Genomic DNA, 60453 nt, shown 5'->3' with positions numbered 1-60453 from the left:
ACTAATCAAATCATACTAAAAACTTTGTAAAAACAATGCCAAAAAGCGTATAAATTATCCGCTCATCATGGAGATGGCGGTGCTATTACATGACCTTTACCCTTATCTTGAGTAGTGGCATGAGAAGAGGAACCAGCCATTATCAAAGAAAAAAAAAGGGATTGAAGGTTGAGGATTTTTTGTGAAGAAGCTCTTGATGTAGAGAAGATTCAGAGAATGATGAGGTTCGAGAGATTTGTACAAAGGAGAAAGTGATAAATTTAAAGTATCACTGTAGCTGTTACTGTGGAAGGAATGTGAATAAGGGTAACTTCGCGAAGAAGGTGAAGTGGTGGAAATAGAAATCGCAAGTTTCGGGAGACGTGTTGAGTGGATCAGTAGTAATGGGGAGTTTAAATGACAATTATTACTGATTTGAAAACTAACGACTTTTTGGATTAAGTGTTTTATTTTTCAATAATGTTATTGAAGGCAACCACATTAATCCAAAGGGGCAATTTGTTGATCGGAAAAATATTTTCGACAAGAGTGGATCGATTCGGAATGGGTCAGGTATGGTTTCTCAAGAAGAAATACGCATGAACTTGAAGTTGGAAGTAATGGGCACTGATTTGGATTTCGATTGTGTTTGTTAATCGAGTAGGCCTGATCGAATAAGGAGATTCGATTAGAAAGATTAAGTAAGGTCTTCGATGAGCTGATCAAATAGTCATAGCAGTGGGAGAGTTAGTGGCTTTTATTACACGAGAAAATTATGGGGAATATCTACAATCATGCGACGGAAACGGTTACCAAGAGAGATTGCACTTCAAATTTGAAATTACGTATTTAATTGTAATTAATTGTCAGTTATGTAAGATTAGCCTATAAATACTAAGAAGTGTTAGTGAATAAGGGTTGAAACTTTTACTCAGAAAAATACTCAAGCACACTCACATCCTAGGGAATTCCTGAGTTTGCAATCGAGTAACTTTTCTGTAAGGTTCTTTCCATCTCTTTATTCTTTCAATTTACACTTCTGTAAATTTAACATTTCAAGTAAATTTATTTTCCAAATGTTCTTTATCTACATTGTTCAATTTATCCTTCTGCACTTTAAACTTTTTATGTTAAAATCCTTTAATCCAACTAAAGGCAGTTTAGTATTTTTCTTTTAACTTCACTGTAATCTTTTCCAATTTCAGTACATTGTCTTTTTGAAAACCTTTTTTATTTGTTTCTTTTATTGCTTTACGAATTTTTCATTCACCTTTATCCTATTATTCGTTTAATCGAAGACACTTTGATACACTTTTAGAAAATTGGTACTCGCATAGAACAATAGATTTCACTCTCAAACCACTAAATATCGAACCACCATCGATTTGCTAAAAATCGACAAAATAAAAAGATGAATGTTAAAAAATCAATCTGACAATTAAAAAATTGACTAATTAAAAATGATTTTCCATATTCATTAATTCTTTTTATATATAAAAATCGAAAATAAGATCATCTTTTTTCAAAAAGTTACATCTCCCTTGTTTAACTTGAATCAAATAAACAATCCTGGTCAAATTTGTACATAAAGATACCTTTAAAGGTCTCTTCTAATAAATGGTAACGAGTATTGTCAATGCATAAAACTCCAACCAGAATTTAAATTTATATATAACACTTTAGCAAACGAAGAGCACGACGAAAATGTACCCAAAAAATAATATTAATGAAGATGACGAAATATATAATATACGTGCAACTTTAAGCGAAGCACGTTGGTATGAGCAAATGCTATATATTGAGAAAATGATTAAATTCGACTATGAAAGATTATCCATTCTCTTTTAAATTGATTTTCAAAAATTTTTTAATTAAATTTATTTTTTATTTTAAATTATTTACATTAATTTTTTTAGAATAAAGTATTAAATTAGTTTTCGCGTAATCCTATTTTGGTCCTTAAAATTTAAAATATCATATTTAAATCTAAAAAAAAAATATTTAGTTTCAATGTAGTCCCACCGTAGGCTAATTTTTTTTGTTATGGAAGTAAAAGTGGTGATATACTTTAACATGGTAATTTTTGGTGTTTTTCAAAACTGTGGAAGTACACAAATCCCTGGGACCGATTTGTGTACCAACACAAATCCCTGGCACCGATTTGTGTACCTCTCACAAATCCCTGGCACCGATTTGTGTACCTCTCACAAATCGGTCGGTCCGATTTCTGCTTCTCTAGTTAAACGATCCCACATTTAAGTATAACACCCCAACAATCCACATTTAAGAAAAACACCACTACCACTCCAATATTAAAAATAAAAAATTCTCCCACCGTAAGGTCAAAGTTAAATAATTAATTAAATGTCTTTCATGACAGCTGTACAAGAACAAGGTCAATAATTTGGAGAACAAGTACAAGCTCTAAAGGTACAAAATCAACCGTGAATGCATCAATATATTTATTTATCATTCTCCTTAATTCTATGGAAAATATTTCATGTAAATTGTAAGAAAAATAATAAATAAATGTATTGATAGATCCACGGTTGATTTTGTGCTTCTGGAGCTTGAAACCTTGTTTTTGTACTACTGTTATATAGGATATTCCGTTAATTATTTAACTTTGACCTTACGGTGGGACTACATTGAAGCTAAATGAAATTTTTTGAGATTTAAATAGGACACTTTAAACCTTAAGAACCAAAACAGGATTACACCCAAACGTAAGGGACCAATTTAGTACTTTACCCAATCTTTTTATTAGTTTCATTATTCATAATGTTAAAATTTACTGGTATATTATATGTTAAGTGACACTACAGTATATAATTGACTGCTAACATGCTTTAATTTAAGATTAATTTGATCTAATTTCATAAATTTATCATGTAAATAACCAATTAAATTGTCAAGTGTGTGTTATAGTCAATATAGTATCACTTAACATGTCACATCAATAAATTTAATGATGTTGGCAATAAAAGGACTAATGTGATTAAATTAAAAATTTTAAAAGATATATTTAATTAAAAATATTTCGCGAACTAATTTAAAGAACGAGTTATCTTTTAGAAATAAATTTGACCATTTATTCCCATTATATTGGTCAAGTTATTGTACTAAACTTCTTTTAAAAAAAATAAAAATAAAAATATAATTATCCTAGGTATGTATTTGATGACTCATATTATATGTTCCAGACCCGACTTTCGAGTCTTCCTATGAAGCAACCATTGAACCCGATTACCCGGACCTGGGTTACCATCATGGCCCAAGTAAGCCCAATAACCACAAACTAGCCCAGAAACTTCTAATTCATAACCGACATTCAAATTCAAACACTTCTGTTATCTTATCTTATCTTAACCAACAAGATGGGATAAGATAATTAGTGTAAACTATATAAAGAGGCCAAAGACTCTCTCAAGTATGTTACATAATCTTAATCCACACTCATAACTCTTAGATCCATTCTGACTTAGGCGTCGAAGTGTCATTGCAGGTACTATCTCCTGCCGCTCCAAGATTTTGACCCATCGTCATCGAAACTGACCGATTCTTACCCCCTCACAACCTGTGCAAGTGACTTCTTGTATATTGGCGCCATCTGTGGGGATCAGCCTGGCCTCAGTGGCAAGACAGAAGATTTCGACGAGCGATTCTCAAGCCATCACCATGAACCCAACCAATAACCACCCAACCCATGAAAAAGCTACTGGCATAGGGCGCACCTGCCAACTCCTAACCAACAACACACGCGAGACGACAACCGCCAACCTGAGAAGCCTAAAGCAGCCGACGACCTAGGAGAAAAAGCAATCCAGATAATTCAGAAACTCTATGAAAGGGTACAGACCTTGGAAGGTCAGGTCACTCCCAAAGAGCGATACCGACCGGAACACACAAGCCACGCAACCTCCAGAACCGGATCACGACGAGAGATCAAGAACGGAAGGATGCCCGATCGGCTTCATAGCAAGCGCCGAGACTACAACGCTTCTTGAGAGCCGGAGCACCGACGAGACAACGACAAACAGAAGGCACCGAGGAGATCCCAAATGGACAAGAAATGAACACGCGATAATATGAGCCACCCCATTCACCGAAAGAATCGTAAAGGCCAAACTACCAAAAGGTTTTGACAAACCCACTGATATGATGTATGACGGCACCAAAGATCCCAAGGAACACTTAACGGCTTTCGACGCAAAGATGAACCTGAAAGGAGCCGCTGACGATTGGATTTTTTACGGTTTAGAATTTCACTAATGAAATCTCGTTGTAAAGTATAGTTTCTAAACCAATCACTAATCCTTTCATACAAAAAGTTGTTTGTCACTAGTACAAACCCCTAAAATTTATAAACCGAAGTATTTAAACCTCGGGTCGTTCTCCCTAGGACGTACAATGAAGTGTCTTGTTATCGGTTATGGGTTATTTTGGGGTTTTGGATAAGAAGCATGAAAAGTAAATGGCAATGAAAATAAACTAACAACTATAGAAGGCTCTTGGCAAGGTATGAAAATTAGAAGTCCTATCCTAGTTATCCTTTTCAATTGTGATGAGATTTGTTCATTGCTACCACTTAGTTAACCCTTACTAATTAAAGGAAAGTCAAGTGGGTGAATCAATTTGATTTCTCAAGTCCTAATCAACTCCTAAAGGAATGACTAGCTTTGGAGGCTTTCAAATCAATTAGCAATCTCTCCAATTATCAATCAACAAAGGAATTAGATGACTCAAGTGTCACTAATTACTCTACCTAGGCCAAGAGGAACAAAATCTACACTAAAATCCAACCAAGCATTTCATCAAACACTTGGAAGGCACAAAAGAAAAGTATAGTAAATCAACAACAAGAATGAAGTCTAATCAACAATTATTGAAAGGAATTAACAACAACAATCAAGGAAATCACAATTATCATGAATTACCTCAAGTTGCATTATTGAAAGAAAACCAAGGAACAACAATATATCCAAAACAAAATGAAGAATTACAATTATTAAAGCACATAACTAGAAAGAGGAAGAGGAGAAGATTAAGAATTGGTAAATGAAAAGTGAATCAAAGCATGAGTTAAACCTAGATCTAAGAAGAGAGATTAACCTAAACCTAATCCTAATCCTAGAGAGAAGGGAGAGCTTCTCTCTCTAGAAACTAACTAAAAAACTAAACTAATGGTAACTAACATCTCAAGTGATCAATGATCCTAAGTGATGAATGATTTATGCCTCCTCCTTGATCCTTCATCCTTTTATTCCTTTCCCTTAGCAATTTGGCGCCAAAAATGGGTTCAGAAAACCTCTCAAAATCGCCAGGCACGTGTTGCATTAATGAGGTCATGTGCCATCATCGGCGCGTGCGCGCATGGTACGCGTGCGCGTCCCTGGTCGGTTCTGCAATGTGCGCGCGAGCGCCTTGTGCGCGTGCGCGTGCATGGCTGACTTTGCTTCTTTGACTTTTTTTTATGCTTCTCTCCACTTGTATGCTTCCTTCCTTGCTTCCTTCCTTGCTTCCTTTGATCCATGCCTAGTTTCAACCTGAGGTAACTAGCAAACACATCAAGGCATCGTATGGAATCAAACAGAAACTGGAATTCACCAAGACAAGGCTTAAAAAGCATGTTTTTACACTTAAGCACAATCATGGAAGAGATAACAAAACCATGCTAATTCTTAGGCTAAATGTGACAAAGGTTATCAAAATGTTCTAAATTCAAGGCAAAACAAACCGTCAAATTGGGGTTTGTCAACCTCCCCACACTTAAGCCTTAGCATGTCCTCATGCTAAAATAAGAAGGAACTAAGGGGTATGGCATTTATTGAATGCAACTAAACTATATGAGTCCTATCTAAATGCAACTATCTAAGGCAATTGGAAATGCTTAGTTCAAACAAATCAATTCCCAAGAGAGCATGTGTAAGTACAAGAGCTAAGTAATAAGGACCAAGTCCAAACCACAATTGTATTGAATTATTAAAAGGAGTTCAAACTTGCAAGAATATAGATAATATAGGTGAAATGCATGTAATTGAACTTTTGAACCCTCACCGGATGTGTATCCGCTCTATTCACTCAAGTGTTTAAGGGTTAATCCACTCAATTCTCTTCTAATCATGTTTTCCAAGATTTGATTTTCTTCTAACAATCAACATTTATTCAATGCGTGCATACATTCATCATGAGGTCTTTCATTTAGGTTGTAATGGGGTTAGGGTCAAGGTAGGATCATTTATGGTCAAGTGGGCTAGGATTTGAGTCTTTGATTAGCATAGACTTTCCCACCTAACCTAATTAATGACCTATACAAATGCGAGCTATTCTAACTACCCATTCTTCACTTTTTCTTACATACTTCATGCGTTCTCTTTTCATTTCACACACTTATGCATTGATTCCTTTTTATTGACTTCACTTTGGGGCATTTTGTCCCCTTTATTGCTTTTCTTTTTTTTTTTTTTTTTTTTACATACATTTTTTTCTTTTCATTTCATCATTCATTTTTTTTCTTATATATATTTTTTTCTTTTTCTTCTTTCAAACTAAATACAAGAACATTAATGCATAAGGTCTCTATGTTTGATTAATACATGAGTATGTGCCCAATTCCTAAACATACAAGTGTATTGCCCCTTTTTATCCCGTCCAATGTTTCCAAGCCTCACCAACTTGAATAATACACACTCTCACTAGCCTAAGCTAATCAAAGATCCAAATAAGGACTTTCATTGGTTTTCCGCCTTGGGCTTGTAATGAGCTAAAATAAGGATGAGTTGGTTAAGCATAGGCTCAAAATTGGCTAACAATGGAGAGTAAAAGGTTGGCTATTTGGGTAAGTGGCAAATGAAATAATGGCCTCAATCATATAAATGCACAAACACAAGAAATAAACGGATATATAGAATCAAGCAAATTAAGGATCACAATCATGGAAAGAGAACAATTTCACACAAGAATGGAAAATAAGTGGTTATAAAATGTAACCACATCAATAAGCTCAAGTCTCACAAGCTTGTGTTCTCAATTCAATACATGCTTCAAAAGGTATGAATTTCAAGCAAGTTTCAAAAATTTTCTTTCAATCAATTGGGTTAATGCCCTATATTTAAACTTTCTTGAAAAACCTCAATGTTTGACTAAGCATTGTTGTGATTGAAAAATTCAAAAAGTTTTCTTAGTTTACCCTTTTCTTTTTTTCACTCAAAACCAAATTCTTATGCAAAAAGGGTGACTAAGTTTCGCTCAAAACATGATTTCTAATCACAACCACAAACTAAAAGGAGAATATACAAAAGGAGATATGCGAAAATGTATAAAGAAAAATCAAACTAAAATATGGAATCTATCATCCAAAATATCTAAAAGTATCCAAAAGCATCAAAATATCTAAAATCCAAAATAAGCAATAAAAGTATCCAAAGCAAACTAGAAATGCATCAAAATATATACAAAAATGTGCAAAATGAGATAACTAGGCCGAAAAAGAGTTCACCGGTTTCCAAATAATGCTACCGGTGCCCTCCCCACACTTAAAATCAAGCATCGTCCTCGATGCTAAACCGGAGGATCAGTGGGAGGTGCAACGATAGGCTCTGGCTCTGTCTGTGGCTGTGGGACCGGCTGAGGAACAGGCTGAGGAACAGGCTCCTCCTGAGTCTGAGGTGGTGCCTCCATATGTGCCGGCTCTGTAGTGTCCGGGGCATCCTGCTGAGCTGGTGCCTCCGCGTCCTCCTCCTGATGATCCTGCTCATCGGAGGCCGGAGAATCGGGAAGCGGAGGTAGCTCGGCGCCCAGAGAGATAAGGGCCTGGTCCATCCGATCCAAACGGCGTCTGACATGGCGTCGCTCTCGCTCTAGGAACCGGAAGAGACGCTGGACCAGGAGATAAGTAGGCTCAGGTGCTGCCGGAGGGTCTGTAGATGGTGGAGGAGCTACGGCTGTAGAAGATGATGGGCCAGCTGCAGGGGCTGGTGGTGAAGGTGTCCCTATGGCAGCCCGAGCCCGAGAGCGGCGGCTAGCAGGTGGCCGCTCGTGCACCCAAACACCCCAGGGGATAGTAACCTCCCTGTCGTTTGCATCAGCGGGTGGTGGTCGCACATCATCATCTGACCATGGGACATCAGCTAAGGCCGCCATACTCGTGACCAATGTAGGAAATGGAAGCAGGCCACGAATACGCGCCCGCCACATGCACTGTCGGATAAGTCTAGGGAAGGAGACATCCTTCCCCTCCATAACACACCCTATCAGCAAAAGCATCTCCATGGGGACCTCAGAAAAGTGGGTGGTAGGCAGGACGTAGTGGGCGAAGATCATCTGCCAAGTCTTGGCCTCCCTGGTCAAATGAGTGAATAACATCCCCTTCGGCTTGGTGTTGCCCGCATCCATAACCCATGAAGCCTCCGGTATCCCAATCACGCGCCGAAGCGCCTCATAATCAAATGTCATGGTATGGATGGCTATCTCAGCCTGATGGTGGGCACACTGGTCAAGCGGAATGTGACGGCAATGTAATGCCTCCCCAATGGCGGCCTCGGTGAGCAGAATCTCTCTACCCCGCACCTGAACCGAATCCAAGGTCGGACAGAAGAAGTTGCAGTAGAATTCCTTCACCCAAGAGATATTGATGTCACCCAAGTCCCGGTCAACAAAATCAATACCTAACTCAAGGATCCGGCCATTAATGCGCCGTCTCACATCATTAGGGAGGAGCAACTTCTTCTCAATATTCAGCTTCGTGGTCCGATATCTAGAGAACCGAAACTCACAGTAGAGATTGGGGAATTTGCCCGGGTTGGTAGAAGGTAACAGCTGATTCTCCTTATCCTCGTCCTGTAATGGATTCCTAGCATAGTTCTTGTAGATGGAAGGAGTGGAGGGGGTAGAGTGTTTTCTCTTTTTAGAGGTGGTGGCTACAGCTTTGCCTTTATCCGACATCCTGAAAAGAATATGATAGAATATATGAAACATTTAGCATGTAACAAAGAAGACATGTTCAGGATATCATTATCAAAGAGCAATCATGATGTTGCACTGAATATGTAAAATTGAACAAGTAAGCATAAGTGACCGAACCAAAACCATAAGGTAACACCTCATATGCAAAAGGCACTAATATCATCATAGTCATGAAAGAATTGTTAAAGAGGGTTAAAAGTGAGGGTAAGTAAAATGGTGAAAGAAATTAGTGAGTTAGGAAAAGTGGATTAGTGATATGATGATATATAGGCTCAATTGAACTAGAGATTGTGGTTCATGTTCACAATGATTGTGCAAATCCGGGAAGTCAAAAGGAAACGGAAAGTCGCCCAAAACTGAAATAAAGATCAAAATGAAACTAATTCCTTGAAAAATCGGGCAGCATTCCGGCTTAGAATTGGACGTTCCCGGATAACAGAATAGCACAAACAGTAAGAAGGCAGCATCAATGAAGCACAGCAACAGTGGTATAGCAATCAGGCAACAAGAAGTGCATAAAAAGCAAGCAAAAACCAGCATACAGCATTCAAACAGATAAACAGCAAGTAAGCACATACGGAGCACTTATCAGGCCTAGAATCCTCTATCCAGCCCTAGCTACCTAACCGCAATTATTTCTAACTAAACCTAACATGCAAAATTGGAATTTAGCTAATTAACAGGCAACTCTAGGAACTAACATAATTGAATCAAAGAAAAAGGGAAAATAGAAACAGAGATGGCAGAAATGGAGCAGGAACCTGGGAGCCGGGAAAACTGAAAATGGAAATGGGGACCACGATAGAGCCGGGGCAACGGAGACAGACTGGCACCGCCGTGAACGGTGGCGCGGTGGCGCGGTGGCGCGGTGGCGCGGTGGTTTAGCCGGAGGGAGAAGAGCCGAAAGGGAGGAGGGGGGTGATGGCGAGAGGGAAGGAGGATATGAGGGTGTGTAGGGAGAACAGAGAGGGGGGAGCGAGCCGCCGGCAGTGAGGACGGGGTGGCGGCGGAGGGGTTAGTCACGGCGCGGTTGAGAGGAGGGAGAGGGAGAGAAGAGTGAGAGAGCGAGAATGGGTGGGGGTGAGGGGGAAGAGAAGGTGAGGTTGAGCAGGGCGAGTCGCCGGCGATGACGATGGCGCGGCGGCGGAGGCGGCGCTGCTGCTGCGAGCACAGATGGGGCGAGGAGAAGAACTGGAACGTTGGAGGGGGTGGGTTTGCGCGACTGCGCAGTGTGCTTCGCGAGGTACGGTTATCCCGATTTTTGAATTGGCGCGTGCGCGCACCTTGCGCGTCCGCGCCCATTAAGAAAAATGGGGTCTTACGCGTGCGCGTACAACGCGCTTAGGCGAGGGTGAGCGAAAGAGGAAAGGATGCGTGCGCGTACCGTGCGCGCACGCGTGCATGGAGTTGGGCCAGGGGCTTAGAGTTGGCCCAACCCAGGCCTAACTCTCTGGAGAATGGCCTGGAAGTCGCGCCACGAGATTTGCGCGCACGCGGCAAGTGCGCGTCCGCGTGCATTTGACAGTTTATTGTAGGACGCGCAAGCGCGATGCGTGCGCTCGCGTCTTTTCAGCTTCTGGCATATATGCGCGCACGCCGCCTGTGCGCGTCCGTGCGAGGTGAGTTGAGATGGGGGCTTAAAGTTGGCCCAAATTTAGCGCAACTCTCTGGATATTGGCCCAGAAGTTGCATCAGCGAATCGACGCGGACGCGGCAAGTGCGCGTACGCATGTAGTTCCCCATAGCTGTATGTGCGCGTACGCACGTAGTGCGCGTCAGCGTGGAATGAGTTGGGCCGGAGGCACAACGCTGGCCCAGGAGAGGCCCAACTCTCTGGAATGTGGCTTATGGTGCATGCGCGTCAGGACGCGTACGCGCACGTTGCGCGCGCGCGTCCATGCCCATTTCTTCATCTCTATCTCTCTCTTTTTTTTTTTTTGAAAGAAAAACTTGCTGGGTGCTCCCCTTAGTGTTCACAACTCTTATTCACTCAACCATCACACAATTCACAAAAATGCAATTTTTGATATTATTCATCTACTACTAAATACAACATGCATGTGACTAAGCTAACAATTAAATTGTACAAACAAATTTGTATGGAACATCTACCTACAATGGTAACTCAAATCACTTATTAGGCAAATTTAAAAGGGAATGGAAAGAGTTTACCATGGTGGGGTGTCTCCCACCTAGCACTTTTAGTTTAAGTCCTTAAGTTGGACATTTTGAGGGGCTCATTGTCATGGTGGCTTATGTTTGTACTCATCCCTGAATCTCCAAGGATCTTTGCTTCTCAATTGGTTGACAGAATTTCCAACCATATTCACCAAACTTGGGCAAAGTTCTACCCAAGATATGAGTCCCCATAGTTGATCTTCGTATAGCGAACCGGGATCCCATATCTTGTCTTCACACCCATCCGTTAGTTGAGGTTCATGGTTTTGTCGGATGAGCGGTTGACATAAAGGTGATTGGCACATAGAATTCTCTTTACTCCACCAATGCTTTCTCCTAGGTCCATATAAAGTGATTCTTGTCCCAACATCATCCCTATACCTTGAAGCTTTGACCTCAATGAGCCTAATTCCTAACTTGCAACCACTACACAACTCATTCTTGCTTTTAATTCCACAAAGAGCTCTAAGTTGTCCATCCGTTTCAATCAAACCATATTCAAGCGAGAAAGTAAAGCTTATGGATAAGAATGTTACCCACTTGAATGTTGTGTTGGATGGTGACTTGGGAAGAGGGTCTTCCCCACACTTAGACAATGCAAGGTCTACTTCCTTCTGCTCTTCTTTGTGTATTTCCACCTCTTCACAATTCTTCTCACTTTCAGCCGCATCCTCTTTGTTACGTGGCTTGGTGTTATCTTCAAGAACTTCATCTTGTTTAATGAGAGGCGATTCAATTTTGGATAGAAATTCATTGATGAACGAGGTCATCTCTTGATCAACCTCTTCATATTCTTCAATTTCAATATACACCATGCCAACGTTCTCCTCTTGGTAGCTCTCTTTCTCATTGCTCACCAAGGGTATGGGAGGTTGTGCACACTCTTTTATACTTTCAACTCCATGTCCAATGGGAGAGGATTCCATTGTAGAGAGAAATTCATCCATGATTGAATCCATCTCTTGATAAGCCTCTTCCAAGTCTCCGACGATGATATGCCTTGGAGGTTGCGCACCCTCTTCAACATCAATATCAAGCTTCTTGGAAGAGTGCTCCATGATGCTACATTCCCTTGGACTTTCAACATCTCCTAAATCTTCAACCACTTCCTCCTTTTCGTCAATGATTATAGGTTCTTCTAGTTGCTCCAATACAAAATTTGACTCCTCCTTCTCCACCGAAATTTCCAATTTCTCCTTCACACTTTGCTCTTCTTTTGACTTTTCACATGTGGTCACGGAAGTACCTTGAGTATTCAAGCATTGGTGGGCTAAAGTGTGCACCACCTTGGTCAAATTGGTCACAAACTCAAGTGTATCCCGCTTCATGGCTTCTTGTCCTTGGAGTAACAAAGTGAGAGGATCGTCTATTGGGGCTTGGGGTGAATAGGAAGGTTCATTAATTTGGAGAGAGGGTTCATAGTAGGAAGGTGGTTCTTCTTGGTAAGGGTATGGAAATGATGAGTATTGAGGTGGTTCTTGGGAGTAGTCTTGACATGGTTGTGGTGATTCTAGAGGTTCTTGCTCATTATGGCCATAAAAATATGGTAAGGATGATTGGTTATATGATGGATATGGATCATAGGGTGGTGCTTGGTGATGAAAGGCTTGTGAGAATGGTTGAGGTTCATGTTGAGGATGAGATTCATAGGCATATGGTGGTGGTGCTTGGAAGTCACAAGGTGATTCACCATAGCCATTGAATTGACATGCATTAGGATGAGGGTTATACCTATAAGTGTCCGGAGGTTGATGCCAATAGGAGTGATCAATTCCTTGAGGCTCCTCCCATCTTGGAGTGTTCCATCCTTGGTACATGTTGCCATTAAAGTCCACATTTCCTACAACACAATTAGAGCCAAACTCAAAGCCAAAGTGATGAGAATTCATAATGAGAGAACAAAATAAAACTAACAAAAATTAAGAAACAACAAAAGATAAACCTATTCACAATATTCACATATGTACAATAACCAATAACACAACACCATTGCACATCCCCGGCAACGGCGCCATTTTGACGATTTGGATTTTTGACGGTTTAGAATTTCACTAATGAAATCTCGTTGTAAAGTATAGTTTCTAAACCAATCACTAATCCTTTCATACAAAAAGTTGTTTGTCACTAGTACAAACCCCTAAAATTTATAAACCGAAGTATTTAAACCTCGGGTCGTTCTCCCTAGGACGTACAATGAAGTGTCTTGTTATCGGTTATGGGTTATTTTGGGGTTTTGGATAAGAAGCATGAAAAGTAAATGGCAATGAAAATAAACTAACAACTATAGAAGGCTCTTGGCAAGGTATGAAAATTAGAAGTCCTATCCTAGTTATCCTTTTCAATTGTGATGAGATTTGTTCATTGCTACCACTTAGTTAACCCTTACTAATTAAAGGAAAGTCAAGTGGGTGAATCAATTTGATTTCTCAAGTCCTAATCAACTCCTAAAGGAATGACTAGCTTTGGAGGCTTTCAAATCAATTAGCAATCTCTCCAATTATCAATCAACAAAGGAATTAGATGACTCAAGTGTCACTAATTACTCTACCTAGGCCAAGAGGAACAAAATCTACACTAAAATCCAACCAAGCATTTCATCAAACACTTGGAAGGCACAAAAGAAAAGTATAGTAAATCAACAACAAGAATGAAGTCTAATCAACAATTATTGAAAGGAATTAACAACAACAATCAAGGAAATCACAATTATCATGAATTACCTCAAGTTGCATTATTGAAAGAAAACCAAGGAACAACAATATATCCAAAACAAAATGAAGAATTACAATTATTAAAGCACATAACTAGAAAGAGGAAGAGGAGAAGATTAAGAATTGGTAAATGAAAAGTGAATCAAAGCATGAGTTAAACCTAGATCTAAGAAGAGAGATTAACCTAAACCTAATCCTAATCCTAGAGAGAAGGGAGAGCTTCTCTCTCTAGAAACTAACTAAAAAACTAAACTAATGGTAACTAACATCTCAAGTGATCAATGATCCTAAGTGATGAATGATTTATGCCTCCTCCTTGATCCTTCATCCTTTTATTCCTTTCCCTTAGCAATTTGGCGCCAAAAATGGGTTCAGAAAACCTCTCAAAATCGCCAGGCACGTGTTGCATTAATGAGGTCATGTGCCATCATCGGCGCGTGCGCGCATGGTACGCGTGCGCGTCCCTGGTCGGTTCTGCAATGTGCGCGCGAGCGCCTTGTGCGCGTGCGCGTGCATGGCTGACTTTGCTTCTTTGACTTTTTTTTATGCTTCTCTCCACTTGTATGCTTCCTTCCTTGCTTCCTTTGATCCATGCCTAGTTTCAACCTGAGGTTACTAGCAAACACATCAAGGCATCGTATGGAATCAAACAGAAACTGGAATTCACCAAGACAAGGCTTAAAAAGCATGTTTTTACACTTAAGCACAATCATGGAAGAGATAACAAAACCATGCTAATTCTTAGGCTAAATGTGACAAAGGTTATCAAAATGTTCTAAATTCAAGGCAAAACAAACCGTCAAATTGGGGTTTGTCAGCCGCCGATGCGGTTCAGTGTAGAGCCTTCCCGGTGACCCTAGTTGGCCCGGCAATCAAGTGGTTCAACACTATCCCGAATGGATTAATTGCCAGTTTCGACAACATCTCCAGAAAATTCATGGCACAATTTATTACCAGGATCGCAAAGACAAAACACCTTATCAGCTTGCTGGGGTCACCCAATGACAAGACGAACCCACGAGAAAGTACCTCGACAGGTTCAACGATGAGTACCTAACAGTCGACGAGCTCACAGATTCTGTGGCCAGCCTTTGCCTGACCAACGGACTCATGAATAAAGAATTTTGGAAGCACCTAACAACCAAACCGGTATGGACAATGCATAAAAACCAAAAAATGGTGAGGGAGTACATCAATGACGAAGAGGTAAGTCAAGTCGTGGCCGCCAATAAACGGCACCACGACAACACGGCACCACGATGCAACCCCCTACCCAGAGAAATTCCAAAAGAGCACTTCAAGCCTACCCCCACCAACCAACCACCTAAGGTGGAAAATTTCACAAACTACACACCCCTGTCATCCCCAATCATGAAAATCTACTACCAGATAGCGGAGCGAGGCATCCTCCCCAAGACACGACAACTAAAGAAACAGACAGGCGACAACAAGAGTCTATACTGCGATTACCACCGAGGATACGGACATAAGACCCAAGATTACTTTGATCTAAAGAACGCTCTCAAATAAGCCTTCCGAAATGGCAAACTCTCCAAGTTCGCCAAAATCATTCGAGAACCTAGAAAAGTTGAAAGAGAAAGATCGCCAAAATGTGAAGGACGCAACCCCAGGACGATACGACAGGCACCCCAAGAAAGTCCAAAGACCGACCCCACTATAATAGTAAACATAATCACGGGAAAAGATGCACTGAAAAGTCAAAATTAGCACTGAAAAAGGATATCAAAGTCCTAGCCGTAAAAAACCAGGCACCAGCCTCTTCCTTTCTAGCAGCAATCACATTCTCCCTGGATGACTGTCAACACGGTACCTTAGCAAAAAATGCCCCTTTCGTCATCTCGGCAAGGGTCTGAACTGAACTGGTGAAAAGAATATTGGTCGACATTGGAGCTGATTCCAACATCCTTTTCAGAGGAGCCTTCGATAAGCTAGGTCTCCGAAACGAAAATATACAAAGCCATCGCAACGGGGTAACTGGACTCCGAGACAACTTTCTCAAACCAGACGGTTCCATAATGTTACCACTATCCATCGGGATCCGAAGCCAGAGGAAAATCATACTCTCTGAATTCGTGGTCCTCAAAGATTCTACCGCCTACAACACCACCCTAGGGAGAAAGATAATTAACGACCTATCCACCATCATATTCACCAAAATCCTCATCATGAAATTCCAAACCGACAATGGCACCATGCATGATGACCGGGAAGTCGCGGTAGAGTGTGACTACACCAGCCTAGCCCTTCGGAAATGATCCCGACACGCGGCAAGGATCTTTCTTGCCGACCTCGACGCACGACAAGATAATCAGCCACGACTGGAACCAGAGGAAGACATTGAAAAAGTTATAGATAGCACATATCAAGGAGAAATTCACATTCATCAATAAAAACTTACCCTTCAGCCTGAAAGGTGAACTAGTGGAGCTCCTAAGGCAAAACAGAGACTTATTCGCCTACACCCCGGCCGACATGCCAGGGATTAACCCAGAATTAATGTCTCACCGGCTGGCCGTAGACCCCAAGGCGAAGCCAGTAACACAAAGAAGAAGAAAGATGTCCGCAGACCAAGCATCCGAGGTCAAAAAGCAAGTCAAGAGCCTACTCGAAGCAGGCTTCATCTGAGAGCTCCCCTATACGACCTGGCTGGCCAACATCGTTCTAGTAAAAAAAGCAAATGGCAAGTAGCGAATGTGCGTCGACTACAGAGACTTGAACAAAGCCTTTCCAAAAGATGCTTTCCTCCTTTCAAACATCGATGGACTAGTAGACGTCACCTCAGGACACCAATACCTAAGCATCATGGACGTAAACTCCGGATACAATCAGATACTGATGCACTGATCGAACAAGGAGAAAATGGCTTTCGTGACCCCCGAGGGCACGTACTGCTATATAGTTATGCCCTTTTGGATTAAAGAATGCCGAGGCCACATATTAACAGCTAGTCACTAAGATTTTTGAAGATCTCTCGGGAATCAAACTAGAGGTCTTCATTGATGATATGCTAACCAAAATACAAGTCGGTGAGGAACTCATTGACGACCTAAAACTTGTATTGGGTACGCTAAGGAAACACCAAATGCGCTTCAGTCAAACTAAGTGCACCTTCGGAATGGAGGCAGCGAAGTTCCTAGGCTTCATGATTACACAACGGGGAGTCAAGGCAAACCCAGACAAGTGTAAGGCTATCCTCGAGATGAGCAGCCCTGCAAATATCAAAGACATCCAAAGGTTAACGGGACGACTTGCCGCCCTTTCTCGCTTCCTCGGAGCCTCAGCTCAAAAATCCATCCTTTTCTTCAGACTCATTAAAAAGGCCATTGGCTTCAAGTAGGAACCCGAATGCAAAAAGGCCTTCCAGCATTTCAAAAAGATGTTAGTGGAGCTCGCATACTTTCAAAATCAAGAACGGGAGAAACGTTTTATCTCTACCTATCCATAATGGATGAAGCGCTAGTTGCAGCACTCATCCGAGAAGACAAGCAAAGGACACAGAGCCTCATATACTTCATAAGTAAAGTCCTCTAAAATGATGGACAACGATACTTTAAACTCGAGAAACTCACATTCGCACTACCCACGGCATCCCGACGCCTTCGACAATACTTCCAAGGCCACCCCATCACGGTCCGGATGGACCAGGCGGTGAGGCAAGTATTACAAAAACCAAACCTCGTAGGATGGATGCTTGCTTGGTCGGTTGAGCTATCGCAGTACGTGATCAGATTTAAACCCAGGAACGCGATAAAGGCCTGGGCTATGGCAAACTTCATAGCTGAAATGACCCCGGGGGTGAACCCGCCAAAATGTGGAGGCTCCATGTTGACGGCTCGTCAAACACCAACTCAGGGGGAGCAGGAATAATATTGGAGAATGAGCATGGGGTCGCGATCGAACAATCCATTCTATATGTTTCCGATCTTAAACAACCAAACCGAATACGAAGCCTTTTTAGTCGGGCTAACATTGGCCAAAGAAATTGGCACAAAAATGCAAGAAGTTTGCAGTGACTCCCAGATAGTCAACTCCCAAATAAATAGAGACTACCAAACACGGGACCTCCTGTTACAGTAATATTTTTATCTAAAGTCAAGGATCTAACCTCCAAGTTCGACGGAGTGACTATACGGCACATTCCTAGAGAACGAAACGCAAGGGCCGACTTGCTTTCGAAACTCGGAAGTACCAGGATGGTTCCAAGGAACCAATCACTCATCCAGGAAGTCCTCAAAACATCATCGGTCGTGGCCACAAAACCTCCTGTCACCCTTCACCATGTCAAACTAGCACTCCTGGACCTTTTCGATCCTCCAATACCTCACCGATGGCAGCTTACTCGTGGACCCAAAAGAAGCAAAGTGAGTACAGTGAGAAGGCCCCAAATACACCACCATAGCCAGGAAACTATACAATCGAGGACTATCATAGCCCCTCCTCAAGTGTATAGAGCCCGGTGACACGAACTACAAACTTCATGAAATTCAGGAAGGGTGCTGTGGCCATCACGTTGGGAGGAAGACCCTGGCTCAAAAGGTCATTTGGCCCGGATACTTCTGGCCCACCATCATTAGAGATTCCCTCCAACTAGTCAAAATCTGCCTGAAATGCCAAACCTACACTGACCTCCACCAAGCGGGCTCACACCAGCTCAGCATAATAACGGCAGACCGACCATTCGAAACTTGGGCAATTGACCTCGTAGTAAGATCTTGCCTACCCACATCGGGAGGTTTTAACGAGGCCTAAACTTTAAATAAAATTCATTTTTACATTTTCCTTTCAAAAGCATTGTCCTAACCGACGGCACGAACAAAACACGGCTACCCCTGAGGACTGATCACCCCCGAGGCCAAAACATGGATATCCATGAAGTTAAATAAGTATTTGAAATGGCCCACCAAGAGGCCAACTATTTATATGCACAAAAACGGCCCACCAAGAGACCACAAAAGCATTCATGAAAACCAAGAAAAACGGCTTAAGCGGCTTTAAAATAAAAAAGCAAAACAGTAGTGCCCGAACAAATGGCTTACAAACCAAAAAAGTAAACGTTATGCCAAAAGCGGCTTACAAACTTAGAAAAAAATTACAAATAATCATTCCAGGTCCACGATTTGGCCATCCTTAACGGTCTGAAACGCTCCCATTACGGCCACGTCCACACACGGGGCAAGGACCAGAGCTTGGGCCCTCATGGTCTCCTCAGCAGCCGAAATCGCACCCTTGATATCCTCCAGCAACGCCCCCTTCTCCTTCGTCAGCTTCGCCACCTCGTCTCTTAAAGCGTTCACCTCGGCAAGTAGAACAACAACCTTAGACACGGCATCCGAGGCCCGCTTGCATTCACCCGACAGCTGAGTGAGAAGCGAAGTCTCCACCTCGAAAAGACAGAGAATTTCGGCGCTGGCATCCTCGGCATCTTTTGCGGCCTTCAAACGAGCAGCTTCTCCTTTAGCTTCCCAGGTTCCGCTTAGGACTGGCGCAGCTTTCCATCCAAGAGCTACACCTGGGCCAACATCGGCTCCACCTTACGAATGATAACAGCGGACTGAAGGAGGTCCTGGTACACTGACTTCGCCTGGCCGGTAACATCACAATCATGGAAAAACTCCTCTGCACGGGAAGGAGGTAATGATTAATGAAGGCAGGAGCGTCAAAACTCCGGTCCATCACAGACGGCATCGGCCCCACCTTCTCCATGTTTTCCCCGCTACTCCCTTCCACCACTTTCCTCCGCTTCCTATTTGCCTTGGGAGACAAAACCACGACAACCTCCTCCTTGGCCCCGGCGGCAATCAGCCCAAAAATCAACCACAAAACATCATCAATGTCTTTGTTCTCGGGAGACAGCCCCTCGTAAGTGACACACGTCAAGTACAATGCACCGGTCCCGAAGTTCCAATATGTCGCAAACCGATGTTCACCCTCCAGGATCAACCAAAAGGGATGGCTCTCCCGAGTAGGACAAACTTTAAAGTACTCTCCTTTAAACCTGTGAAAAGAATCTTTAAATAACCCAAAATTTACCGGTTTGGCTGAGCCCGGAACGACACGTAACTCGTTTTATGTTTTTCCTCCTTGGTCGAAAGGGTACATAAAAAGAACAAAAACACCTCCACCCGAGCAGGAAGCTCCAGGTAATCACAAATCAACGCAAAAGCCCAGATGGCCACCCAACTGTTAGGATGCTGCTAAGACGGCACCACCGAACACCGATTAAGCAGCGCTTGCATAAAATCTGAGAAAGGGAGCTGCAATCCCAATCGCATGAACATGGATTCGTAGACCCACATCCAATCAGCAACTCGGGAGGAGTCAAGGTTTATATAGCAGACATTATCATCCATCCCAGGAAGCACGAGCTCATGCTGACGCTCCGCCTCTCCATCCCTACAAATAGCCCCTTAATCACGGAGCCTCTGGAGATATGCCTTTATCACTCGCGATGGTGTCCCCCACGCTTCGGATGTCACCTAATAATACACGTTTGGAACGCTGCCGGCCGGAACAACGGGAGCCCTAGGACCCTTACTTCATCACAAGACCACGTGGCACGTGCCCCCTAATTCTCTACCACTTGCACTTGAAGAAAGAACCCAAAATAGAAAAATGCAGAAACAGAGAGCAATCGAAAATAAAACACAGAAAAAACAAGTACGCAAGCAAGCCAAGAAGGAGGGAACAGAGCGAAATACTAAACTGATCATCTGAAGTAAGCAAAGAAGGAAACACAGCATAAAAGGTAAAAGCATGGATGAAACCAGCCAAAAATACATACAACAGGAATGAAGTACGCAATAAGAAAAAATGGGAGAAGCAGAAGGAGTTATGAAGCAAAAAGGTACGGTTACAAGCAAAACCCCCAATGTTTCAAATGAAATACAAAAGCTTGGAGGGAAAAATTGGAAAATCCAAAAAACTTTCCCTGGTATTAAATGGCTTTATGACGCCTAGGAAACCGTAACTAATGAACTCCCCTTCAGAAAAAACCAACAAACAGGCGGTAGGGCATACAGGCACTCCACAATTCCCTAATTTCAACCGAAAAATCCGTACGACACCCATCACAACGAGCTCATGGCCACACCAAAATGCCCATAGTGATGAGACTGGTCACTCTCATTCTCTCACTTCGGGGCAGCTGTTCCGAACCCGACCTCCAGATCTTCCCGCGGAACAACCACCAAATATTTGTAAGTGACATATTATATATGATGAGGAAATATTACTATTTTGACGCAATAAATATTTGTATTTATATTTATAATTATTTAATTTGCATATATGAAATACATAATCTATAATTATATTTATTCGAATTTATATACCTAAATTAATATTATTTGTATTTTTATTTATTAAAATTTATATATATAAATTAATAATACTTATTTTTTAAAGATAATTACTTATGTTAGTCAAATAGTGATCAAAATTAAAAAAAAAATGCTGGCCTCATTTTATTGGAAGACATCATTGTCGAAAAGAATGAAGAATAAGCATTGAAGACAATGGCTGCGATGACTGCGCTTGGCGGTGGGCCGGTGCCTTCCATCTTACTTTACAGGTAAGCGATGCAAAAGTATTCTCTGTCTCCCTTCATATTCATTATTAAATAAGTAAATATAATAATCAAATTAATTTTTCAATTTTTATAAGATAATTAAAGTGATAATTTTATAAAAAAAAATTGATTAAATTAGTTGTTTTGTTTTAATTTTTAAACTGTGAGTTGACTAGCGAATAATATTAATAAAAAGTTAACATAAAATGTTAATTATTATATGACATATTTTTTGTGCTACACAACTTAGTTAATATTAGATTTAATTATTCTGTCGGTCTCTATAATTTTATCGAATTTTTAACTAGGTCTTTATATTTTTTTTTAAGATCTTTATACCATATCAGATTTTGTAATTAAGTTCTTACCGTGATAAAAACGTTAAAATTAATAGAATATTCTATTAAACTATATAGAATATTCAGTCAAGTGTTAGGAATATTCATTTTGCTTAACAGAATATTCTGTTAATTCCACTATTTTTATCACGATAAATACTTAATTATGAAATTTGATATAGAGAGACTTAATCAAAAATAAAAAATATAAAAACTTAATTAAAAATTTAATAAAATTATAGAAATTGATAAAATAATTAAACCTTAATATTATGACACGTAATGATTAATTAATAGAATATTCTATTAAACTATATAGAATATTCAATCAAGTGTTAGGAATATTCATTTTGCTTAACAGAATATTCTGTTAATTCCAGTATTTTTATCACGATAAATACTTAATTATGAAATTTGATATAGAGAGACTTAATCAAAAATAAAAAATATAAAAACTTAATTAAAAATTTAATAAAATTATAGAAATTGATAAAATAATTAAACCTTAATATTATGATACGTAATGATTAATGTTTTATGTTGGTCTTTTATAATATGATTACATTTTTATAATGGTTACTGAAATTCATCTTGTGTACTAATTTATTATTATTTAAGATTTTAATTGTATTATTATTGTGTTTGAGATTGAGTCTCAGATATTAATAAATTATAGCAATTCTTCAAAAAAAAAAAAATTACAATGACTCAGCAAATGAGTAATAAGTTAGTAACTTGGTACTTCTTTGTCATGCTGGACAACAATAAAATAACGTTGATTGTTTTTGTTGTCTAATAAAAGAATAAACGACGTTGTTTTGATAGTTGTGAATCGAATATATAAACTGTTTACACACATTTTAATTAAATTTTCTGTTTTAATTGAGCCTCAAAAATAAATAATATGGTTTTACTCCTATAGTCCTATTTAGCATGATAAAGGACTAAAAGAAGTACTAACTCATCACTCTATTTGTTTAGTGACAGTTATAAAGCAGTTGAGTGACTACTATAAGTATAATCACACCCTGAAACTTAATTTCAAAAATTACAATAGTGCAATTAGGTCTTTAGTCTGCGATTAGTTCTAAAAATATAATAAAACAAGATATTAAAAAAAATATAAGATATAGAAATATAAAAATTTGTATTTTTATATTTTATTTGGTGATAAATTAAAATAAATTATAAAAATTTAATTTATTTTTACTTTTTATAAAAAATAAAAAATATAATAATAAAAATATAATGATTAAAAATTAATAAAAATAATAAAAAATAAGTTGTATTTTTTATTAATATTTTATATTTTTTCTGTATTTGACAAAAAAAATACAAAATATATATTAATTTAGTGTCAAATATAATGTTTCTCTATTCATATTTTATTTGATAAATATATTTTTTATATTTATGTCTCAATATCCTATATTTAATTATAAATAAATACAGTTTTAGAGAATAAATTGATGCACGTCATCAATTTTAATGATCATTATAAAAATTTAGTCTTTATAATATTGTTGACAGATTAACTTAATAAAAATACTAACTTGATCCAACATTTAAAATTGAATAATTAATTTTATCAGATTAGAAACTGTGAGAACAATTTGATTGTTATTTTAATGATAATATATTCAATGTATTTGATCTCGTTATATAGTTTACACTTACCCTATCTTTTTTTTTTTCCTTTTTTCCTTTAAAGAAAAAAATTGAAAAAAATAAAAGGAAAGATGGCTATTTGGTGAATGTAAATATAGGTTGTTCTGCTTAAATTTCTTAGAGTGGAATGCACTTGAACTTTTGTTAGGCCTTTATTAATTTATTTATTCATATACAAAATTGAGTCTTTGATTATAAGGAATATCCTTTGATACGGTCAATAGATCGACATTGACTACATATTCTGCAAGTTTTGTTTATAGCTAGGTTTAATTCTTCGATTTTTTCTTTTTTCATGTAAAATGCTTTTGAAATTTGTTTTTCTAATCATTCTTTGATGAATAATAAGGAAAAGACCATGTATGTTTTTAGAAAAATGTGGTTGTCTAAGACATGGTATTATTATTATTATTATTATTATTATTATTATTATTATTATTATTATTAAAAAAAGAACTTGTCTAAAAAAAAAACTAACGAATTATAATTTAAATGTTATAGTCTTCCCATTCTCATCTAGAAATTTTGAATTCGAGTCTTACTTTTAATTTTAGATTAGAAAGAAAGTGTTAAAATAAGAAGTGATTAATTTGTTTCATATTTTATTTTATCAATGAGCATATTTTGATAGAAAATTAAAATAATATTAAATATTTTAAAATTTTACTTATCTTTATTAGTTATGAAAATAAGAACATACTAAATTAATTAGAAGGTCAAGCGCACTTTTTAGTTTTTACTGCTAATTTATAAAAAAAAACTCAATTTTATACTTAATGTTTATAAAAAAGTTTTACCATAACCAAAATGTTTTTCCTTATCCATCCAAATTTTGTAGGACAAAATTTTCATAGGACCACTGTCTTAAATGCAAAGAGAGTTCATATTTTCAGTGTGCTTTTCCTATAAAACGTCGCTGTAGAGTCGTCGTTTCTTATATGATATGCTGTTCAAATGTTACTTATTATGGCACAGAAATTATTATTGGCTGTGATTGGAGGATACTATTTAATATGCATTTTAAAACAATTATTGAAAAGCTGTGAGTGTCCAAAATATATATTAAAATAAAATATCTAAAGTAAAAATAAAATATTTTAAATATTAAAAACGAAATTAAGATTTATTCAAATATATATTAAGAACTATATTAATATTTTATCAAGTATATATCGATATACTCTCATCCATCTTCAAATAAACATGAGATATAAATTAAATGAAATTTGAACTATATCGAATAATAATTAAGAACATATGAATATATTACATCCCAGACTATTAATGAAGAAATAAAATAATGTTTCTCTTAAATTTGGAAAAGAGGGGGCAGGCCAGGAAAGGTGAGGGGGATGGGGGGTTTAGATATTTTTTTTTTCTTTCTTTATTTTCTTACTACCTATTATTATTATTTTTCTTTTTTTGAATAAGTTAGTAGTAGGAGGCAAACCTACCCACATTAGGCATTATGCCAATTTACATTACTAATAATAGCAATATAGCATTAGGCGGTGACCGACCTATGTCCCTGTTTCTCCCACCTTTTGCATTGTTACAAAAATAATGCATACCATATTGAGTTTTCAAACATGCACTAAAATGTTAAAATTAGCGTAAATATTTAAATTAGTTTTTAATAAATTTTAAATCAGAAGCCTTTTAAAATTTTTTTATTGTTTTAAAAATTTCCATCTATTATTTTTCTTTGGCAAATTTCTCTCTCTATTAAAAAATAAAATATCTAATTTAAAATTTCTTAAAAATAATTTAAGTATTTATTCTTAAAATTATTATTAATATATATTAAAAATTTAAATTTTTTATAAAAATTATTTTTTATTAATAATTTTAATATATATCTGGGAATATATATTAGATAAACCATGATATGTTAACTTGCTTTATTATATTGCCAACAATCAAGTCCTTCTGAATCCAATTTTATTAGATATACATTCACATACATATTGAGACTGTCTATAGCATTTATAGTAAGTATAAAAAAAAGGAAAAAGGAAAAAAGAAAAACAAAGAAAAGGCACCCACAAGCACATAACATTTATTTTTGCTATGTATGTTATGTACATTATATATATAAATAATGTTATATATCTAACTCATTTTATAAATTAAGTTTAACTATATTAAATAATAAAACTTAAAATAATATTAGTTATAATTGATTTTTATTATATTAAACTAACTTAATTAGATTTAGTTAATAAAAAGACTTAGATATGTACCATCTTATTATTCTTTTTTTGTGAAAGAATTTTGGTATTTGGACAATATATTTCTTCGGGCACGTTACACATCCATGTAATCATGTAACCAAGTTAGCTCAAGTTTAAATAGAGTCACGTACATTAATGATGAGTAAAAATACGCGTTCGAAAACCCTTCGTTACTTCACGTTCATTATGAAAAAACGATACTTCTTCCTCAACACAAAACCGCTCATTCTCTTCGAATCTCTCTCAAAATCACTCAAACTTCAGTCACGTTCTATGCGAAAACCACTACTGGAGAAGAATCGCGAGAAGATTTGGCAAGGAACAACCAGAAACGAACGAAAACAGCAACAGAGATTTGCCTTCCTTCTTCTCATCATTCTCCTCCTTCTTTTTCGCCTTCTTCTACACGTGTTTTCTCCTTATCTTCATTCTTTTGTTGTTATTACTGCTATATTTTTTTTTTCTTTTCCTCTTTCTCTCCCTGGTGAAGAAGCAGTAGAAGGTGAAGAAGAAGAGTTTTAAATTGTGTAGAACAGAAATGAACCAAAATGGCCAACTCCACTTAACCGAATATCATTCATGTGCTGAATAAAACGTCATAAACATTTAATCACAAAAAAAATATTTGTACATGCACAAGGACTCAATTGAACACACTAACAATCAAGTAAATCAAAATGAGCAACTCCACTGAAACGAGCAACATTCATGTGCTGAATAAAACGTCATAAACATTCAATCATCAAGAATAGCATTTTCCATGCAAAAGAAGTCAACTGAACACATAACAATAAGGTGAATCGAAATGACCAACACCACTGAACCAAACACTAATCATGTGCTGAATAAAACGTGATAAACATTCAATCAGTAAGAAAAATATTTCTGCATGCACAAGAACTCAACTGAATACATTAACAATAAAGTGAATCAAAATGAGCAACTCCACTTAACCGTTGGTGTTGTTAGTGATGATTATAACGAAAGAAGAAGGAGAGGAAGAAGAAGAAGAAGAAGCAGAAGAAGAACCTATGTGCGCGAATTTGAAAGAAGAAGGAGGAGGACGAATAGGAGGAGAAATACTATTCTTGTTGATTGAAAGTTGATCACCATTTATTCACCACATAAACATTGTTCGGTTCGGTGGCTTTTGTGATTTTGATTTACCAAATGAATATTTTTCGGTTCGGTGGTCTTCTTTTGCTTTATTCAGTGTTTAAGATTATTATAATAGCATGCAGTAATCATTTCTTAGCTGTCTCAATGTAATAACCTCATTCAATTGATTTGAAGTTGAATCATTCATTATTTTCATTCAGAAGTGTAGATCGAAAAAGAAAGCGAAGAAGAAGAAGAACGACGGAGCTTATTACGTTGAATTCAATACAGATCAATAATGAAAAATGCGAGCAGAGAAGAAAAATGCGAACAAAAGAGAACGACGAATTTTATTAGGTTGAAGAAGAAGAAGAAGAAGAAGAGAACAAAGTTTACTTTATATGAAATGTGTATAACAAATACGTAAGGAAGTTGGAGATGCGCATCTGATTAAAGTTACTTAGATAGTTTGGATGAAAAAATTACATAGATGTAAAATTTTTCTCAAATTTCTTATCTTCATCATCATAGAAAGCACACGTCTATGTGCCAATAGTAAACACACTATCCTAATCAATAAATTTGGGTAATTATAGTAGTTTCTCGCAATGATGTTATTTGTGCAAAAATAAATAAATAAATAAATAAAGAACTAATATAGCCTCAAAAATTTATATATGTGTTGATAAAAAGTGGTATTTGACGATTTTATTTATATATTAAAATTAAATATATAAATTATTTATATCAAATTTAAAATAAAATAATATTAAATTCGTTTAAAATTTTGTTAAAATTAAAATAAAATATTTAAAATATTAAAAATTAAAAATTTTGTGTCAAATTTAATAGTAAAATAATATTAAATTTATTTAAAAATTTTTTAAAATTAAAATAAAATATTTAAAAATTTTTAAAATTAAAATAAAATATTTAAAATATTAGAGACTAAATTAAAATTAAAATTAAAAAATTTGAAAAAAAATATTTTACTCGGTAACAATTAATTGCAACCACATTAACAATGGCATACGTTGTACTCCTGTTAATAGGAATTTTATGCAACTGCACTTACCACAAATTCACAGTCAAATTACCACTCAGTAACTTCTAGAAAACTATAATTGGCCCACCTTACGCAAGCAATCCAACTTGCATGTGTTGACGACTCATGAGGAAGCAAAATAATATATAAAAAATAAAAATATAAATATAAATACAACAAAAAGGAATTCCATCCCAAAAAATATATTTATTCGGATATATTTATTCATGAGAAGGAAAAGACGGAAAAAAAAAAAAATGAAAGAAGAGTTTTATTTACAGTTCATGTATGTGCTGTTGTGTGGGGTGCCCGTTAGTGATAAGCACGCCTGGCATTTCATCATTCCCTCCCTTTCTCTCTCTCCTTTTCTCACACTTTCTCTCACCTCACCTCACAACTTCACTTCACTCTCGTTTTCTTATTCCATTTTTTTTGGTTCTCTCTCTATACAAATTCATTCTTCCTGGTTCACCTTTATTTTCTTCCCCTTCCTCCTTCTTCTTTAGACAGCCCCCACTTTACCTTTTCCTCTCTTATTTTCTTTCTCTCTTCACTTTTCCGCCTTTTTTTTTTCTTTCTGTTTTCCTTCCTCCCAATTTCTGCTCCCAGAAACAAGAAAATTTGCAGTTTCTCTCACTCTGATTGGATCTACTGCTACCTACTCATTCCGATTTCAATTCCTTTATTGTTGTGAATTTCGATTCCGCTATTTTTGCAGCTCGAGGTTGCTTTTTTGTTCTTCGTTTCTCGGATTTTTTTTTGGTAAAAAAATTTGTTTTGCTGATTCCGATACAGACGGAAATTGATTGCTGCCGTCGTTGCTTCTTTCCAGGTATGAAGACCTTCAATCCTTGTTTTTTATTGATCTTATTTTGTTTATTTTAATTTTTATTTATAGTTGCGTCGACTTTTATTGACTAGGATTGGATTTTGATCCGTTTCTCCGATTGGTCTGTTGTGTGTTTGAATTTCGATTGACTTGAGCTGAACAGTGCAATTTTTTTCGGCTTTTGATGCTGAAATTCGAGTAATTTTTTGTGGAAAGCGATGTGTCTGTTGTTGAAGTTCGGAAGCATTGGAGAATGCAGCTAGTGTTTTTGGTGTTTGTTGCATGTTGAGTTTCCAAGATCGAGTGTTGTGGCTTTTTGTTGTGTCTGTATTTGTAGTGTACTTGCGTACGTGTCACTTGCTTAGATTCATGTATATATCTGCAATATATGTTCATTTGATTGCTTATGTATGCATTGGGCTGTGTAATCCCGGCGGAGAGTTATGGTGATTTGTGCTTGTTTTCACTTGTCTATGCGAAGTTTCACAAGTGTGAAGCGGGCGCAATTTGTTTTCACCTATGTAGCTAGTTTACTCTTGGATCAGTCAATGATATGATTTTAAATGTTTTTGAAACTTGCATTCTTTTTTTATTTTTGTCTTATTTGATGTTATTAGGCATATTTCCTAGACTAGTAGAATTGCTACCTATTGGGTTCCCCCAAGTTGGCAACTCAATTCCAATTATATTAGTGAAATTCTGCTAAGTGCATTGTAAGGCAATTATTGCATGCTCTTCCGTGGAAGTGTGTGTGATTGTGGCATTTTCTTTATTTACTAGCATCACACAGCTTAAACTTAGTGCAAATGTTGGATACCATAATACTTAGCTATAGTAGATACCCAAAGGGGAGAAGCTGACAAGAGAAGAGATTCAAATATGTAATTTTGGTTTTGGTTTAAGCCACCCAACTTCAATGGCAAGGCATATATGCTTTAGAGAAAATGCAACTCATTCTGTGTATTTGATGCTTGTGAGCTACAAGTGATCTGTAGTTGCTAAGCCTGCTTAAGAATGTCTTCCTTTTCTCCATTGGAATTAATCTGTCTTAATTCTTACATATGGAACATCAATATAGGCAACAAAGTCTTTATTGCACTTCTAATTCCCAATGCTGCGTGATAAAAGATATCTTCGAAGGTGAAGAGGTTATATGAGTGTTGGTGAAGGATATTTTGGCGTTTATTTTTAGCATGTGACTATTAACATTGGCTGGGATGTATCTGAAGATTCTTATTAAATTGAAGATCTGAACAAAACCAGAAAAAAATTAAGTCAATACTGAACTTAACTGATTCTCAGGAAACATGAGCTCATGTAATTGCATTATAATAGCTGCCCTACTCTGGCTAGGCTTGTGGTTTATGATTTTTTCTTGCTTATCCCTGGCAAATTTAGCAAAGAGCTGTCAATATGCTAACCTTCTATAATATCCAGTTAAATTTCTCTATGCTGACATAGTCATTTCTGACCCAAATTTCCTAGTCCGAACACTTAGTGGAAGCATTTATATTTCTCTGTTTCTCTTGCTGTTATGTCGTCTTCAGCAAATTTACACTTTGATCTCACTTCTCTATTTAACCATTATTTCATTCCAGGGAATTTGTGTTATATTTAAGCTAGGTTTTGGAGGAGCAAAGGGTAGAACAACAATATGGCCGTTTCAATGAGAGATGTGGATCCAGCTTTCCAGGGGGCTGGACAAAAGGCGTATCCTGCATCTAGTTAGCTTATTGTGTTGTTAACAATATATCACACTTTCTTTTTTAGAAAACCTGTTGAAGGTTGCTACTTCGTTTGGTCTTGTTCTATTCACAAATTAGTTTCATGCTTTGGTGTCTTTCTATTGCTTCTGCATTATTGTCCTTAACCATATACAGTGGACTCGAAGTATGGCGTATTGAGAATTTTAATCCAGTTCCTGTCCCCAAGTCCTCTTTTGGGAAGTTTTTCACTGGGGACTCCTATGTGATCTTAAAGGTAAGCAATATCTGTTAATGATTCTTTATTCATACAGTGCTACCCTGATGTTGCTATCTGTTGTAGCGGGAAGCTTTTTCTAATTTTCGTTTTTCAAAAGTTTTTTCCTCTTCGTGTATTATTGTACTACATAGAGATGGAGATTGTAATTTAAAATGCCCCAGCATGACAAAAAATTATAGTATTGGTGTGTTATGTGTGCATGCACACTTAACTTCAGAAAATGTTCCTCTTATGGAACCTCTGTACATTTTTATTTTGATAGAATTCGTCCTCAGATTAAATGAAAGCAGTGTTATCGCAAAACGTGCTATAATGTCTTAATCATAAATAGCATTAGTTTAGCTGAATGGCTTCATTGGCTTCTTTTCCATGAGCTTCTTTTTTTTTTTTCAAATAGAAAGATGATTCAATGTTGTTATGTTCAAATCTTGGTCTGTTCTTAATGACCTTATTTTCGTAAAGAAAAAGTCTGGGGGGCTAGTACTTTTATTAAAATTTGGCCAGCACTTAACCAGCAAAAGAAAAGTGAGTAACTCCATACCATTAGATGTAATCTCACACCATTAAAAACACTAATGATGGCTATTGATGGCTACAAATCACAAAACTTGCTGGCCCCTTAGCACTTCTTTTTGGTAAATTTGCATTATTCTTGTTTTCCTTTTTATTTTTGGCTGTAATTGTTTATGTTGTAACTTGTTTCTCATCATCATCATCTTTTTTCTTCCCTTTCTTTCTTACTTTCCATTTCTTTTTCTTTTTCCTGTTTGAGTTGCTTGTTTACACTCCAAATATACGAAGCTCTTTAAATTATGTCAAGATATTCTTATTTTCCTTTTCGTGCAGACAACTTCGTCAAAAAGTGGTGCTCTCCGGCATGATATCCATTACTGGCTTGGTAAAGACACCAGTCAGGTATGTTTGTGTGTGCTTGTGTATTTTTTTCCCCTTCCTTTTAACATGGTTTTTCACCATTTTAACATTAGTTGAAAGTGCTGCTACCACCAAATCAGTGGCGGACCTTGAACGAAATTATTATTATTATTATTTTTTTTTTGGGGGGGGGGTGGGCAAAAATTTTTAAAATTAAATTATATAATATTTATATTAACTAATTTTAAGTTTGTTACTAGTATTACAAGAAATAAATAAAAAAAGTTATAATTATAAAAAAATTAGAATATTATAAGCCGTGAAATATGTAAAAAAAAAAATTATAGTTAGAACTTAGAACAATAAATATTAAAAGTTATAATATTTATTGAATATATTTTTTTAGAAAAAATTCAATTAAAAAACTAATAAAATATAAAGTAAATACTAAATTCAATATATAAAAGGTTATCCAATTTATTAAAGACTTGCAAATTCTCTATTAGTTTATACAAATACAATTAAACTAATATTTATTTAATTTTTTTTATATTTTGTCTAATGTAAAAAAAATTTAAAGACCAATAAAATCTAAAATAGCACTAACTTACATAAAAAAAAACTAAATAAATAAGTTTGTAGTTGTATGAAAATAGTGGGTAATAATGAGATTGTGTTAGTATCAAATATGAGTTTGTTAAGTTATCAAGCCCATTTCAACAATTGCCCATTATTAGTCCAACATGCATGTTAAGTTTAAAATAAAAATATGTTGAATGAATGGTAAATATGAGAGTTGAACACGGGTCATTGTGTTTGTGGCTATAAGAATATAATGCTAACCAATTGAACTAATTTCACTTTTTGTCTACATACAAGTCATGTTCTTATAAAATATTTGGGGGAGCCATGGCCCCTCCATTGTCCTAGAGAAGCTCCGCCAACCAAATGATTATAACATTTTATAACAGGATGAAGCTGGTGCTGCAGCCATCAAGACAGTTGAGCTAGATGCAGCTCTTGGAGGACGAGCTGTTCAATATCGTGAAGTACAGGGCCATGAAACTGAAAAGTTCCTGTCTTATTTCAAACCATGTATTATACCGCTAGAAGGTGGAGTTGCTTCTGGTTTCAAACATCCTGAGGCAGAGAAACACAAGACACGATTGTTTGTATGCAGAGGGAAACATGTTGTACATGTCAAAGAGGCAAGTTTGTCATTATTTCTTTGCCATTGAGGATTGAGTCTTGTTTACCATTATTGAACACAGTAGACACCTGCATAAACTTTTTTGCTACTTGTTAAGTATGCATTTGTTCTGGTTATAGGTTCCATTTGCTCGATCTTCACTCAACCATGATGATATTTTTGTTCTTGATACGGAGTCAAAAATCTTCCAATTTAATGGTTCCAATTCATCTATTCAAGAAAGGGCTAAAGCTTTGGAAGTTGTACAGTATATTAAGGATACCTACCATGAGGGAAAATGTGAGGTAGCTGCTATTGGTAAGTGAACAAATATGTTTTAACTTGTAAAAGTGATTACTGTGCATCTTGAATTGAACATGCTTAAACATCCATGCAGAGGATGGAAAATTGATGGCTGATCCTGAAACTGGAGAATTCTGGGGTTTCTTTGGGGGATTTGCTCCTCTTCCTCGCAAAACTGTTGGCGAAGATGAAAAGCCTGCTGATTCTCGCCCACCAAAGCTGCTTTGGTAATATTATAGTTTTTGTTTCTGTGTTTGTCTGTTTTTGCACTGCGAGTATATTTCATGAAATTCATTAATGTTCTAAACTCGCTTTCTTATCTTCCTCTTTTGCCTATTGTCTTGTGGGGGAAATTGCTCCTAACACCATTTAACATAGTGTCGTGTTGGATTTAGATGTTTGGGCATCCCCCAACTTCACACTTCTGAGTTCAAAGCACTTTATGTCAAGCAAACTGTTAAAAATTAGTGGAAGTGAATGAGATACCATTAGAATATGTCTTAAACTCCTTTAATGCGATAATAAAGTATAAGGAAATAAAAAGTTCAATTGAAAAGCTGGGTCAGCTAAGAGGAAAAACCTTGTTAGCTTTTGTTAAATATGGATTATTCAATGTTAAAACATGTTTTGATGGGGTCACATGTAAGTCACATTACATTGCCACTAATGTTTTGCTTGATGAAAGTTTTTTTTTTACTTATTATTTTTTTTTATTTTTATGTTAATAGTGTAAAGTTTCGAGATTATTTACTTCTTTTTAACCTTTTAATCTGCACATGGCCCAAGTTAGGAGGGTGAAAACTATGATTCACCTAGGTTTTTTACCCTCCTTCATAAGTAAAAGTTACAGTGCTTATCAATGAAGTACTGTTACATATTAATGATTATTTTGGCCTAAAATCATATTAATGAACAACACTCAGAACTTGAAAGTAGCATGGATGACACATTGATAAAAATAATGTTTCATGCTAAATTGTTGAATTCTATAATGCTCTGGTTTTGCAGTGTTGAAAAAGGACAGGCAGAACTTGTTGAAACTGATTCTTTGAAAAGAGAATTACTGGATACGAATAAATGCTATATTCTGGACTGTGGATTGGAGGTGTTTGTCTGGATGGGAAGAAACACCTCCCTTGATGAAAGGAAAAGTGCAAGTGGAGTAGCAGATGTAACACCTCATCTTCTTTTCTTAATCTTAATCAGTATAGTACGTTAACAGTTTGTTATACTTCTAATCATTGTTGTCTTGCTATTGACCAACAAACAGGATTTAGTCAGTGGCACTGATAAATTGAAACCTCAAATAATTCGTATAATTGAAGGATTTGAAACAGTAATGTTCAGATCCAAGTTTGATTCTTGGCCTCAGATCACTGATGTAACCGTTTCTGAAGATGGACGTGGCAAGGTAGCAGGTAAGCGGTAATTTTTATGGGTGTATTGTGATCTGAACAAATTTTCCTAGCAATGATTTTTGTTATCAGCATTACTGATCACTTTGTAATTTTATTGTCCATCTTCCCCCTTGTTTGTGACTTTATTTAGCACTTCTAAAACGTCAAGGAGTGAATGTCCAGGGTCTCTTGAAAGCTGATACAGTAAAGGAAGAACCTCAACCTTACATTGATTGCACAGGACATTTGCAGGTACTCTAGCAGTTTTTATGAATTATCCATTAATACAGATATTCCTTGACATAACTTCTATTGATGTCACTTCTATGAGTCTTTTTGTTTTTCTTCTAATAAGAGAATCTTCTGCTACTGTAATCTTAAGGGTCTTAGATCCTACTGTTGACAATAATGGGAAGCTGAATGTAATAGTGTTGTAGTACATAAGTGTGTTATACATAAATGTTATGTTGTATCATATTCAATGGCTGCTTAATATCTTGTACAAGAAATGAACTTACAAGTAGGGACATCTCATATAGAATGTTCAGCACTACCTTTCCTACATAAATGGTTTTCATTTTAATTATCATGAATATCATTTTCACTTGAATTTCAAGATTTAATTGATTCTTTTTTAATTTAAATTGGAGTTAAAGTAACAACTTCAGATATCGGGGTGAAATTTGTTTCCAACTTTCGATTTATATGCATGGTTGCGATTGATATATTAGCTGTTCTTGTATTGCTTTGCTGATATTTGATAATGGGTATCGCTTGAGAATTCAAATGTGTGCTCTATTTTGTACTTTCCCTGTATTAGTGGATTGGTTTACTCTTTTGGCTCTGCATTTAACATTGGATTTACCCTTAATACACAGGTTTGGCGTGTGAATGGTCAGGAAAAGATCCTTCTTCAAGCCTCTGATCAGTCAAAATTTTATAGTGGGGATTGCTACATCTTTCAGTATACATACCCTGGAGAAGATAAAGAAGATTGTCTTATAGGGACATGGATTGGAAAGAATAGTGTTGAGGTGAAAGATTTGGTGTTTAATTCTTCTTCTACTCCCACTTATGTGTTTGTTTAATATGAAAACATAAACAAATAATCTGGCCTCAATATTCATTTGGAGCTGAACAATGTATATGTGATTAGATTAAGGAGAGTGTTGCTTTTATTCTTTTGAGAAAATTTTAAATAGTTCCGATAGTTTTTATATATTTTTCAAGCAGGGAGGGTTTAGGGACTCTTTGAACTTTAGAAACTGTGGTGGCACCTACTTCTTAAACTACAGGGAAATGTCAGAGATGTAAATTACTTAAACTTAGGGAAGTTAATCCTGGAAAGGGACCTATTTAAAAATTCCATTGGTATAGGGACTTGCAAATTAATTGAACATGTTTTAGCCTATGGTGGCCCTATTTATTATGAAGCACTGGGGGCTGTTTTGGGAGACAATGCTAAAAACGAATGCGTGACTGAATTTGTTTCAGTTTTGAGTTGTTTTTGTTTGGAGGAGTATTGTGAATCTATTGGCTGCACTATTTACAAGTTCTTTTGGTTGAAAATAGGAAGATAGAGCTTCAGCAAATTCCTTGGCTAGCAAAATGGTTGAGTCAATGAAGTTCCTGGCATCCCAGGTAATTTTTCTTGAAATCGTATTTTTCCGCTTTGTTGATATTTTATTTCTGCTCATTTCTTGCCTCAGTATTGATATGTTGCATTGTAATTGATTGCAGGCACGTATATATGAAGGCAATGAACCCATTCAATTTCATACTATACTACAAACATTAATTGTTTTGAAGGTTTGTGGGATACTAACATTGTTGGGATAAGCACTTGTAATATATTATAAGTAGACTAATGTTTTTTTCTTTTTAAGCTCTTACTGAATTTTTATTCTCAAATATTAGGGTGGACTTAGTGATGGATACAAGACTCACGTTGCAGAAAAAGAAATTCAAGATGAGACATATAAAGAGGATGGTGTTGCACTATTCCGCATCCAGGGCTCTGGACCAGACAACATGCAAGCTATACAAGTTGACTCAGTATGTCATATTGTCTAATTTCTCTTTGTAATGAACTATTGACCGTATTTCTATTCGCATGTATTGTGCAACACCCCTACTTCTAGATGTACAAACTCTATGTGATCCTATTTTGAAACTGTTCTGTCATCTAGGTTGCATCCTCCTTGAATTCCTCTTATTGTTACATACTTCATAATGGGCCTGCTGTCTTTACATGGTCTGGAAGTGCTACAACTGCAACAGACCAGGAACTTGTTGAGAGGATGCTGGATTTGATAAAGGTTTGATACTTGTGTATTTAATACTTGTTGCACTATTTTTTCAAGAAACTGTTCAATTTCAGGTAAGGTAGGGTGGGATATGCATAGTTGATGCTTTTGATCCAAACATTTATTTGTGTTAGATATGGAAGTATAAGCCTTTGCACAATTGTTTAAGCATACTTGAGTAGAAGTTGAACCTAACTACAAGTAGGATGAACCTATGCACTGTTGATGCTTTAAGCTCAAAGGGTTTGGATGCAGATTTTGTTACATCGACCGAATTACTTATTATAATTTATACTTATAAATGTTTCAAGAGCCTACTATTTAATATTTCTGTTTACTTGTTTACTGAAGTTTCTCAGTATTATGGTTCTCATTTCATTTGATGGCAACTTCCTGCAGCCAAATTTACAATCCAAACCACAAAGGGAAGGTACAGAATCTGAACAATTTTGGGAATTGTTAGGAGGAAAATCAGAATATCCCAGCCAAAAGATCACTAGGGAGGCTGAAAGTGATCCTCACTTGTTTTCTTGCAACTTCTCAAAAGGTAATGCTTATTTCCAAGCATGCTAGAAAGATTTATCTTATACTCTCCCTCCGTCGCAGACAGACAGCTGACTTATTTGGAATGGTTTTCCTTTTCTGCTTGTCTGAACAATGTGCAGGAAATTTGAAGGTGAGCACAACTGCGGAACTTATTATCTTTAATCACCTTGCATGATTTTGTAATTGAAGGAGATCGAAGTATGAAGAGATAATAAAGTAGTCTTTTTTAAAAAATAAAAAAATAAAAAACCTGTTTATAACGTGTTTTATTTCTTTCTATATAAAGAAATCTTAGTTTGTTAGAGAGCATGATTAATCACTGCAAGGTTGTTCTTGCCATTGCAGTTTCCTTTAAGGATTTTGGGTGAAAATGCTGAAATTGTTGTCATTTTGTCACATCACTTTTTTTATACCTGAATTTGTATAAATAGATAACATTCATGAAATCTTAAGGGTTAATTTGCTCCTGCTTTTGTGCAATGCTGTTAATCGGATTTATTTCTGTGGCAGTGCATTAATCTGAAGCTTTATTTTCAGGTGACAGAGGTGTACAACTTTTCCCAGGATGATTTGATGACAGAAGACATTTTCATTTTGGATTGTCACTCGGAAATCTTTGTCTGGGTTGGCCAGCAGGTTGATCCGAAGAGTAGAATGCAGGCTCTGACAATTGGTGAGGTATAACTAGTCCTGCTGTTTCTAGATGCCAAACTATAATAGTTTTAGGTAGTGGCTAGTATTTTGTGGACTTCATTATCTCCTTTAAGCTATCTTAATATTGATATAAATCCTTTGATATCCCCTATATTAGTAGAAACCTCTTAAATTTCAACTTATGTATTTTCGTTGTCTTTTAACATTTGATATCTGTTCTTGTTTCTAAATACAGTTGTGGATTTGCTAACTCATCCTTTTAAATTGAACAGAAATTTCTTGAGCACGACTTTCTCCTGGAGAAGTTATCTCATGTGGCTCCAGTATATGTTATCAATGAAGGGAGTGAGCCACCGTTCTTCACTCGCTTCTTTAAATGGGATTCTGGAAAATCTGCAGTAAGTTTCTCAATGCAATTACCTAATATGACTTAAAACGGTTTTTAAATTCTGACTATTGTCCTTTCCTTTTCTTACCTTGTAGATGCTGGGAAATTCATTTCAGAGGAAGCTTACAATAGTGAAAAATGGAGGTGCTCCACCTCTGGATGTAAGGCATATCCTTTTCTTGTCTTCTATATGCAATCAAACTTGGTTGAGTCAAATTTTCATTGGTTCTTTGTCCTTAGCAGTTTAAAGAATGTGACACTGCTGCTGCAAGCGATTTTTCTTATGCATTTTTCTTCTTTTTTATTTTTTATTTTCTGTAAATTAATATAGGTAAATATTGCATAGAGATTTTAAGTAACGATTGATAATTACGGCAACTAATTTAGGCTGTATAAAGTTTTAAATGCATCTTATATAAATAAATCTATTACTGAAGCATAGCAACTGAAAAGCCAAAAGAGAAAATAAATGACATAATGGAAACAAATTTCTTTTGCTATTGTCTCCTCTTGTATTGTAGCTTCAAGAAACTTGTAAACTGCTTTCCAAATACTATAATTAATTTAGGTCAGCTGAAAAATAAAATTTATTGGCAGAATAGTCTCCATATTTTTTGTTTTGGGTGGGGACGGTTTGGTTTTCTTTTTCTCTCTTTTTTTTTTCTTTTGGGCAGGGGGGTTGTCTTGTTTTGGAGTGACTTTTGTAATTGCCATTTGGCTACAACCTAAGAACATTATTACTATTGAATGCAAATAGACAGTCTGATTGACTGTGTGCCGCAAGTGCCCAGGTAAGGTGGAGGAAAATTGACTTATTGGAGTATCAAGCCTTCCCCATAAGATCATGACCATTTTGCCCAACTTTAGGACCTTCTGCCGGTGCCTATTTTGCTGCAAGTTCTTTGGTTAAAAGTAGTAGTATATTATTATCGAATTCATTGATGTGTTCCTGCTGCTTATAAATAATAGGGGGTTAATATGGACATTTGCGGTGTTAGATCTAATTATATTATGTGGATATAGGCCATACATGTTTGGACTTCAACTGACTAGTTCAGATCATTCTAATTCACTTAATTCTCACCATACTACCCTGGAAGGATAATACACTTGTCTTCATAAATCCTGTTTGCATACTCGGTTATTGTGTCTGGTTGCTTAATGTTTCACACATTACCAGAAACCCAAGCGGAGAACACCTGCATCTTATGGGGGAAGGTCTAGTAGTGTGCCTGATAAAACTCAGCGTTCTTCCCGCAGCATGTCTGTTAGTCCTGATCGAGTTCGTGTGAGGGGCAGGTCTCCAGCTTTTAATGCACTTGCAGCTAATTTTGAGAACCCTAATGCCAGGAATCTCTCAACTCCACCGCCAGTAGTTCGAAAACTGTATCCGAAATCTGTCACGCCAGATTCTGCAAAAGCAGCACCAAAATCTGCTGCCATAGCTGCTCTTAGCTCTAGTTTTGAACAACCACCTTCAGCACGAGAAAGTATGATACCTAGGTCAGTTAAAGGTAAGCAATTGAATAAATGATTGGGCATCCCTTCTCTTCTCTGAGTTCTATACTTCTGCATTGTGTATTGAAATTTGCTTTAATCCAATATGCTTTCTGTTCTCTGGGTTATGTGTAGTGAGCCTTTCTACCAACAAATCAAATCCCGAGGCAAATGACAAGGACAAGGAGAAAGAGAATTCTGTGACCAATAAAGTGGAATCCCTATCCATAAAAGAAGATGCTAAAGAGGATGAAGCTGAAGATGAAGAAGGCCTCTTGATATACCCATATGAACGCCTCAAGATAACATCTACGGATCCTGTAACAGACATTGATGTAACTAAACGTGAGGTACGATGGGCAATCTAAATATGGCCTCATTTTTGTTTGTCCTCCTCTCTTTTGGAATTGCAGCATATATTTTATTTTGGTTCTAATTTCTTTTGATCTTGATGTACATAGACTTACCTATCATCTGCGGAGTTCAAAGAGAAATTTGGGATGACAAAGGATGCATTTTACAAGTTGCCCAAATGGAAACAGAACAAACTTAAAATGGCTGTTCAGTTATTCTGATTCACAAGTTCATTTTGCCTTCTGTCAACTGTCTATGGGTCTGGTTGCAGGTAGATTGAACTTCGGTTATTATGTTTCCATCTTGTTACGGCCACAAATTTCATGTATAAACTTCTTTCGGTGTCTAGTTTTACAGCTCAGTTGGGCTTTTCTCTTTTGCAGTGAGGAACAGAACGTGGAAGTGAAAGGGACAGCATCAGTGTTTTTTTAGCTTAGCTGCTTCTGCTCCCAAGAAACTTTTCATGAAGAGAAACTAGAGATTTTTCACCTCTATTTTTCCTTGCATCGGTTTGAATGTTTAGGGTTATTTCTTGTTGAGTTAGTTGTTTGGTATTAATTTTATAGGTCAAAGGTTGTTTGTGAGCTTGCCTTTATTTATTTATTATTTTTTCTCTTTGAGGGTTTCATTTTAGTTTCCATCTTATTTTTTAATTTATATTGTTTTGGCAAAGCAATTGGGTTTGCAAATGCGGTCTACCTAGGTTGTATTGATATTGAGGATTAAGTGTGTACAGCAGAGTGTAAAAACCAGTCAAACTTTTGTTTTGGAAATAAAGTGTGATTCTTTCTTCTTCTGTGTGGCAATTTGCAAGCAAGCTCGCCATCGAATGTAACAAGAGGGTCAGCCAGAGACCATTTAATACTTGCAAGTTACAACTGTAGACATAAACACAGCAAAAGTTCACACGATGGTAACTTGACCAAAATTCCCTTCCTGTCTTTTTGGATTTCTTGGAAACTGGGAAGCATATAGAATTATGTCATTGGATTGAGCTATTAATCTATTGTTGCATTTAAATAGCTAGTTTGGACCCGTGCGCAAGTGTGCCACTTGTGTTTGTCTTAATTATCATGTTGTTGGATATATTAAGAAAATTGAAATTAAAATGATGGTGATTGATTGCATGCCCGGAAATTTTAAAAAAAAGGGGAAGGGAAGAGAAAAAAAAAAAAGAGGGGGGGGGGGGGTTGTTTGGGAATGGATCTTTTCAATTTTTTTAACAATTGAGGGAATAAAGTGTGATTTTACATCATTAATTTTATAAGTGGGATCAATAATAAATATGAAAGAGAGAGAAATAAAGAGTTAGATATCACATTTTACACTAAATTTTTTTAACAATTGAGAGGATCTATTGAGTTGGTATTAGTACCTTCGGATCAATTAAACGGAGGCATGGCTTTTAATACCACCGGTTCATCTCTTTCGCATAACTTGATTCAAGCTCTATCCGATGTCTCACCTTTAGGATTCAAGTTCCTTGTAGCCATTATTATTAGTAGTTGTGGAACTTGGTCTTGAGGATATGGTGGACGTTGTCGGGGTTGGAGCTGATGCTGTTATTGAGAACATGGAGGTGGATGCTTCTAGTAGGTGAAGTGCGGAGGAGGTGAGTGTACCAGTCACAGAGATTTGAGAAGTGTATGGTTCATGACATGTTGAGGTAGGTGCGACACGCATAGCAGTTACACCATGGCTTGATCTTGGAACTGAAGAGGAGGAAGAAAAAGATGGAGAAGAAAACTATAAAGGTGAAGAAGCAGAGTATGAATGTTAGCGTTATGCGAGATCTTATGGAAATTGGGAAAGAACAATATTGTTTTAAACAGAGGGTCAAGGGTCATTTTGTCCCCCGTTAGAGTTGTTAGGGACAATTTTGTTCTCCGTTAGAGTTGAGGAACAAAGGACCTATGTGACTGACGAAATTAATTGTTAGGGATCAATCGAGTAATTAATTTTAGTTGAAGACTAAAGTGTCTAGTCCAAAATTCTTTGAGGACCAAAATAGATTATTATTATTATTATTATTATTATTATTATTATTATTATTATTATTAACTAGTAATATAGCTCTAAAATATTGGGCAGGGGAAGAAGTCAATTTGGCTAAACCATGAGCTACCTTATTTACGTTTGGGTATATTAGGGCTGTCAATAAGTAAAGCAGAGTAGAGTAAAATTAGACTTCATTCTAATTTTATTTGTAAGTTTAAAATTTTCTTTAAAATTTAATTGTACTCTATCTGCAGGTTAAAATTTTTTAAACTCTAATCCTATCTGCACTTTTTTTTAAGGAGAAAGCTCAACACACTAAATGGAGCACACAACCGACATCGGACAAAAAAAACAGGAAAAAATAAAAAAATACAAACAGAACAACTCATATGTCATCTCCAAAAATGGATTCTCTCAATTTTTTTGTAAAGTGTGATCTTTTACTATACACTCTTTAAGTGAGACCAAGAGAAAATATGTGAGAAAAGATGTTGAATGATGAAAAATCATACTTTACAAAAAAATTGAGAGGAAAAAAAAATTAGAGAATCAATTTCTATGGTATCTCCAGCATAGCCATCAATAACATGAGATACTACCACACCATTCTCTAGAACAACAAAATGACCTAGTGACACAATCCACTAAATTTATCGTCTTATTCTAAAATATAACATCATTTCTGTGTAGTCAAATATTTCATATAATAGAGAAGAACCCAACTAACTAATTCATGCACATTTCTTTTCTCAAAGGCATAGCCCTCCAACTCTTGAAATGGTCTGTTATGGTTCTTGAGATAGTCCACATGCGTCCAATATCAGTAATCCAAGAACACCACACCTGCCAAGAAAATTCACAAGTAACAAATAAGTGTTAAGCAGTTTCACCATCCTTTCTACATAGAACACGCACATTATCTCCCTAGTCAATAATTTCCAATCTACTCAATCGGTCCTTAGTATTGACGCGGCCTACTATAACAAACCAGATAAATAGCTTGACTCGAGACGACACTAGTCCTTTCAAAATATCATTTGTGAACCTGTATCTAATTATATAATCCGCCAATGTCTCTTCTTGTAAAACCTGTATAAATGAGTTAGTAGAATCAATGCCCTTTGCCAAATCTCCACACCACTCTGTCCTGTGCTTCTGCTATCAATCTGACAGATTGCAGGTGGTGCGCAGAAATTGTGATTACACTTTGATTATGTAAAATTCATCGCTCTTTCTTTCCCTGGTAATGGCGCCAAAAACATGATGCCAATACCATGGTTCACAACTTCGCACAACTAACCAGCAAGTGCACTGGGTCGTCCAAGTAATACCTTACGTGAGTAAGGGTCGAATCCCACGGAGATTGTCGGTATGAAGCAAGCTATGGTCACCTTGTAAATCTCAGTCAGGCGGATATAAATTGATAATGGTGTTTTCGAAATTAATAAATAAAAGAAGGGATAGAAATACTTATGTAAATCATTGGTGAGAGTTTCAGATAAGCGAATAGAGATGCTTTCGTTCCTCTGAACCTCTGCTTTCCTGCTATCTTCATCCAATCAGTCTTACTCCTTTCCATGGCTGACTTTATGTGATACATCACCACTGTCAATGGCTACTTTCGGTCATCTCTCGGGAAAATGATCCAATGCCCTGTCACGGCACGGCTAATCGTCTGGAGGCATCACCCTTGTCAATGGCTTCATCTTATCCTCTCAGTGAAAATGGTCAACGCACCCTGTCACGGCACGGCTATTCATCTGTCGGTTCTCGATCATGCTGGAATAGGATTTACTATCCTTTTGCGTCTGTCACTAACGCCCTGCAATCGCGAGTTTGGAGCTCGTCACAGTCATTCATTCATTGAATCCTACTCGGAATACCACATACAAGGTTTAGACCTTCCGGATTCTCTTGAATGCCGCCATCATTCTAGCTTACACCACGAAGATTCCGATTAAGAGATCTAAGAGATACTCATTCAATTCTAATGTAGAACGGAAGTGGTTGTCAGGCACGCGTTCATAAGGAATAATGATGATTGTCACGTTCATCACATTCAGATTGAAGTACGAATGAATATCTTAGAAGTGAAATAGGATGAATTGAATAGAAAACAGTAGTACTTTGCATTAATCTTTGAGGAACAGCAGAGCTCCACACCTTAATCTATGGAGTGTAGAAACTCTACCGTTAAAAATACATAAGTGAAAGGTCCAGGCATGGCCGAATGGCCAGCCCCTCTGATCTAAGAACCAGGCGTCCAAAGATGATCAAAAAGACTAGTAAAATGTCCTATTTATAATAAACTAGCTACTAGGGTTTACATGAGTAAGTAATTGATGCATAAATCCACTTCCGGGGCCCACTTGGTGTGTGCTTGGGCTGAGCTTGAGTGTTGCACGTGTAGAGGTCCTTCTTGGAGTTGAACGCCAGGTTTTGTGCCAGTTTGGGCATTCAACTCTGGTTTTGGCTCCTTTTCTGGCGCTGGACGCCAGATTTGGGCAGAAAGCTGGCGTTGAACGCCAGTTTACGTCGTCTATTCTTGGCCAAAGTATATATTATTATATATTTCTGGAAAACCCTGGATGTCTACTTTCCAACGCAATTGGAAGCGCGCCATTTCAAGTTTTGTAGCTCCAGAAAATCCACTTTGAGTGCAGGGAGGTCAGAATCCAACAGCATCAGCAGTCCTTCTTCAACCTCTGAATCTGATTTTTGCTCAAGTCCCTCAATTTCAGCCAGAAAATACCTGAAATCATAGAAAAACACACAAACTCATAGTAAAGTCCAGAAATGTGAATTTAACATAAAAACTAATGAAAACATCCCTAAAAGTAACTAGATCCTTCTAAAAACATACTAAAAACAATGTCAAAAAGCGTATAAATTATCCGCTCATCACAACACCAAACTTAAATTGTTGCTTGTCCCCAAGCAACTGAAAATCAAATAGGATAAAAAGAAGAGAATATACTATAAATTCCAAGCTATCAGTGAAACATAGCTTCAATCATATGAGCGGGACTTATAGCTTTTTGCATCTTGAATAGTTTTGGCATCTCACTTTATCCATTGAAGTTTAGAATGATTGGTATCTATAGGAACTCAGAGTTCAAATAGTGTTTTTGACTCTCCTAGTTCAGTATGATGATTCTTGAACACAGCTTCTTTATGAGTCTTGGCCGTGGCCCTAAGCACTTTGTTTTCCAGTATTACCACCGGATACATAAATGTCACAGACACATAATTGGGTGAACCTTTTCAGATTGTGACTCAGCTTTGCTAAAGTCCCCAATTAGAGGTGTCCAGGGTTCTTAAGCACACTCTTTTTTTGCTTTGGACCTTGACTTTAACCGCTCAGTCTCAAGTTTTCACTTGACACCTACACGCCACAAGCACATGGTTAGGGACAGCTTGGTTTAGCCGCTTAGACCAGGATTTTATTCCTTTAGGCCCTCCTATCCACTGATGCTCAAAGCCTTGGGATCCTTTTTATTTGCCCTTGCCTTTTGGTTTTAAGGGTTATTGGCTTTTTCTGCTTGCTTTTTCTTTTTCTTTCTATTTTTTTTCGCCTATTTTTTTTTCTGCAAGCTTTGTTCTTTGCTGCTTTTTCTTGCTTCAAGAATCATTTTTTATGATTTTTCAGATTATCAAATAACATGTCTCCTAGTCATCATTCTTTCAAGAGCCAACATATTTAACATTCTTAAACAACAACTTCAAAAGACATATGCACTGTTCAAGCATACATTCAGAAAACAAGAAGCATTGTCACCACATCAATATAATTAAACTAAGTTCAAGGATAAATTCGAAACTCATGTACTTCTTGTTCTTTTGAATTAAAACATTTTTCATTTAAGAGAGGTGATGGATTCATAGGACATTCATAACTTTAAGACATAGTTACTAACTACTAATGATCATGTAATGAAGACACAAACATAGATAAGCACATAACATAGAAAACGCAAAACAGAAGAAATAAGAACAAGGAATGAATCCACCTTAGTGATGGTGGCGTTTCCTTCTTGAGGAACCAATGATGTCCTTGAGCTCTTCTATGTCTCTTCCTTGTCTTTGTTGCTCCTCCCTCATTGCTTTTTGATCTTCTCTTATTTCATGGAGCATGATGGAGTGCTCTTGATGTTCCACCCTTAGTTGTCCTATATTGGAACTCAATTCTCCTAGGGAGATGTTGATTTGCTCCCAATAGTTTTGTGGAGGAAAGTGCATTTGAGGCATTTCCGGGATCTCATGGTGATGAGCTTCATACGCCTCTTGAGCTCCATGAATGGGCTCTCTTGCTTGCTCCATCTTTTTCTTAGTGATGGGCTTGTCCTCTTTAATGAGGATATCTCTCTCTATGTCAATCCCAGCTGAATTGCATAGGTGGCAAATGAGGTGAGGAAAGGCTAACCTTGCCATAGTGGAAGACTTGTCAGCCACCATGTAGAGTTCTTGAGGTATAATCTCATGAACTTCCACCTCTTCTCCAATCATGATGCTATAGATCATGATGGCCCGGTTTATAGTAACTTCAGACCGGTTGCTATTGGGAATGATTGAGCATTGAATGAACTCCAACCATCCTCTAGCTATAGGCTTGAGGTCCAATCTTCTTAGTTGAACCGGCTTGCCTTTGGAGTCAATCTTCCATTGAGCTCCTTCCACGCATATTTCCATAAGGACTTGGTCCAACCTTTGATTAAAGTTGACCCTTCTAGTGTAGGGGCGTTCATCTCCTTGCATCATGGGCAAGTTAAACGCCAACCTCACATTCTCCAGACTAAAATCTAAGTATTTCCCCCGAACCATTGTAACATAGTTCTTTGGATCCGGGTTCTTACTTTGATCATGGTTCTTGGTGATCCATGCATTAGCATAGAACTCTTGAACCATTAGGATGCCGACTTGTTGGATGGGATTTGTTAGAACTTCCCAACCTCTTCTTTGAATTTCATGTCGGATCTCCGGATACTCATTTCTTTTGAGTTTGAAAGGGACCTCAGGGATCACCTTCTTCTTGGCCACAACATCATAGAAGTGGTCTTGATGGGCTTTGGAGATGAACCTTTCCATCTCCCATGACTCGGATGTGGAAGCTTTTGTCTTCCCCTTCCCCTTTCTAGAGGATTCTCCGGTCTTAGGTGCCATCAATGGTAATGGAAAAACAAAAAGCTTATGCTTTTACCACACCAAACTTAGAATTTTGCTCGCCCTCGAGCAAGAGAAGAAAGAATAGATGAAGAAGAAGAAGAAATGGAGGAGAGGGAGAAGGTGATGTGGTTCGGCCAAGAAGGGTATAGAGGGGTTGTGTTGTGTGAATTTGAAGAAGAATGGAGGGCTTTATATAGGGAAGGGAGGGGGGAAGGTTTCGGCCATATGGGTGGGTTTGGGTGGGAAATTGGTTTTGAATTTTGAAGGTAGGTGGGGTTTATGAGGTAGGTTTATGGGGAAGAGTGGATGGATGTGAGTGGTGGTGATGGGGAAGAGAGATTGAGGTGATTGGTGAAGGGTTTTTGGGGAAGAGTGTTTATGGGGTTGTGTGAAAGAGAGTGGTGAGAAGAAGTGAGTGGAGGTAGGTGGGGATCCTGTGGGATCCACAGATCCTGAGTGGATCCTGTGGGGTCCACAGATCCTGAGGTGTTCAAGGATTTACATCCCTGCACCCATTAGGCATGTAAAAATGCCTCTGCACATAACTCTGGGCGTTCAGCGCCCAGAAGCTGCCCATTTTGGGCGTTCAGCGCCAGAACCATGCTCTGTTCTGGCGCTTAACGCCAGACAGATGCTCCTCCAGGGTGTGATTTTTCTTCTGCCTTTTTTTGATTCCGTTTTCAATTTTTATATTTATTTTGTGACTCCACATGATCATGAACCTATAAAGACATATAATTAAGAAAAATATAGTTAGATAAATAAAAATTGGGTTGCCTCCCAACAAGCGCTTCTTTAATGTCAATAGCTTGACAGTGGGCTCTCATGGAGCCTCACAGATGTTCAGAGCATTGTTGAAACTCTCCAACACCAAACTTAGAGTTTGGATATGGGAGTTCAACACCAAACTTAGAGTTTGGTTGTGGCCTCCCAACACCAAACTTAGAGTTTGACTGTGGGGGCTTGGGTTGACTCTGCTTTGAGAGAAGCTTTTCATGCTTCCTCTCCATGGTTGCAGAGGGAGATCCTTGAGTTTTAAACACAAGGGAGTCCTCATTCCATTGAAGGACTAGTTCACCTCTGTCAACATCAATCACAGCTCTTGCTTTGGCCAGGAAAGGTCTTCCTAGGATGATGGATTCATCCTCTTCCTTTCCAGTATCCAGGACTATGAAATCAGCAGGGATGTAAAGGCCTTCAACCTTTACTAACACGTCCTCTACTTGTCCATATGCCTGTTTTCTTGAATTGTCTGCCATCTCTAATGAGATTTTAGCAGCTTGCACCCCATAGATTCCCAGTTTCTCTATTACAGAGAGGGGCATGAGGTTTATTCCTGAACCAAGGTCACACAGAGCCTTAAAGATCATGGTGCCTATGGTACAAGGTATTATGAACTTCCCAGGATCCTGTCTCTTCTGAGGCAATGTCAGTTGATCTAGATCACTTAGTTCATTGATGAACAAGGGAGGTTCAACTTCCCAAGTATCAATGCCAAATAATTTGGCATTTAGCTTCATGATTGCACCAAGAAACTTGGCAGTTTGCTCTTCAGTAACATCCTCATTCTCTTCAAAAGAGGAATACTCATCAGAGCTCATGAAGGGCATAAGGAGGTTCAATGGAATCTCTATGGTCTCTAGATGAGTCTCAGATTCCTTTGGTTCCTCAGAGGGAAGCTCCTTATTGGTCACTGGACGTCCCAGGAGGTCTTCCTCCTTGGGATTCACGTCCTCCTCTCCCTCACTGGGTTCGGCCATTTTGCTTATGTCAATGGCCTTGCACTCTCCTTTTGGATTCTCTTCTGTATTGCTTGGGAGAGTACTGGGAGGGATTTCAGTGATCCTTTTACTCAGCTGGTCCACTTGTGCTTCCAAATTTCTAATGGAAGACCTTGTTTCATTCATGAAGCTCACAGTGGCTTTGGATAGATCAGAGACTAGATTTGCTAAATTAGAAGCATTTTGTTCAGAGTTCTCTGTCTGTTGCTGAGTGGATGATGGAAAAGGTTTATTATTGTTAAACCTGTTTCTTCCACCATTATTAAAGCCTTGTTAAGGCTTTTGATCCTTCTATGAGAAATTTGGATGATTTCTCCATGATGAGTTATAGGTGTTTCCATAAGGTTCACCTAAGTAATTCACCTCTGCTATTGCAGGGTTCTCAGGATCATAAGCTTCTTCTTCATGAGAAGCCTCTTGAGTACTGTTGGATGCAACTTGCATTCCATTCAGACTCTGAGAAATCATATTGACTTGCTGAGTCAATATTTTGTTCTGAGCCAATATGACATTCAGAGTATCAACTTCAAGAACTCCCTTCTTCATAGGCGTCCCATTATTCACAGGATTCCTTTTAGAAGTGTACATGAAATGGTTATTAGCAACCATGTCAATGAGTTCTTGAGCTTCTGCAGGCGTTTTCTTTAGGTGAATGGATCCACCTGCAGAAGTGTCCAGTGACATTTTTGATAGCTCAGATAAACCATCATAGAATATATCCAGGATTGTCCATTCTGAAAGCATGTCAGAAGGACACTTTTTGGTCAACTGTTTGTATCTTTCCCAAGCTTCATAGAGGGATTCACCTTCTTTCTGTCTGAAGGTTTGAACATCAGCTCTAAGCTTGCTCAGCTTTTGAGGAGGAAAGTACTTGGCTAAGAAAGCCATGACCAGCTTATCCCAAGAGTTCAGGCTGTCTTTGGGTTGAGAATCCAACCATAATCTAGCTCTGTCTCTTACAGCAAAAGGGAAAAGCATGAGCCTGTAGACTTCAGGATCTACTCCATTAGTCTTAACAGTATCACATATCTGCAAGAATTCAGTTAAGAACTGAAAAGGATCTTCAGATGGAAGTCCATGAAACTTGCAGTTCTGCTGCATCAGAGAAACTAATTGAGGTTTCAGCTCAAAGTTGTTTGCTCCAATGGCAGGAATGGAGATGCTTCTTCCATGTAAATTGGAATTCGGTGCAGTAAAGTCACCAAGCATCTTCCTTACATTATTATTATTTTCGGCTGCCATCTCCTCTTCCTGTTCAAAAATTTCTGAAAGGTTATTTCTGGATTGTTGTAATTTAGCTTCTCTTAATTTTCTCTTCAGAGTCCTTTCAGGTTCCGGATCTGCTTCAACAAGAATATTCTTGTCCTTACTCCTGCTCATATGACAAAGAAGAGGGCACAGAAAAAATAATAATAATAGAGATCCTTTATACCACAGTATAGGGATCCCTTTGTGAGTGGAAGAAAAGAGGGGGAGACAAAGAATGTAATGTAATGGAAGAAACACAACTGTGAGGAGGGTTGAGATGTGAGATGAGATGTTAGTAAATGAATAAATAAATAGAATAAGATGGGAGAGGGAGAATTTTCGAAAAATATTTTTGAAAAAGAGTTAGTGATTTTCGAAAATGGTTTTTGAAAAATGTTAGTATTTTTCAAAAATTTTTAAAATCAAAAATAAAAATAAGAATAATTAGTTAATTAAAAAGAAATTTTTGAAAAAGAGGGAAGATATTTTCGAAAATTAGAGAGAGAGAGTTAGTTAGGTAGTTTTGAAAAAGTTAAGAAACAAACAAAAAGTTAGTTAGTTAGTTGAAACAAATTTTGAAAAGATAAGAAGTTAGGAGGTTAGAAAAGATATTTTGAAATTAGATTTTTGAAAAAGATAAGATGAGAAGATATTTTTGAAAAGATATGATAGAAATTAATTTTTGAAAAAAAGATTTGATTTTTAAAATCACAATTAATGACTTGATTCATAAGAAATCACAAGATATGATTCTAGAACTCAAAGTTTGAATCTTTCTTAACAAGCAAGTAACAAACTTGAAATTTTTGAATCAAAACATTAATTGATGATGTTATTTTCAAAAATCATGTGAAAAAAATAAGAAAAAGATTTTTGAAAAATATTTTTTAGAATTTTCGAAAATAACTAAGAAAAAATGAAAAAGATTTGATTTTTGAAAAAGATTTTGAAAAAGATAAGATTTTTTAAAATGAAAATTTGATTTGACTCATAAAAACAAATAGATTTTAAAATTTTTTGAAAAAGTCAAATCTAATTTTCGAAATTTTAAGAGAGAAAAAGGAAAAGATATTTTTTTTATTTTTGAAATTTTTATGATGAGAGAGAAAAATTAAAACATCATTTTCTTGTTTTTCTCTTTTATTTTTGAATCAAAACAAGGAATGCATGCAAGAATGCTATGAATGTCAAGATGAACACCAAGAACACTATGAATGTCAAGATGAACATCAAGAACATAATTTTGAAAAATTTTTAATGCAAAGAAAACATGCAAGACACCAAACTTAGAATTCTTTAATGCTTAGACACTAAGAATTCAAGAATGCATATGAAAAACACCATACAACACAAAACAAAAAAAATCATCAAGATCAAACAAGAAGACTTACCAAGAACAACTTGAAGATCATGAAGAACACTATGAATGCATGAAATTTTCGAAAAATGCAAGATGCATATGCAAGTGACACCAAACTTATAACATGACTCAAGACTCAAACAAGAAACAGAGAAATATTTTTTATTTTTATGATTTTCTAATTTTTTTGGATTTTTTTTCGAAAAATTAATTGGAAAAAAAATAAGGATTCCAAAATTTTTAATATGAATTTTAGGAATCTTGCATTCTTAGTCTAAAGCTTCAGTCCAGGAATTAGACATGGCTCACTAGCCAGCCAAGCTTTCAAAGAAAGCTCCAGTCCAAAACACTAGACATGGCCAATGGCCAGCCAAGCTTCAGCATGTAATTCAGACATGACATGCCTGACATACCCTACAGTCGTATAACAGCTGATGGTTGGAAGCCTCAGTCCAAAAGAATTTAGACATGGCTTTACAGCCAGCCAGGCTTCACATGCTTCATGAAACACTAGAATTCATTCTTAAAAATTTTGAATAAATTTTTTTTTTCGAAAACAGGTGAGAAAATTTTGAAATATTTTTGAAAAATTTTTTGAAAAGAAAACACAAAAGAAAATTACCTAATCTGAGCAACAAGATGAACCGTCAGTTGTCCAAACTCGAACAATCCCCGGCAACGGCGCCAAAAACTTGCTGCGCAGAAATTGTGATTACACTTTGATTATGTAAAATTCATCGCTCTTTCTTTCCCTGGTAATGGCGCCAAAAACATGATGCCAATACCATGGTTCACAACTTCGCACAACTAACCAGCAAGTGCACTGGGTCGTCCAAGTAATACCTTACGTGAGTAAGGGTCGAATCCCACGGAGATTGTCGGTATGAAGCAAGCTATGGTCACCTTGTAAATCTCAGTCAGGCGGATATAAATTGATAATGGTGTTTTCGAAATTAATAAATAAAAGAAGGGATAGAAATACTTATGTAAATCATTGGTGAGAGTTTCAGATAAGAGAATAGAGATGCTTTCGTTCCTCTGAACCTCTGCTTTCCTGCTATCTTCATCCAATCAGTCTTACTCCTTTCCATGGCTGGCTTTATGTGATACATCACCACTGTCAATGGCTACTTTCGGTCATCTCTCGGGAAAATGATCCAATGCCCTGTCACGGCACGGCTAATCGTCTGGAGGCATCACCCTTGTCAATGGCTTCATCTTATCCTCTCAGTGAAAATGGTCAACGCACCCTGTCAGGGCACGGCTATTCATCTGTCGGTTCTCGATCATGCTGGAATAGGATTTACTATCCTTTTGCGTCTGTCACTAACGCCCTACAATCGCGAGTTTGGAGCTCGTCACAGTCATTCATTCATTGAATCCTACTCGGAATACCACATACAAGGTTTAGACCTTCCGGATTCTCTTGAATGTCGCCATCATTCTAGCTTACACCACGAAGATTCCGATTAAGAGATCTAAGAGATACTCATTCAATTCTAATGTAGAACGGAAGTGGTTGTCAGGCACGCGTTCATAGGAAATAATGATGATTGTCACGTTCATCACATTCAGATTGAAGTACGAATGAATATCTTAGAAGTGAAATAGGATGAATTGAATAGAAAACAGTAGTACTTTGCATTAATCTTTGAGGAACAGCAGAGCTCCACACCTTAATCTATGGAGTGTAGAAACTCTACCGTTAAAAATACATAAGTGAAAGGTCCAGGCATGGCCGAATGGCCAGCCCCTCTGATCTAAGAACCAGGCGTCCAAAGATGATCAAAAAGACTAGTAAAATGTCCTATTTATAATAAACTAGCTACTAGGGTTTACATGAGTAAGTAATTGATGCATAAATCCACTTCCGGGACCCACTTGGTGTGTGCTTGGGCTGAGCTTGAGTGTTGCACGTGTAGAGGTCCTTCTTGGAGTTGAACGCCAGGTTTTGTGCCAGTTTGGGCGTTCAACTCTGGTTTTGGCTCCTTTTCTAGCGCTGGACGCCAGATTTGGGCAGAAAGCTGGCTTTGAACGCCAGTTTATGTCATCTATTCTTAGCTAAAGTATAGACTATTATATATTGATGGAAAGCCCTGGATGTCTACTTTCCAACGCAATTGGAAGCGCGCCATTTCGAGTTCTGTAGCTCCAGAAAATCTACTTTGAGTGCAGGGAGGTCAGAATCCAATAGCATCAGCAGTCCTTCTTCAACCTCTGAATCTGATTTCTGCTCAAGTCCCTCAATTTCAGCCAGAAAATACCTGAAATCATAGAAAAACACACAAACTCATAGTAAAGTCCAGAAATGTGAATTTAACATAAAAACTAATGAAAACATCCCTAAAAGTAACTAGATCCTACTAAAAACATACTAAAAACAATGTCAAAAAGCGTATAAATTATCCGCTCATCAGCAGGACATCAAGCATTTGATTTAAGGTATCTACCTCCTATTGGCGGAGTTTTCTCTTCCATTAGAAGTTTCAAACCCACTCTAACCCAACCCAAACCTCACAATCCCCAATTACGGATCATTTTTGATTTGAAATCAAGAAAAGTCTCAGAAAGAAATCTTTCAGCTTTCCAGGTTACAGCCATGTATCCTACCAAATTTGGTTGATCTACCGTCTCCAACTTCTATAGCAAGACCATCAATCATCTTTTGTCTGATATGTTGCTCTGATATTTGCAACTGACATATATCTCACCACGGGCCACCTCTAAGTGGTAATGTTTGAGTTAACAACAACTGATTTGGGTTCAAGCTATGACATGAGCACACAATCTTCTTCCACAATAGACACTCCTCCTTTGAGAATCTTCACCACCATTTAAAAAATAAAACAGTATTACGTACCATATAATCTCCACCTCCCAAACCTCCTGTTTATTCGGTGCCTGTACCATCTCCCATTTTACTAGGGCCAAGCTAGGCTGACCATCTTTTTTTTCCCAAAAGAATCTTCTCTGCAGTGAAATTATCTTTTGTGCAACTGCGTTTGGCATTTTATACAAACTCAGATAGTAAATAGGTAGACTGTTCATAACTGTCTCAATAAGGACCAGCTTCCCACCTTTACTTAATACATTTGCTTTCCACAAGCTAAGTCGTTCCTCTACCTTATCTATTAACGGCTTCCATGTCTTTACGAGTCTTGAATTCGCTCCCAGGTTAATGCCAAGATACTTCCCCGGTAACGATGCCGCCTGACACCCCAGTAAATGGCATATTTGTCCAACCCACTCCTCATTACAATTTACTAGTATCAAGCTGGACTTCTCAAAGTTAATGCTCAACTCTAACATCATTTCAAAACACCTCAAAAGTCTCTTATAGTTTCTAACTCTCTTCTCCTCCAGTGGACAGAATAAGATAATATCATATGCAAACTGCAATTGTGATAACTCTATATTATCCCTACCCACTAACAGTGGAGATATTCTCTGATTTCTTATCGCCTCTCCAATCATCCTGTTCAACACATCCACCACAAAAACAAATAAGGATGGTGACAGTAGATTCCCTTGACGAAGTCCTCTCTCCATCTTGAATGGTTTCGATGGTGACCCATTAACTAGAACCGAGATAACCCATGTCCTCCATCTGTTACTGAACCTCATCTTATGTAACACAATGTCAACAAAGTTCTATTTCACTCTATCATAAGCTTTATGGAAATCCAGTTTAATGATTGTTGATGCCTTCTTCCCCAGTTTCAACCATTGTACAGTTTCACACGCAATTAGAGCTCCGTCATGTATCTTTTTTCCCTTAACAAAGGTACTTTGTGATTCTTCCATTAATCCTGGCATTACGCTCCTCATCCTTCTTGTCAACACTTTAGATATAACCTTATACACACAACCAACTATGCTAATAGGTTTGAGATCTTTTTATCTCCTTTTCCCCAACAAACTTCGGAGCCAAGGCGACCCATGTAACATTAGAATTTGTTGGTAACCTTGCCGTCTTAGAGAAACCCAACACAACTGCAGTAAATTCTGCTCCAATCTCATCCCAGCACTTCTTTATAAAATTCATATTATATCCATCGCTTCTTGGGACCTTGGAAGATTCATAATCTCAAACCGCTTCCTTCACTTCCTCCATTGACAGCATCATCTCAAGTGCTTCAGCATCCTCGACTTGTATCCTGTTAACCAGACCATCCCGAAAGCTACTATTAGGAGAAGCTTCTTGGTGGTATGGATTTTTATAAAATCCATGATTGCAACCTTGATCCTTGCATGATTCTTCACTAACCTCCCATTAACCACCAAAGTCAAAATTTGGTTATTCCTTCTTCTCGCCGAGGCAATGTTGTGAAAGTATTTTGTGTTCCATCCATCTCTTTAACATATCGAGATCTAGATATTTGCTTTCAGTGCATGTCCTGTCTAATATACCATTTCTCATAGCACTTAACTAGTACCTTTCTCCTTGCCTCCAATATACTATCATAAACTCCATTGCTAACAATGTTATCTACCTTCTTTACCTCATCTTCAAATTTCTTTATCTTCTCAGTGATATTTCCAAAATACTGCTTAGGCCATCTACCCAGCGATGTTGACAATGCTTTTAATTTATCTAAGAATTGAATATCGCCTAGCCCCCTCCACTCCTCTTTTACCATTCTTAAAAAATCTTCATGAGTAAACCACGAGTCCAAACTGCGAAACGGTCTTGGACCCTCAAACACCCTTCTATCTTCCACAATCAGTGGACAATGATCCAATAATCCCTTCAGCCCTACTTTCAATTGTGTCTTTGAGTACTCTTCTAACCAGCCCATACTAACTAAGCTCCTATCAATACGACTGCAAGACTGTCTCCTAAACCATGTATACTTGAAATCATTTAGTACCAAGTCTATCAACTCCATATCATTTACCCATGCTTTAAAATCTTCAACAGTCACAGGAAGACTAGTCACTCATTTTCTTTCCTCCATATGCAGAATTTTATTGAAGTTACCCAAGTAACATAAAGGAACCTGACACAATCCAGTAATATAACTCAATTCTTCTCATATTAATAATTTCTCCTCTCTCACATGTGGACCATATACCAAACACAGAGCACAATGAAAGTTATCTTTAAGCATCACCTTTTCTACACACAATCATCTATCTTCTTTATAGTAATTGTTCAATTTAAATACTTATTCATCTCATATTAACAATAATTCACTAGAAGCACTAATGGAACCTATATACTCTCAACTTGTCCTATCATTTCTCCAAATATGTTCTACATCAAAATTAGTCGCTTTTTCTTTTTTGTCATTATCAAACCCAACATATCTATCCAAAATTTATTTTTAGAACTTTTTATCATACTTAATTTTTTAACTCCTCTCAACCTTCTAATATTCCATGAACTTAGAATCATTTAAAATTCTTGATATACAACTATTTGCAATTTTTTTGACGACTTCTCACTTTTTCCTTCTGCTTTGCTTGCCTTCGTTTATGTGCTATTACTTCATTTTGTTCCTAGAAAATAGCCATGATGTCTTCATCATCACTACACTACACTGAATAAGACTTGACTCCACAGCAAGTTTTCAACCCTCTATGTTCTCTGCCATTTCTTCTTCCTAGCTTTGTCTTTGATCATCACCATTCAGCTCACTGTTGTGGTTTAGAATATCGTCTCCCTCAGGCTCTGCTTCTTCATGTTCTTCACAAACGTCTTCTTGCTCATAACCACTCCCACCTCTTCTCCCCTCTTCCAATTTCGTTGCGTTGCTATCCCCGGATTCCCCAACAAACACTCATGGTTCATTGCTCATCCCTTGTACTCATTCATCGCTCTCCACAGCCACTTCAAACGCTCCCCTTCGTTTCAACCTCGCATTTCTCTCCTTCCTCATCTCTTGTGCATTGATTTCATCTTCAATAGGATGTACATTTTTTGTTTTGCTTACACCTAGTTCATGCTCATCCCGGCCACGCTGTTCTCGTTCGCCGTCGTTCCTGGTTCCAACAGCATTAGAGGTTTTAGCGTCGTCAACATCCTTGGCCCCTCCATTTGTGATGTCGTCTTCGTCTATTGGGCTAGCTTGGCATTAAAACATGGAACGTTCTTCAATCCTCACTCCCCCTGCATCACTCTGCCACCGTGTTTCGCCATTCATCACCCCTTTGTACCAATCGGGCTCCGTGGAAGAGTAGCGCTGCCTCTTGTGCCGTTCAGCAGCTTCCTCCCTAACCGGCTCATGTCTTCATTTGGGTTAAAACCAACCCGGTTGGAGAGCCCATTCTCAATCTCACTCGTATGGGCTATCCCCTTCATAGGTTTATTATTTCTCAGCTTCAAATTATTGGGATTTTTTTCTCCCAGCCCACTAATGCATCCTATAATAGTTGCTGATTGTTTCCTTCGAAATTCCTCATAATCACAAGATATGGTGCAATCCAAATCATCTGCTGGACTACTTTCAATAGATCCCTGAATATTCGCCTTCTCCTTTACTGCCGTATTATCCGCACTCTCATAATTAGTCTTTGAATGCAAATAATTCCATTCATTCAAATCTGTGCACAAAATTATCTTTCTACCCTTGTCTTGTTCATCGTTCCTGCGTTCTTCCGCCATTACCTCGTGCTTCTCAATGCCACTTATGTAATCATGCTGCAGAGCATCTCTAATCTCTATGTGTCTGTCACCTTCATCAGTCTGTATCTCTAGACATCATGCTTCTTGATATACCTCTCTGCCCATCTCTTTCACTAGGACATCAAACCCACTAGCACCTATTATAATATGAACCCATTCGTTAATGGTATCAAATACACATGTATCAATCAAAATACGACCACACTGAAAGAATTGGATGACTCCGTTATTTTGTCATATTTTATCATCTCTCCTACTAATCCCCTAATATCATAAAAGTCTCCACTGACCATGCATATATCGGTACTCCATAGTATTCTAGCTATACTCTTCAAGACTCACTCCGTTCATTCTCGTCCCATTTTCATACCATGTAAAACAATTTTAATAAATCATTCATTCTGAATGTGAATTCATTCTCAGCATTAATCACAGTGTCGAAACGTTAACATTGCTTTGTACCCTCCCAATTCCCGTACATGCGTTACACATGGCCAATTATTATGAATTTGTTGCCTTAGAACCTGAAAGTTGATTGCCTTTTTTGTGCCTCTAATAATGCTTCTTTGCAACCACGCCACATTCTCATTCACCGCAAAACTTCTATTTTCTTGGTCCAACCATTTTTATTTGGGTTTTTATCAGTTGAAACCCTCCCAGGAAGCTCCACTTTCTCCTCTGCTACTTTTAGACTCCTTTCATGTTGAACTCTTTCCCCACCACCATGTCTGCTTATTGCCTCTTCTTTGCTCTTCGCTTTCTTCATATTAGCCCCCTTCTATACTTTGCTTCTCCAACAAAAATCCTTCTTCCTCTCACTACCATGCTATTCATTTCAGCAATAGCTTTTAGAGCTCCACCCTTTGTAATATATCGTATGAACGCAAATAAGTAAATTTGTCCATTTTTATTCTTGCACGACAGGTAGAGATCTATAATTCTACCCGTCCATTTAAACAGGTTAAAAAGCTTTCTTTTTGATATATCTTCCGGAAGATTGTCCACAAAAACTGAGAAAGAATCAAGCTCCAATCCATAATACTCCTTTTTATTCCAAACCCTAGGATCCTTACTAAGATGATTTGTTTGCCCAGTCCCGCCACACCCAGTGTTTTCCCACCTCATTCTCTCTCAATCTCTCATCGCTTTTTTCCTCTGCTAATTAATTTTTCATCAAACACAATATTATATCATTCTATATTTTATGAATATACTAATAAAATAGAAAATACAAACTTAAGTCCATATTAAAATCAAAAGCAACAAAATCATAAATGATTCTATTCCTTGAATGTTTGAGTTCGTGCAGTTACGAATCAGCATATGAGATCTTTGTAAACTTTGATCATTGGAGACATAATAGAGTTTTTTAAACAAGTTTGGAAGTTGCATTGCCCCCAAAGAGTAAGATCATTCTTATGATTAGCCAATAATAAAGCTCTTTTAACTAATGAAAAGCGTGTTAGAAGACATATCTCGAATGAGACCACTACAAAAAACTTGGTAATTACGGCAGTTTTTTAGGGTTATTACGGCGGTCTGAACCGTCATTATTACCTTAAATGGTGTTCAAGAAAAACCGCCATAATTTGAAGCGCCATTTGGTTATTACGGCGGTTTTTGAAAAACCGCCACAGTTACCTGATTAAAACGGCGGTTTTTAAGTTGGGTTAAAACGGCAGTTCAAACCGCCGTTATTTCCAGATAATATGGCATTTTTTGTTGGTTAAAACGGCGGTTCAAACCGCTGTTATTTTCAGGGTAAAACGGTGTTTTTTGTTGGTTAAAACGGCGTTTATAAACTGCCATTTTTACCTTGGCAGAGTGACATTTTTGGTTGGTTAAAATAGCGTTTGAAACCGCCATTTTTACTGGATTAAAACGGCATTTTTAGTTAGTTAAAACGGCATTTTGAACCGCCGTTTTTACCCTGATAGTGGCATTTTTATTGGTTAAAATGACGTTTAAAATCTCCGTTTTTATCATGTTAAAATGGCATTGGTTGTTTAAAATGGCAATTACAAGCCACCGTTTTTACCGGATAATAGTGACATTTTTTAATTACATTAAATGAATAAATTTTTTTATTAAAATTTCAAAATAACAAAAATATTATATATCTCATAAACAAAGTAATATATTACTCATAAACA

At 37.2% G+C, this 60453-nt stretch overlaps 1 protein-coding gene and 1 non-coding gene across 2 annotated transcripts; both read left to right on the top strand.

Moving 5' to 3' along the window:
• Positions 1-28048: 28048 nt before the first annotated feature.
• Positions 28049-40918, top strand: LOC112741868 (villin-4). The gene is made up of 24 exons (XM_025791028.3): positions 28049-28635; positions 30231-30342; positions 30513-30612; positions 31462-31530; positions 32460-32696; positions 32818-32995; positions 33075-33207; positions 33989-34151; positions 34251-34398; positions 34529-34629; positions 35256-35411; positions 35950-36018; positions 36118-36186; positions 36295-36432; positions 36567-36695; positions 37083-37230; positions 37349-37359; positions 37767-37907; positions 38156-38281; positions 38367-38432; positions 39452-39785; positions 39904-40118; positions 40230-40393; positions 40506-40918. The coding sequence occupies exons 2-23, from the start codon at positions 30287-30289 to the stop codon at positions 40341-40343; spliced, it is 2901 nt and encodes a 966-aa protein (XP_025646813.1). The 5' UTR covers positions 28049-28635; positions 30231-30286; the 3' UTR covers positions 40344-40393; positions 40506-40918.
• An 8884-nt stretch (positions 40919-49802) lies between these two features.
• LOC112745392 (small nucleolar RNA R71) lies at positions 49803-49910 on the top strand. The gene has a single exon (XR_003173324.1). It is a non-coding gene; the product is annotated as a small nucleolar RNA R71 (small nucleolar RNA).
• The last annotated feature ends 10543 nt before the right edge of the window (positions 49911-60453 follow it).

Source organism: Arachis hypogaea, chromosome 14 (assembly GCF_003086295.3).
Source record: "Arachis hypogaea cultivar Tifrunner chromosome 14, arahy.Tifrunner.gnm2.J5K5, whole genome shotgun sequence".
Classification (NCBI taxonomy): Eukaryota; Viridiplantae; Streptophyta; class Magnoliopsida; order Fabales; family Fabaceae; genus Arachis; species Arachis hypogaea.
The sequence above is the reverse complement of the archived record's forward strand: the minus strand, read 5'-3'. Positions and strand labels throughout refer to the sequence as shown.

What these genes read in the sequence shown, in the direction of transcription:
- LOC112741868 (XM_025791028.3), top strand. Translation starts at nt 30,287, where the DNA reads ATGGCCGTTTCAATGAGAGATGTGGATCCAGCTTTCCAGGGGGCTGGA. An exon ending in CAGGGGGCTGGACAAAAGGC is followed by an intron (nt 30,343 to 30,512) that starts GTATCCTGCATC and finishes AACCATATACAG; the next exon opens with TGGACTCGAAGTATGGCGTA. An exon ending in TGGACGTGGCAAGGTAGCAG is followed by an intron (nt 34,399 to 34,528) that starts GTAAGCGGTAAT and finishes GACTTTATTTAG; the next exon opens with CACTTCTAAAACGTCAAGGA.